General features: G+C 41.4%; 3 long non-coding RNA genes across 3 annotated transcripts; 1 reads left to right on the top strand and 2 right to left on the bottom strand.

Annotated features, from left to right (window-relative positions):
- Positions 1-18,053: 18,053 nt before the first annotated feature.
- On the bottom strand, positions 18,054-20,789 carry LOC146752877 (uncharacterized). The gene is made up of 3 exons (XR_014940298.1): positions 19,955-20,789; positions 19,234-19,343; positions 18,054-18,927 (listed from the first exon to the last, which is right to left on the bottom strand). It is a non-coding gene; the product is annotated as an uncharacterized LOC146752877 (long non-coding RNA).
- A 911-nt stretch (positions 20,790-21,700) lies between these two features.
- LOC146752876 (uncharacterized) lies at positions 21,701-38,114 on the bottom strand. The gene is made up of 2 exons (XR_014940299.1): positions 38,074-38,114; positions 21,701-21,966 (listed from the first exon to the last, which is right to left on the bottom strand). It is a non-coding gene; the product is annotated as an uncharacterized LOC146752876 (long non-coding RNA).
- Positions 38,115-43,435: 5,321 nt separating this feature from the next.
- Positions 43,436-45,192, top strand: LOC146752875 (uncharacterized). The gene is made up of 2 exons (XR_014940297.1): positions 43,436-43,593; positions 44,478-45,192. It is a non-coding gene; the product is annotated as an uncharacterized LOC146752875 (long non-coding RNA).
- The last annotated feature ends 26,707 nt before the right edge of the window (positions 45,193-71,899 follow it).

The following is a 71,899-nucleotide window of genomic DNA, read 5'->3' as shown; positions in this document are numbered from 1 at the left end:
CAGCAGTGAAAGGGAAGAGCAGCAGTGAAAGGGAAGAGCAGCAGTGAAAGGGAAGACCAGGAATAAAAAGGAAAAGCACGAGTGAAAGGGAAAAGCAAGACTAAAATGGAAAAGCAGGACTAAAAGGGAAAAGCAGCAGTGAATGGGAAACGCCGCAGTGAATGGGAAAAGCAGCAGTGAATGGGAAAAGCAGCAGAGAAAGGGAAAAGCAGCAGAGAAAGGGGAAAGCAGCAGAGAAAGGGAAGTGCAGCAGTGAAAGGGAAGAGCAGCAGTGAAAGGGAAGAGCAGCAGTGAAAGGGAAAAGCAGCAGGGGAAGGGAAAAGCAGCAGTGAAAGGGAAAAGCAGCAGTGAAAGGGAAAAGCAAGACTGAAAGGGAAAAACAGCAGTGAAAGGGAAAAGCAGCAGTGAAAGGGAAAAGCAGGACTAAAAGGGAAAAGCACGATTGAAAGGGAAAAGCAAGAATAAAAGGGAAAAGGAGCAGAGAAAGGGAAAAGTAGGACTAAAAGGGAAAAGCAGCAGTGAATGGGAAAAGCAGCAGTGAATGGGAAAAGCAGCAGTGAATGGGAAAAGCAGCAGAGAAAGGGAAAAGCAGGACTAAAAGGGAAAAGCAGCAGTGAAAGGGAAAAGCAGCAGTGAAAGGGAAAAGCAAGAATAAAAAGGAAAAGCAGCAGTGAAAAGGGAAAAGCAGCAGTGAAAGGGAAAAGCAGCAGTGAAAGGGAAAATCAGCAGTTAAAGGGAAAAGCAGCAGTGAGAGGTAAAAGAAGCAGTGAAAGGGAAAAGCAAGACTTAAAGGGAAAAGCAGCAGTGAAAAGTTAAAGAAGCTGTGAAAGGAAAAAGCAGCAGTGAAAGGGAAATGCAGCACTAAAAGGAAAAAGCAGCAGTGAAAGGGAAAAGCAAGAATAAAAAGGAAAAGCCGCAGTGAAAGGAAAAGCAGCAGTGAAAGGGACAAGCAGCAGTGAATGGGAAAAGCAGCAGAGAATGGGAAAAGTAGCAGTGAAAGGGAAAAGCAGCAGTGAAAGGGAAAATCAGCAGTGAAAGGGAAAATCAGCAGTGAAAGGTAAAAAAAGCAGTGAAAGGGAAAAGCAAGACTGAAAGGGAAAAGCAGCAGTGAAAAGGTAAAGCAGCTGTGAAAGGAAAAAGCAGCAGTGAAAGGGAAATGCAGCACTAAAAGGAAAAAGCAGCAGTGAAAGGGAAATGCAGAAATGAAAGGGAAGAGCAGCAGTGAAAGTGAAAAGCAACAGTGAAAGGGAAGAGCAGCAGTGAAAGGGAAGAGCAGCAGTGAAAGGGAAGAGCAGCAGTGAAAGGGAAGAGCAGCAGTGCAAGGGAAGAGCAGCAGTGCAAGGGAAGAGCAGCAGTGAAAGGGAAGACGAGCAGTGAAAGGGAAGAGCAGCAGTGAAAGGGAAGAGCAGCAGTGAATGGGAAAATCAGCAGTGAAAGGGAAAAGCGGGACTAAAAGGGAAAAGAAAGACTAAAAGGGAAAAGCACGAGTGAACGGGAAAAGCAGCAGAGAAAGGGAAAAGCAGGACTAAAAGGGAAAAGCAGCAGTGAAAGGGAAAAGCAGCAGAGAAAGGGAAAAGCTGCAGAGAAAGGGAAGTGCAGCAGTGAAAGGGAAGAGCAGCAGTGAAAGGGAAAAGCAGCAGTAAAAGGGAAGAGCAGCAGTGAAAGAGAAAAGCAGCATTGAAAAAGAAAAGCAAGACTGAAAGGGAAAAGCAAGACTAAAAGGGAAAAGCAAGACTGAAAAAGAAAAGCAAGACTAAAAGGGAAAATCAGCAGTGAAAGGGAAAAGCAAGACTGAAAGGGAAAAGCAAGAATTAAAGGAAAAAGCAGCAGTGAAAAGTTAAAGCAGCAGTGAAAGGGAAAAGCAGCAGTGAAAGGGAAAAGCAGAAGTGAAATGGAAAAGCAGCAGTAAAGGGAAAAGCAAGACTAAAAGGCAAAAGCAGCAGTGAAAGGGAAAAGCAACAGTGAAAGGGAAAAGCAGAGTGAACGGGAACAGCAAGACTAAAAGGGAAAAACAGCAGTGAAAGGGAAAAGCAGCAGTGAATGTGAAAATCAGCAGTGAAAGGGAAGAGCAGCAGTAAAAAGGGAAACGCAGCAGTGAAAGGGAAAAGCAGCTGTGAAAGGGAAGAGCAGAAGTGAAAGGGAAGAGCAGCAGTTAAAGGGAAAAGCAGCAGTGAAAGGGAAAAGCAGCAGTGAATGTGAAAAGTAGCAGTGAAAGGGAAAATCAGCAGTAAAAGGGAAAAGCAGCACTGAAAGGGAAAAGCAAGACTAAAAGGGAAAAGAAAGACTAAAAGGGAAAAGCAGCAGTGAAAAGAAAAAGCAGCAGTAAAAGGGAAAAGCAGCACTGAAAGGGAAGAGCAGCAGTGAAAGGGAAGAGCAGCAGTGAAAGGGAAGAGCAGCAGTGAAAGGGAAGACCAGGAATAAAAAGGAAAAGCACGAGTGAAAGGGAAAAGCAAGACTAAAATGGAAAAGCAGGACTAAAAGGGAAAAGCAGCAGTGAATGGGAAACGCCGCAGTGAATGGGAAAAGCAGCAGTGAATGGGAAAAGCAGCAGAGAAAGGGAAAAGCAGCAGAGAAAGGGAAAAGCAGCAGAGAAAGGGAAGTGCAGCAGTGAAAGGGAAGAGCAGCAGTGAAAGGGAAGAGCAGCAGTGAAAGGGAAAAGCAGCAGGGGAAGGGAAAAGCAGCAGTGAAAGGGAAAAGCAGCAGTGAAAGGGAAAAGCAAGACTGAAAGGGAAAAACAGCAGTGAAAGGGAAAAGCAGCAGTGAAAGGGAAAAGCAGGACTAAAAGGGAAAAGCACGATTGAAAGGGAAAAGCAAGAATAAAAGGGAAAAGGAGCAGAGAAAGGGAAAAGTAGGACTAAAAGGGAAAAGCAGCAGTGAATGGGAAAAGCAGCAGTGAATGGGAAAAGCAGCAGTGAATGGGAAAAGCAGCAGAGAAAGGGAAAAGCAGGACTAAAAGGGAAAAGCAGCAGTGAAAGGGAAAAGCAGCAGTGAAAGGGAAAAGCAAGAATAAAAAGGAAAAGCAGCAGTGAAAAGGGAAAAGCAGCAGTGAAAGGGAAAAGCAGCAGTGAAAGGGAAAATCAGCAGTTAAAGGGAAAAGCAGCAGTGAGAGGTAAAAGAAGCAGTGAAAGGGAAAAGCAAGACTTAAAGGGAAAAGCAGCAGTGAAAAGTTAAAGAAGCTGTGAAAGGAAAAAGCAGCAGTGAAAGGGAAATGCAGCACTAAAAGGAAAAAGCAGCAGTGAAAGGGAAATGCAGCAATGAAAGGGAAGAGCAGCAGTGAAAGGGAAAAGCAACAGTGAAAGGGAAGAGCAGCAGTGAAAGGGAAGAGCAGCAGTGAAAGGGAAGAGCAGCAGTGAAAGGGAAGACGAGCAGTGAAAGGGAAGAGCAGCAGTGAAAGGGAAGAGCAGCAGTGAATGGGAAAATCAGCAGTGAAAGGGAAAAGCAGGACTAAAAAGGAAAAGCACGAGTGAAAGGGAAATGCAAGACTAAAAGGGAAAATAGCAGAGAAAGGGAAAAGCAGGACTAAAAGGGAAAAGCAACAGTGAAAGGGAAAAGCAGCAGTGAATGGGAAAAGCAGCAGTGAATGGGAAAAGCAGCAGAGAAAGGAAAAAGTAGCAGAGAAAGGGAAGTGCAGCAGTGAAAGGGAAGAGCAGCAGTGAAAGAGAAAAGCAGCAGTGAAAAAGAAAAGCAAGACTGAAAGGGTAAAGCAAGACTAAAAGGAAAAAGCAAGACTGAAAAAGAAAAGCAAGACTAAAAGGGAAAATCAGCAGTGAAAGGGAAAAGCAGCAGTGAAAGGGAAGAGCAGCAGTGAAAGGGAAGAGCAGCAGGGGAAGAGAAAAGCAGCAGTGAAAGGGAAAAGCAGCAGTGAAAGGAAAAAGCAAGAATAAAAAGGAAAAGCAGCAGTGAAAGGGAAAAGCAGCAGTGAAAGGGAAAAGCAGCATGAAAGGGAAAAGCAGCATGAAAGGGAAAAGCAGCAGTGAAAGGGAAAAGCAAGACTAAAAGGGAAAAGCAGCAGTGAAAGGGAAAATCAGCAGTGAAAGGGAAAATCAGCAGTGAAAGGGAAAATCAGCAGTGAAAGGGAAAATCAGCAGTGAAAGGGAAAAGCAGCAGTGAAAGGGAAAAGCAACAGTGAAAGGGAAGAGCAGCAGTGAAAGGGAAGAGCAGCAGTGCAAGGGAAGAGCAGCAGTGAAAGGGAAGAGCAGCAGTGAAAGGGAAGACGAGCAGTGAAAGGGAAGAGCAGCAGTGAAAGGGAAGAGCAGCAGTGAAAGGGAAGAGCAGCAGTGAAAGCGAAAAGCAGGACTAGAAAGGAAAAGCACGAGTGAAAGGGAAAAGCAAGACTAAAAGGGAAAAGCACGAGTGAAAGGGAAAATCAAGACTAAAAGGGAAAGTAGCAGAGAAAGGGAAAAGCAGGACTAAAAGGTAAAAGCAACAGTGAAAGGGAAAATCAGCAGTGAAAGGGAAAATCAGCAGTGAAAGGGAAAATCAGCAGTGAAAGGGAAAATCAGCAGTGAAAGGGAAAATCAGCAGTGAAAGGGAAAAGCAGCAGTGAAAGGGAAAAGCAACAGTGAAAGGGAAGAGCAGCAGTGAAAGGGAAGAGCAGCAGTGCAAGGGAAGAGCAGCAGTGAAAGGGAAGAGCAGCAGTGAAAGGGAAGACGAGCAGTGAAAGGGAAGAGCAGCAGTGAAAGGGAAGAGCAGCAGTGAAAGGGAAGAGCAGCAGTGAAAGGGAAAAGCAGGACTAGAAAGGAAAAGCAAGACTAAAAGGGAAAATCAGCAGTGAAAGGGAAAAGCAGCAGTGAAAGGGAAGAGCAGCAGTGAAAGGGAAGAGCAGCAGGGGAAGGGAAAAACAGCAGTGAAAGGGAAAAGCAGCAGTGAAAGGGAAAAGCAAGAATAAAAAGGAAAAGCAGAAGTAAAAGGTAAAAGCAGCAGTGAAAGGGAAAAGCAGCAGTGAAATGGAAAAGCAGCAGTAAAGGGAAAAGCAAGACTAAAAGGCAAAAGCAGCAGTGAAAGGGAAAAGCAGCAGTGAAATGGAAAAGCAGCAGTGAAGGGGAAAATCAGCAGTGAAAGGGAAAAGCCACAGTGAAAGGGAAAAGCAGAGTGAACGGGAACAGCAAGACTAAAAGGGAAAAACAGCAGTGAAAGAGAAAAGCAGCAGTGAATGTGAAAATCAGCAGTGAAAGGGAAGAGCAGCAGTGAAAGGGAAGAGCAGCAGTGAAAGTGAAGACGAGCAGTGAAATGGAAGAGCAGCAGTGAAAGGGAAGAGCAGCAGTGAATGGGAAAATCAGCAGTGAAAGAGAAAAGCTGGACTAAAAAGGAAAAGCACGAGTGAAAGGGAAAAGCAAGACTAAAAGGGAAAAGCACGAGTGAAAGGGAAAATCAAGACTAAAAGGGAAAATAGCAGAGAAAGGGAAAAGCAGGACTAAAAGGGAAAAGCAGCAGTGAAAGGGAAAAGCAGCAGTGAATGGGAAAAGCAGCAGTGAATGGGAAAAGCAGCAGAGAAAGGAAAAAGCAGCAGAGAAAGGAAAAAGCAGCAGTGAAAAAGAAGAGCAGCAGTGAAAGGGAAGAGCAGCAGTGAAAGAGAAAAGCAGCAGTGAAAAAGAAAAGCAAGACTGAAAGAGAAAAGCAAGACTAAAAGTGAAAAGCAAGACTGAAAAAGAAAAGCAAGACTAAAAGGGAAAATCAGCAGTGAAAGGGAAAAGCAGCAGTGAAAGGGAAGAGCAGCAGTGAAAGGGAAGAGCAGCAGGGGAAGAGAAAAGCAGCAGTGAAAGGGAAAAGCAGCAGTGAAAGGAAAAAGCAAGACTAAAAGGGAAAAGCAGCAGTGAAAGGGAAAAGCAAGAATAAAAAGGAAAGCAGCAGTGAAAGGGAAAAGCAGCAGTGAAAGGGAGGAGCAGCAGTGAAAGGGAAGAGCAGCAGTGAAAGGGAAGAGCAGCAGTGAAAGGGAAGAGCAGCAGTGAAAGGGAAGACGAGCAGTGAAAGGGAAGAGCAGCAGTGAAAGGGAAGAGCAGCAGTGAATGGGAAAATCAGCAGTGAAAGAGAAAAGCAGGACTAAAAAGGAAAAGAACGAGTGAAAGGGAAAAGCAAGACTAAAAGGGAAAATAGCAGAGAAAGGGAAAAGCAGGACTAAAAGGGAAAAGCAACAGTGAAAGGGAAAATCAGCAGTGAATGGGAAAAGCAGCAGTGAATGGGAAAAGCAGCAGAGAAAGGAAAAAGCAGCAGAGAAAGGGAAGTGCAGCAGTGAAAGGGAAGAGCAGCAGTGAAAGGAAAATCAGCAGTGAAAAAGAAAAGCAAGACTGAAAGGGAAAAACAAGATTAAAAGTGAAAAGCAAGACTGAAAAAGAAAAGCGAGACTAAAAGGGAAAATCAGCAGTGAAAGGGAAAAGCAGCAGTGAAAGGGAAGAGCAGCAGTGAAAGGGAAGAGCAGCAGGGGAAGAGAAAAGCAGCAGTGAAAGGGAAAAGCAGCAGTGAAAGGAAAAAGCAAGACTAAAAGGGAAAAGCAGCAGTGAAAGGGAAAAGCAAGAATAAAAAGGAAAAGCAGCAGTGAAAGGGAAAAGCAGCAGTGAAAGGGAAAAGCAGCATGAAATGGGAAAAGCAGCAGTGAAAGGGAAAAGCAGCAGTGAAAGGGAAAAGCAACAGTGAAAGGGAAAAGCAGCAGTGAAAGGGAAAAGCAGAGTGAACGGGAAAAGCAAGACTAAAAGGGAAAAACAGCAGTGAAAGGGAAAAGCAGCAGTGAATGGGAAAATCAGCAGTGAAAGGGAAGAGCAGCAGTGAAATGGAAGAGCTGCAGTGAAATGGAAGAGTTGCAGTGAATGGGATAAGCAGCAGTGAACGGGAAAAGCAGGACTAAAAGGGAAAAGAAAGACTAAAAGGGAAAAGCACGAGTGAAAGGGAAAAGCAAGAATAAAAGGGAAAAGCAGCAGAGAAAGGGAAAAGCAGGACTAAAAGGGAAAAGCAGCAGTGAAAGGGAAAAGGAGCAGAGAAAGGGAAAAGCAGCAGAGAAAATGAAGTGCAGCAGTGAAAGGGAAGAGCAGCAGTGAAAGGGAAGAGCAGCAGTGAAAGGGAAAAGCAGCAGGGGAAGGGAAAAGCAGCAGGGGAAGGGAAAAGCAGCAGTGAAAGGGAAAAGCAAGAATAAAAAGGAAAATCAGCAGTGAAAGGGAAAAGCAGCAGTGAAAGGGAAAAGCAGTAGTGAAAGGGAAAAGTAGAATGAAAGGGAAAAGCAGCAGTGAAAGGGAAAAGCAAGACTAAAAGGGAAAAGCAGCAGTTAAAGGGAAAAGCAGCAGTGAAAGGGAAAATCAGCAGTGAAGGGGAAAATCAGCAGTGAAAGGCAAGAGCAGCAGTGAAAGGGAAGAGCAACAGTGAAAGGGAAAAGCAGCAGTGAAAGGGAAAAGCAGAGTGAACGGGAAAAGCAAGACTTAAAAGGGAAATACAGCAGTGAAAGGGAAAAGCAGCAGTGAATGGGAAAATCAGCAGTGAAAGGGAAGAGCAGCAGTGAAAGGGAAGAGCTGCAGTGAAAGGGAAGAGCTGCAGTGAAAGGGAAGAGCAGCAGTGAATGGGAAAAGCAGCAGTGAAAGGGAAAAGCGGGACTAAAAGGGAAAAGAAAGACTAAAAGGGAAAAGCACGAGTGAACGGGAAAAGCACGAGTGAAAGGGAAAAGCAAGAATAAAAGGGAAAAGCAGCAGAGAAAGGGAAAAGCAGGACTAAAAGGGAAAAGCAGCAGTGAAAGGGAAAAGCAGCAGAGAAAGGGAAAAGCTGCAGAGAAAGGGAAGTGCAGCAGTGAAAGGGAAGAGCAGCAGTGAAAGGGAAAAGCAGCAGTAAAAGGGAAAAGCAAGACTGAAAGGGAAAAGCAAGACTAAAAGGGAAAAGCAAGACTAAAAGGGAAAATCAGCAGTGAAAGGAAAATCAGCAGTGAATGGGAAAAGCAGCAGAGAATGGGAAAAGCAAGATTAAAAGGGAAAAGCAGAAGTGAAAGGGAAAAGCAGCAGTGAATGGGAAAATCAGCAGTGAAAGGGAAAAGCAAGACTAAAAGGGAAAAGCAAGACTAAAAGGGAAAAGCAGCAGTGAAAAGGTAAAGCAGCTGTGAAAGGAAAAAGCAGCAGTGAAAGGGAAATGCAGCACTAAAAGGAAAAAGCAGCAGTGAAAGGGAAGAGCAGCAATGAAAGGGAAAAGCAGCAGTGAAAGGGAAGAGCAGCAGTGAAAGGGAAGAGCAGCAGTGAAAGGGAAGAGCAGCAGTGAAAGGGAAGAGCAGCAGTGAAAGGGAAGACGAGCAGTGAAAGGGAAGAGCAGCAGTGAAAGGGAAGAGCAGCAGTGAATGGGAAAATCAGCAGTGAAAGAGAAAAGCAGGACTAAAAAGGAAAAGCACGAGTGAAAGGGAAAAGCAAGACTAAAAGGGAAAAGCACGAGTGAAAGGGAAAATCAAGACTAAAAGGGAAAATAGCAGAGAAAGGGAAAAGCAGGACTAAAAGGGAAAAGCAACAGTGAAAGGGAAAAGCAGCAGTGAAAGGGAAAAGCAGCAGTGAATGGGAAAAGCAGCAGAGAAAGGAAAAAGCAGCAGAGAAAGGAAAAAGCAGCAGTGAAAAAGAAGAGCAGCAGTGAAAGGGAAGAGCAGCAGTGAAAGAGAAAAGCAGCAGTGAAAAAGAAAAGCAAGACTGAAAGAGAAAAGCAAGACTAAAAGTGAAAAGCAAGACTGAAAAAGAAAAGCAAGACTAAAAGGGAAAATCAGCAGTGAAAGGGAAAAGCAGCAGTGAAAGGGAAGAGCAGCAGTGAAAGGGAGGAGCAGCAGGGGAAGAGAAAAGCAGCAGTGAAAGGGAAAAGCAGCAGTGAAAGGAAAAAGCAAGACTAAAAGGGAAAAGCAGCAGTGAAAGGGAAAAGCAAGAATAAAAAGGAAAGCAGCAGTGAAAGGGAAAAGCAGCAGTGAAAGGGAAGAGCAGCAGTGAAAGGGAAGAGCAGCAGTGAAAGGGAAGAGCAGCAGTGAATGGGAAAATCAGCAGTGAAAAGGGAAAAGCAGCAGTGAAAGGGAAAAGCAGCAGTGAAAGGGAAGAGCAGCAGTGAAAAGGAAAAGCAGCAGTGAATGTGAAAATCAGCAGTGAAAGGGAAGAGCCACAGTTAAAGGGAAGAGCCGCAGTGAAAGGGAAAAGCAGTACTTAATAAGAAAACAGCAGTGAAAGGGAAAAGCCGCAGTGAAAGGGAAAAGCAGTACTTAATAAGAAAAGCAGCAGTGAAAGGGAAAATCAGCAGTGAAAGGGAAAAGGAGAAGTGAAAGGGAAAAGGAGAAGTGAAAGGGAAAAGCAGCAGTGAAAGGGAAGAGCAGCAGTGAAAGGGAAAAGCAGCAGTGAAATGGAAGAGCAGCAGTGAAAGGGAAAAGCAGCAGTGAAATGGAAGAGCAGCAGTGAAAGGGAAAAGCAGCAGTGAAAGGGAAAATCAGCAGTGAAAGGGAAAAGCAGCAGTGAACGGGAAAAGCAGCAGTGAAAGGGAAAAGCAGAACAGAAAGGGAAAAGCAAGACTGAAAGGAAAAAGCAGCAGTGAAAGGGAAAAGCAAGACTAAAAGGGAAAAGCAAGACTAAAAGGGAAAAGCAAGACTAAAAGGGAAAATAAGCAGTGAAAAGGAAATGCGAGACTAAAAGGGAAAAGCAAGACTAAAAGGGAAAAGCAGCAGTGAAAGGGAAATGCAAGACTAAAAGTGAAAAGCAAGACTAAAAGGGAAAAGCAGCATGGAATGGGAAAAGCAGCAGTGAAAGGGAAAAGCAGCAGTGAAAGGGAAAAGCAGCTGTCATGGTTTAATAATTTTGTAATTTTTGCTATCAGTATTCCACATCATAACATCATATTAAGCATGAATAATTTTACTGAATCTGCAACTTACAGAAGAAGACTACATCTCCCAGGGAACAACACGATAGGTCACGGGACCTGGACTCTATATTAACTCTGTCGCAGAACAGACTGACGTCTTTCGAGTTCTGGCGTTCAGGGGAGTGTGTGGGAGCCTTCAGCCGTTCGCCTAGATTCACAGTAGGCCTCTCGGTTACGGGACTCATTCTCTCTCCTATTTTGCTTGATTCGTTAGCTCAATTTCAATTATATTGTATTATATTGTGTTATCCTGTATTTCGATATAGTATTTAGTAAATAAGTGTGCCTCCTTAGATCGTTGCCGCTGTTTTCTTTTCCTAATTAACTTTTTCCTTTCGGCCTAGGGCCCCTCCGGGGCCTACGGCCCCCTGTCACGGACGCAGGTGGATTTTTAGTTCAAACCGTGACAGATTTTGGTGGAGAATGCGGGCAAATTGAGTTGCTGTTTTTCTGTGTTTTCTTCTGTTGCTCTTTTAGCTTTTAACAGAGCTACGAGTTTTTTTCCCTGTTAAGGAGCTATCTCGTGTTTGCGATTCTGCACCTGCGAGCTTGACCTTGAAAGTCCAGGCGGACTGCCAATACTCCGGTATATTTTATAAACACTGCTGAGCTTTGTTTTCTTTTACTTTTTTCTCTCTATTGGAGGAAAAAAAAAAAATGTTTTCTCTACTAAATTTGTTTTACCAGGGACTGTGTGCCATTGGTTCCTTTTTTGAGACGCTCCGAACATATTGGGCCATGTTTAAGCTAGCCACTTTTTCTTATGGAGCTATACAATTGTATAATGGATTGAAAGCATGGTTAGCAATGCTCACTTCGTATCTGTATACAGCTCCAGAGGGAGCAACTAATGCAACTAATTATACAGAAATGGTGATTTTTAAGCGTGCTCCTCTTTCTTTCTATGAATCCTTTATGCAGTTTTTGAATGATCAGTGGGTCACACTCTTAATCTCCCTGATCTTACTGTTGATTATTGTAATAATCTCACTCAGTATCTGGATTTATAACATCCGGAGGAAGTCTTCCCTAGAACCAGAGAATACTGAGTGGCAGGGAGTGTGGAGAGGCTTTGAAGAGATTCTCAAAGGACAGACATCTTCAGTGTTATGGAGCTTCACTCCTGAACACTTGAAGAATCCTGAGAGTTTGATTGCATATTTGAGGCAGGAATGTTGTGGCTCAGGCAGATCTCAGGAGGCACAAATGATTTTGGGCCTAGCTAATGCTTATCGGGCCTTAGTCAATACCATTCCTGAGAGGGAAGTTTTAGAAGCTGAGAGAGAGAGTCTCAGGGCCGAGAAGGAGAGTCTTAGAGCTGAGGCAGAAAAACTTTGGACTGAGAAGGTAGAGAGAGAAAAAGTTTTTGAAGCTGAGAGAAAAGATCTCCTGTACCAACGAGACTCAATCTGGTACGAGAAAGAGAGTCTTAGAGCTGACGCAGAAAAACTTTGGGATGAGAAGGTAGAGAGAGAAAAAGTTTTTGAAGCTGAGAGAAAAGATCTCCTGTACCAACGAGACTCAATCTGGTACGAGAAAGAGAGTCTTAGAGCTGACGCAGAAAAACTTTGGGATGAGAAGGTAGAGAGAGAAAAGGTTTTTGAAGCTGAGAGAAAAGACCTCCTGTACCAACGAGACTCAATCTGGTACGAGAAAGAGAATCTTAGAGCTGACGCAGAAAAACTTTGGGATGAGAAAAGCTCCCTGCAATCCCAACTCAACACTCTCCAGTCTGAGCACAGCGCCCTCCGGTCCGAGCACGACACTCTCCAGTCCGAGCACGGCGCCCTCCGGTCCGAGCACGACGCTCTCCAGTCCGAGCACGGCGCCCTCCGGTCCGAGCATGACACTCTCCAGACTGAGCGCGATGCCCTCCGGTCCGAGCATGACACTCTCCAGACTGAGCGCGATGCCCTCCGGTCCGAGCACGACACTCTCCAGTCTGAGCACAGCGCCCTCCGGTCCGAGCACGACACTCTCCAGACTGAGCGCGATGCCCTCCGGTCCGAGCACGACACTCTCCAGTCCGAGCACAGCGCCCTCCGGTCCGAGTATGACACTCTCCAGTCCAAACACGATGCCCTCCAATCTGAGTGCGTCGATCTCCAGTTCAAACATGACTCTATTGACTCGTTGTACACTGACCTCATGACCGACTACAACGCCCTCAAAGCCAATCGCAGCACCCTCCGGTCTTTGTACGACGAGCTCCTGTCTGACTACGACGCTCTCCAGTCTGAACACAAAGACCTCCAGTCCAGGTACGACAATCTCCGGGCAGAGCGCAACGCCCTCCTGTGTAAGCACAACGCTCTCCAGTCTGAGCACGACGCCCTCCAGTCTAGTTATAACGTCCTCAGGGCAGAATGCGACACCCTCAAGTCTGAACCGTATGTACTCCAACTTAACCAACCACCGGGGGCACCAGATACAATGTTGGTTGCCCCTGTAAGAGGGCGAAAAACAAAACGAGTTTCAACTCAGATAGAGAAAATGCAGAAGGAGTTAGAAGAGCGGAGGGAGTTAGGAGAGCAGGACTCAGGAGAGCAGGGGGACTCAGGAGAGCAGGGGGACTCAGGAGGTCAGGGGGACTCAGGAGAGCAGGAGGAGTCAGAAGACCAGAGGAAGTCGGCGGAGCAGAGGTTGTTAGAGCAGTATAAGAAGATGTTAGAGGAGGAGAAGAAGTCAGAGGAGCAGAGAAAGTTAGGAGAGAGAAAGTTAGGAGAGAGGAAAAAGGAGGAAGGTCGCCTGGAGGAAATAACACAAGCGTCAGAGTCAGGGTCAGAGTCAGACAAGGAGCCAAAAGCTAGATTTTCTTTACGAGAATTTCTCGAGTCCAAACTTATAGATGGGGCAGCCTCATCAACACAGCTGCCAACATCAACACCTGGGACTCTTGATAGAGCAAAAGGTGAGCAAAGTATTACGACCATTATTGATCGATCTTTTAAACTGAGTGAAATTCGAGATCTGAGAAAGGATTTCACACGTCAGCCAAAAGAAAATATGGTCACTTGGTTACTTCGCTGCTGGGACAATGGTGCCAACAGTGCGTGGCTCGATGGCAGTGAAGCTCGCCAACTGGGTAGCATTTCCAGGGACTCACGTGTGGACAGAGGTATAGGCACATGCCAAAATCGGTCCTACACCCTCTGGAAGCGGATGTTGATAGCGGTAAGAGATAGATTCCCCTTTAAACGGGACTTGGAGCCTGAGAAAAAGAAATGGACTGATATGGAGAAAGGTACCCAATTTTTGAGAGAAAGGGCTCTGGTGGAAATGCTCTACAGCCCCCAGTTCAATCGTAACAATCCAAACCAATTACATGATCCTGAAGCAGTCCACGTTCCACGACAAATGTGGCGTGACTTTACAAAGGCAGCTCCAGAAAAGCATGCCAGTGCACTTGCATTGGTATATGGCAAAGGGGAAAGAAAGCCCCCTGTAAATGAGCTAATTAGCAGACTTCAGGAGCTTGAATTATTTATAAGCGCTACAGAAGTTAAGCTTTATACTTCAGCCATTGTCCAAATGGGAAAAAAAATAGTGGAAAGGTTAGACAAAGTGGAGGAAACACAAAGTGATATTATTGACAAATTGGCTAATGTGCCTGATGTAGATGAATCCACGGTGGTACCAGATGATGGAAACCAGGATTTCCACGATCGCCTATTGAGAGAGCTAAACAACATGAGTTCCTCTCGACCTGTATCATCGAAAATCTCAACCATAAAAAAGAGACGTCCTCGTATTCAAGCAAATGACAACGATAAGACACCTCGTATTCAAGCAAACAACAATGATAAGACCATACGTTTTGCTTTGTTGTATTTCTTGAGTAATCATGGGGAGGATATAAAGAAGTGGTATAACTCATCCACTTCTGCACTTCAGGCACGAGTGAAAGAATTACAATCCAAAACAACCACCAAGGTGAACTCTTCCAAACGGGGGAAAGTTCCAGTTGCTGCAAGCCGCCGAGGTAAACAATAGAGGGGCCCTGCCCCCAGCCAGGGGGGGGAAAGGGACAATAGAGTATACTGGACTGTGTGGATTAAGTGGCCTGGCACATCTCGACCACAGAAATATAAAGCCTTGGTGGACACTGGTGCACAATGCACCCTAATGCCCTCAAGTCACCAAGGGACACAACCAATATATATCCATGGAGTGACTGGGGGTTCCCAAGAATTGACTATGTTGGAGGCCGAAATAAGCCTCACTGGTAAAAACTGGCAGAGACACCCTATTGTGACTGGTCCAGAGGCTCCATGTATACTGGGAATCGATTACCTTAGGATGGGATATTTCAAGGATCCCAAGGGGTATCGATGGGCCTTTGGGATAGCTGCTGTAAACACAAATGGTGTTAAGCAGCTGTCAACTTTACCTGGTCTGTCAGATGATCCTTCTGCTGTGGGGTTGCTCCAGGTAAAAGACCAAGAGGTACCAATTGCCACCAAAGTGGTTCACAGACGGCAGTACCGCACCAATAGGGACTCATTGCTCCCCATTCAAAAGCTAATTCGCCAATTAGAAAATCAGGGAGTGATTAGCAAAACGCACTCGCCTTTTAACAGCCCCATATGGCCAGTGCGTAAAACCAGTGGGGAATGGAGGCTGACGGTAGATTACCGTGGCCTGAATGAAGTCACACCTCCATTAAGTGCTGCTGTACCAGACATGCTAGAACTCCAGTATGAACTGGAGTCAAAAGAAGCTAGGTGGTATGCCACCATTGATATTGCTAATGCCTTCTTTTCCATCCCATTGGCTGCAAAATGTAGGCCACAGTTTGCTTTTACCTGGAGAGGTATTCAGTATACCTGGAACCGTTTACCCCAGGGGTGGAAGCACAGCCCAACAATTTGCCATGGATTGATCCAAGCTGTTTTGGAACAGGGTAATGCTCCTGAGCACTTGCAGTATATTGATGACATTGTGGTGTGGGGCCATACAGCAGCAGAGGTTTCCAAGAAAGGGAAACAGATAATCCAAATTCTTTTGAAAGCTGGTTTTGCCATTAAGCGCAGCAAGGTGAAGGGGCCTGCCCAGGAAATCCAGTTCTTAGGCATAAAATGGCAAGATGGACGTCGTCACATCCCAGCAGATGTGATTGACAAAATCACTGCTATGTCTCCGCCCACAAATAAAACAGAGACCCAATCTTTTCTGGGAGTAGTGGGCTTTTGGAGAATGCATGTCCCAAACTACAGCCACATAGTGAGCCCTCTCTATCAGGTAACACGGAAGAAGAATAATTTCTCATGGGGTCCTGAGCAGCAGCAGGCTTTTGAGCAGATAAAACAAGAAATAGCCCGTGCCGTGGCCTTGGGGCCAGTACGGACGGGACAGGATGTGAAGAACATCCTCTACACTGCTGCTGGAGAGAAAGGTCCCACCTGGAGTTTGTGGCAAAGAGCCTCAGGAGAGACCCGAGGCCGACCCCTAGGATTTTGGAGTCGAGCATATAAAGGGTCTGAGGAGCGCTACACTCCAACTGAGAAGGAGATCTTAGCCGTGTATGAGGGGGTTCGGGCTGCTTCTGAAGTAGTTGGGACAGAGGTTCAGCTTCTTCTAGCACCTCGCTTGCCAGTAATAAACTGGATGTTTAAAGGACAGGTTCCCTCCACCCATCATGCTACTGATGCCACTTGGAGTAAGTGGATTTCATTAATTACTCAACGAGCTCGAATGGGAAAACTCAGCCGTCCTGGAATTCTAGAAGTGATCATGGACTGGCCTGAGAGTAAAAAAATTGAAACACCACCTACAGAAGAGGTATCACGTGCTAAAGAGGCACCACCATACAATGAGCTACCAGAAAACGAAAAGAAATTTGCCCTATTCACAGACGGATCATGTCGTATTGTAGGGAAGCATCGCAGATGGAAAGCTGCTGTATGGAGCCCCACACGACAAGTTGCAGAGGCCACTGAAGGTAAAGGAGAATCAAGTCAATTTGCAGAGGTAAAGGCTGTTCAGCTGGCTTTAGATGTGGCTGAACGGGAGAGGTGGCCAATGCTTCATCTTTATACTGATTCATGGATGGTGGCAAATGCCTTATGGGGGTGGTTGCAACAGTGGGAAAATGATAATTGGCAACGAAAGGGTAAACCTGTTTGGGCTGCTGAACTGTGGAAAGACATTGCTGCCCGAATAAGGAACATTGTTGTAAAGGTGCGCCATGTAGATGCTCATGTGCCTAAAAGTAAGGCTACTGAAGAACATAAAAATAACCATCAGGTTGATCGAGCTGCCAAAATTGAGGTGGCTCAAATAGACTTGGACTGGCAGAACAAGGGTGAATTATTCCTAGCTCGGTGGGCCCATGAGACTTCAGGTCATCAAGGAAGGGATGCAACATATAAGTGGGCCAGAGACCGAGGGGTGGACTTAACTATGGACGCTATTGCTCAGGTTATTCATGATTGTGAAACATGCGCCATAATTAAACAAGCCAAGAGGATGAAACCTCTTTGGGGGGAAGGGCGATGGCAAAAGTATAAATATGGAGAGGCATGGCAGGTTGATTATATCACCTTGCCACGATCTCGCAATGGTAAGCGGTATGTACTCACCATGGTGGAGGCAACCACTGGGTGGCTCGAAACATACGCAGTACCCCATGCTACCGCCCGAAACACCATATTAGGGTTGGAAAAGCAAATCCTGTGGCGGCATGGCACTCCAGAAAGAATTGAATCAGATAATGGGACCCATTTTAAAAATTCCCTTGTAACCACTTGGGCCAAAAATCATGGCATTGAGTGGATTTACCATATTCCCTATCATGCACCAGCTTCTGGTAAGATTGAACGATTCAATGGGTTGTTGAAAACTATGTTGAAAGCAATGGGTGGCGGAACATATAAAAACTGGGAGAACCATTTAGCAGAAGCCACCTGGTTGGTCAACACTCGAGGATCTAGTAATCGTAATGGTCCTAACCAATCCAGCTCCCTACGTACTGTGGAGGGAGATAAGGTTCCTGTAGTACACATAAAGAGTGTGTTGGGAAAAACAGTTTGGGTCCCTCCAGCGTCTGGAAAGGGCAAACCTCTCCGGGGTACTGTCTTTGCCCAGGGACCTGGGTGCACATGGTGGGTGATGGACAAAAATGGGAATGTTCAATGTGTACCACAAGGGAACTTGATGTTGGGGGAGTGCAGCCAATGATTTTCCTGTAAATATATAGGTAGAGTCTCAGAAAATATTTCAATTAGGTACAGAATAGTTCAATTAGGTATAGGACTTAAGATAGAGTGGATTAATGTTAAGGAAACACTTTTTCTCTATATACCTTAATTAGGCATTCTGTAAGCAAGTTTTCCATCTGGACTCTATATCCTGCACTGGCCATGCATATGTAGAGCACACATGGAAAGAAGTATAAGTCAAAAGGAAATCTGCTGTGGTGGCTGGGAAAGGATGAGTGCACCTTGATGTGGGGGACGCCCTACTAGCGCCGCCTTTCCCCTCTACCGCTGACATGTTTTCCTTTTTCTGGCAGGTTTGCCATTTTCTCAAAATTAATAAATAGTAGGTTAGGTTATAGAGTTTTGTTCTCAACTTAGGGATTTGTATGGAATAAATATAAATTGTTGAGAAAAATAAGGTTGCTGATTATTCACAATTATACATATGAGTGTGTATGTATGTATAAACATAATGTAATGATGTAGAATAAGGGGTGGAATGTCATGGTTTAATAATTTTGTAATTTTTGCTATCAGTATTCCACATCATAACATCATATTAAGCATGAATAATTTTACTGAATCTGCAACTTACAGAAGAAGACTACATCTCCCAGGGAACAACACGATAGGTCACGGGACCTGGACTCTATATTAACTCTGTCGCAGAACAGACTGACGTCTTTCGAGTTCTGGCGTTCAGGGGAGTGTGTGGGAGCCTTCAGCCGTTCGCCTAGATTCACAGTAGGCCTCTCGGTTACGGGACTCATTCTCTCTCCTATTTTGCTTGATTCGTTAGCTCAATTTCAATTATATTGTATTATATTGTGTTATCCTGTATTTCGATATAGTATTTAGTAAATAAGTGTGCCTCCTTAGATCGTTGCCGCTGTTTTCTTTTCCTAATTAACTTTTTCCTTTCGGCCTAGGGCCCCTCCGGGGCCTACGGCCCCCTGTCACGGACGCAGGTGGATTTTTAGTTCAAACCGTGACAGCAGCAGTGAAAGGGAAAATCAGCAGTGAAAGAGAAAAGCAGCAGTGAAAGGGAAAAGCAGCAGTGAACGGGAAAAGCAAGAATAAAAGGGAAAAGCAGCAATGAATGGGAAAAGCAAGACTAATAGGGAAAAGCAGCATGAAAGGGAAAAGCGGCAGTGAAAGGGAAAAGCGGCAGTGACATGGAAAAGGAACAAGAAAATGCAGCCCTGAAAGGGAGAAGCAGAACTGATAAAGAAAAGGAGCCCTGAAAGGGAAAAGGAGCCCTGAAAAAGAAAATAAGCAAAGGAAAGCAGCCCTGAAAGGGATAAGCAGCCCTGAGAAAGAAAATAAGCAATGAAATGCAGCCCTGAAAGGGAAAAGGAGCCCCGAAAGGGAAAGGAACAGCATAAAGTAACACTGATAGGGAAAAGGAGTACATAAAGGGCAAAGGCAGCACTGAAAGAGAAAAGAAGCCCTGAAAGGGAAAAACATCAAAGCAAGGGAAAAGAAGCACTGAAATGTAAAAGGAACAAGCACAGGGAGCAGGCAGGTAGGCACAGCAAAGCAGCAAGCAAAGCCCAATCTCTCAGAGGGGGCCTGCTAACAGGAAGCCCAGCTATTGCCCTCCCAAAGAAACTCCACCATTTTGACATCCAAAACAGAAACTACGGTTTCGGTTCTCATGACTCTTCCCTGCGCTCCGAAATAAATGGTTTCGTGACATCCTCTACCACACTGCAACTGCTCAGAATAATCAAAATTATATCATTCATGACATAAGAAACTCACTTTTGCCTGGTGGCAACGACAGTCCATTCCCATCCTGTCCCTCCATTTAATGAACATTGCATTTGGCCTTCTAACAGCCTCCTGGATGAATCCACCAAAAGCAAGGAAGCACCCTGCCCTTACTCTGAAGAGAGAAAGAAAGCAAGGTTCATGGAAACAGGCACACAAGGCTCGCAACAAGACACGGTGCTCCAGATCATGCCAGAGATAGGACTACCACAGTGCCAGAACATGATTTACCACTAAAGGAAACATCTGGGAGCACATTCACAACTTCAGCACAAGCTGTAATGGCTCAGCATATTTAGCTTTCTTATCGTTCAGCTGGAGAACGAGATACTCCGAAGTATCAGTCAGCAAGCACTCGGATGAGCCTGACCTCTGGTTTTAACGATGACAGACATCATTACTGCCACCTCTGACACCTTACCAGGAGATGCTTCCATTTATTAGCCTGGTCTTGATTCCTTCCATCAGCAGCTGCTCCTAAACTGACCTCCATTCATACAGTGATACCACTGACTTCTAGCACGAGCTGACCTGCAAGACAGAGAAGAGAAAGCAGGATGGCAACAAATACTGACATAGCACAATCTAATATTCTTGAACAGCCGCAAAAGAGACAAAACAGGAGAGAAACGCATCCGCAGCAACACCCCAGTTCATAAAGAAATGCAACTCCAGCCTGGCCTCAGCAGCCCTTATATATTTCTTACACATTTGATTAAGCCAACTGCAATTTGAACCAGGAGAATTCACAGTCTCTTGCAAATGTCACCGTAAAGCAGAATAGGACACAGCAAAAAAAAAAAAAAAAAAAAAAAAGAAAAAGAAAAAAAAAAAAGAAATATAAAGAAAAAAAGCAAGCCAAAAACCAGGGAATCAAAGTTTAAAAAACCACAGAAAACAAATAGAAAAAAAACACATACTATCTGTAACAACAGAAAGACTAGCACAGTGTGAATATACTACAAAGGTAAGGAAAGAATGGCTCACCCACCACTGAGGATGGAAGTGCACAGAACAAACTCCACAGAGGAGAAACCATCAAAAAAAATTCCACCCAGGGGCAGTCAGCCTTCAAAAATGAGCTGTAAGAGAGGTGCAGCCAGGCTCCATCCCTTCCAGTCACTCAGCTGCATTGCCCTCACCTGCACTAACCAGGGCTGACCAGGTCCCTTCCCTAGGTGATAATCAGTGGCTCAGACTGTGATTCAACAGTTCTCATACAGCGTATATAAAGAAAAATAGCAAAACATAGATGAAAAACACAACAACAAATAAACCATGAAGGATTTTAGGAAATAACACAGAATTAAAAAAAATAATAATAATAAAAGCAAAGAAAAAATGATAAATCAAACAAAAGAAAAAAACTAAGACAAGGAAAAACAGAAAAAAACTTATAAAAAAACCAAAAAACAAAAAACAAAAAACAAAAAACAAAAAAAAGCACGACATAGAAAACACCAAATAGGAAAGAAAACCATAGAACTGCAAAGGAAAAAAAATAACACAGCAAAGCAAAGCACAGATGATAAAAAACAACAAGGAAAACACACCTCCCTGACATGACATCTTGCCTCCTGAGCAGGTCACAGTGTCCCTCACTCAGATGTAGAGCAGGAAGGAAGCTGAGACCCCATGTGTTCCTTGCTGCGCACTCCCATCTAAAAGGTCCATATGCTCTGAAGAGTGAGCAAAGCCTCAAAATGGTGGTAAGGTAACACTTTGCTATAGAAAGGGAAAGGGGAACTTCACAGAAACCAAGACAAAGGGTAACTGTACATTTAAAAGTGCAGGGAAAGGGGGAATTGCAGACACTTAGTCAAAATAAAGCCAGAGAAGAGGGCAATAAAGATAAGAAGAAACTGTCCGGAGACCTCTGACAAGAAGGATTAGATCCCCCCCCGGGCAAGATGATGCCGACATGGGAGAACAATAACAGCAGATAACACCAAGAAGAAAACAGAAGAAGACTTTCACCCCAAAACATCGGCAAGGGTCACGGGGAATGGGGTCAGGGGGAATGAGGGAATGGGGTCGCGGGGAACGGGGCCATAGGGAATGTAATGAATATGTAATCAAACTGAGGAGGAGACTATTGTTTATGTATTAGCTTAACCTATATCTGTAACACACTTTTCTCTTTACGGTGTGCAAGTTTGGAGGAGCTATCCCCCTTGCACCCGGCGCTGCGCAACGCTGGAATAAACATACCTGCTTTATAACCCATCTCTGGATTATAGAGTTTGATTCCGCGAGTCAATTTGGCACCCCAGATGGGACCCTCTCTGTTCGGCTGCAGGACCAGCTGAGAAGGGGGACGCCTTTGGCGCGCCCCGAGATTTCTCGGAAGGACTCCCCTCCCTCATCTGATCACTGCAGGAGCAGACAAGAACCATCTATCGGCGGACCAGGTATGTGAAATGGGGGACCCGTAAGTCGTGAGGAGACGTCCTACGCAGGGCACAGTGGAGTCGGCGTGCTCCCCCCCAGGGATGTGAGCTCACGGGTTAGGTTAGGTTGCCGGCTGGGTTAGGACTCCCTAGGGAATGCTTACAAAGGGGCCAGTAAGTCGTACGCATGGTAAAAGAGCTATTGCTCACATTCAGGTGATTGCTAATTGGCAGAGCTTGTCTGCTCTCTGGTACAGGGTGATTTGGGTAATCCTGGGATAATTGGTATCATACAGCGCTGTCTATATAGGTGACCTAAGTCAACAACTAGCACCGGTGTTCTTAACATCTTTGGTTAAGCTTAACAAATGATATATTGTAATTGTGTTTGAATTGTCGTGTGAGTGTGGTGTGAGTGAGACGCAGCACAGCTGCGGGGCGAGTGTGGAGTCCTGACCCGCGGTTCCGTCCTCCCGCGAGGGAAACGGCCGGGGACGGACGAAGCGAAAGTTGTCTCCAATACTTGTTTGTCTTTGTTTTAATACATGTTTATTTTGTATTATTAATTACTGGTTGTTGTAAAGTATGTGGTCATAAGTCATAACAATGCTGTTGTGTCAGAAGTGGTTTTACTTATAAAAGAATACGGTGGTTTATATTAAGTTACGATGGGAAAATCACAGAGCAAAGAGGTCCCTGCGCGCTCACCCCTGACGTGTATACTGGCACATTGGCGAGATATCGCTGGGGAACCAGGAGGAACCCTGAGCTGAAAAAAAATTCTGATTAAATATTGTAATCAGTGGTGGTTGATGTATGAGCTAGAGGACAGGGACAATGAACATATAGAGGGATGTCTGTGTGGTATGAGTATCAAGCCATTTATGTGATACTGTGTTCTGCCTGCGAAGAGGTGTAAGGGAGGTGGGTCAGTCAGTGATGGCTCTGTGGCGAGAGGTGTATAACTGAACGATATGGATTGCTAAGGGAAAGTTATAAGGTAGTAAGAGTGTTTATGGAAACTGAAGAACTGTGTTGTTTGATTTGTGGGTTTTGAAGGGAATGGGACAAACTGTTTTGCTGGTATAAGAAAGTGTAGTTGTTAATGTCATACGGAAGTATCGTTGAGGGTACGTGGAAGTGTAAATGAGGGTACAAATAGTGGAATAGTGTACAGAGGAAAAAGGGTTAAAGAGAAAGTGAGTTTATCTGTGCTGGCATGAGAACAACCCCCCCGCACCGTTCCCCTGCAATCAGAACTCTCAGAGTGGGAGAGGGAGCCAGGGTCAGAGACTGCTGCAGTAAACAGCAAAGGGGAAGGTGGAGAGGACAGGGCACTGGAAGTGAGAATAGCCTTCATGTGCAGAGATGTGGGAAATCTGAAATCTGGGCAGCACTGGATGGCTCTGGAGAGGAGGTGAAATGTAATGATTAGAGTTTGGAAAGCGAAAAAGTTTGGGAAGGACGCAGGTTGAGGAAGGCAAAGATAAAAACAGGGATGTCAGGTCTGAAGAGAGGAGTACAATAAGAAGAAAACAAACAAACAACAACAACAACAGAAAACAAAACAAACACCTGATTGAGAATCAGAGATGTTCAGGAAATTGAGAATAATAACAGCTGTTACTGTTGTGGTGCTAGAGTAGGGCCATAGGACCCAGGGATCCCCCACGAGGAAAGGGGATGGAGGCTTGAAGAGCCCAGGGAGGGCTCTGCTCCGCTGGAATGAAAGCAGTGTACAAACTGCAGTGGGACACTGGTAGAGAAATCTGACCAAGCTGAGTGAGAAGGAATTGTCTCTGATTGCAGAGCTGAACAATGAGAACTTGGGAAGTTTACCCTAGCAGATACACCGATGAAACTGCAGCTAAAGAAGCAGGATAAAGTAGTTCATTTTCTGATGGATATGGGAGCTTCTTACTACCCATAGATGGTTTTGTAACATTAGTAGGTGCTACTGCCCAACAAGAAAAGGCTTACTTTTGGAATTAATTAAATATAAGCTAAGAAAACAAGTAGGAATACAGGAATTCTTGTACCTGTCAGGTTACCCTGGCAAGAAATTTAATAAAACTGGAGCTAAGGGTCAAACAATATTGGCTGATTAAGAATTGTAAGTCTGACTATTAACACAAACTGGGAAAAACAATGTTATACCCCCAGGAGCCACAGCAATCTCAAATAAGACACACTTAGGGGTGTGGGCATCAGGGCCAAAAATTAAGTTAAAAGCAAGAGCTCACCCACTCAGGGTAAAGTGATGCCCTTTGAGGATATGTGACTGTAGAAGGATAAAAGAAATAATAGATAATTTTTTGAGTTTGAATTACTAATTGAATGGGAATCCAAGTACAAAACTCCAGTTTTGCCAATTTGCTAAATTTTTGATAGTTTGGTAGAAGACATGAGGACAAGTAATGGAATTGTTGAATGGATACACTCAGTAATGGAAAATCCATGCACTTTATCAACCAAGTTAAGGAATGACTAGGTGGAGTTTACCTTCTGGATTTGAGGGATGTCTCTTCTGCCTGGTTTGGCTAAAGGAAGCCTAAGGTTATTTGCCTTTGAATAGGAAAGCCCTAATAAAGGGAGAAGAGACTCAGTTAACCTGGACAGTGTTACCCAGGGTTGTGAGAACAGCTTAATGATTTTTGAGAACCGGTCAACTTGTGAGCCTGAGACCTGGGATCCTCCATCCTAGGGTGGAACTTTACCGGAGCATGTGGATGCCACAGCGACAAAAGGACTGTGTAGAATAGACTGAGAGTTTGCTGAGTTTCTTGGTTTACAGAAAGCACAAATAACTCAGAAATTACAGCTGGACTTTGAACCTTAAGGACTACCAAGAAAGAAGCCATCTGCTAAGCCAATGAGCTGCAAACTGCCAAGGAACTCCATACGTTCCCAGGAATGACAGGAGGGTGCTGACCATGGATACACAGCTACGGACTGATGGTAAACCTCAAACAGCTTGAAGTGAGTAAGGGATGGCCAGGGTGCCTGAGGGCAGTGGCTGCACTAGTGCTCAATATTCAAGAAGCCCATAAATCTACATTGGGCCAAAGGATACCAGTTTTAATATCTCATACAGTGTTTACTGTATTGGAGGCAAAAGGGGGGACATTAGTTCATTGGCTCTCACCCCAAAGATTCCTGAAATACCAGGCCATCCTGGTAGAGCAGGGTGATGTAGAAATAATTGTGACTAATATTGTCAACTGTCACGGGTTACTTAGATTTACCTATGCCCGTGACAGGGGAAGCCACCCCGTGGGCCCCCCTCCCGGGGCCCGGAAAGGAGGGGGAAAAAGGGAGTGGGATAAAACAGCGACAATCTAAGGAGGAAAAACTTATTTTACTAAATATGATACCGAAATACAAGATAACACAATATAATATAATTGAGGCTAACAAATTGAACGAAACAGAGAGAGAGAGAGTCCCCGAAAACCGAGAGGCCTACTGTGAACTCTAGGCGACACGGCTGGAACGCTTCCCACTCTCCGAGAAGTTCGAGAGAAGAAGGAGGGCACTCCAGCCTGGGAACGAGATTATACAGCGTCCTGGTCCCGTGACTTATCATTAACCCTGTTGTTCTATGGGATATGTAGTCTTCTTCTGTGGACTGCACATTCAATAGAAGTATCCATACTTTACATGATGTTATGATGTGGAATACTGATACTGATAGCAAAATTACAAAACCATGACATTCCACCCCTTATTCTACATTATTACATCATGGTAAATATATATATACATATATATACACGTATGTAAAATTATGATAGCTAAACAGTAGAATTACATGTAACATAACTAAATGTACAACTATAATAACTAAAATACACTACACATGCAAACATATATACATATAAATACATAAAATTATTGACTGCACTCCCCCAGCATCAAATTCCCTTGTGGCACACATTGAACATCCCCATCCTTCTGCATTACCCACCAAGTGCACCCAGGTCCCTGGGCAAAGACAGTTCCACGGATAGGTTTGCCCTTTCCAGAAGCTGGAAGGACCCAAACAGCTTTTCCCAACATGTTCTTTACATGTACAACAGGGACCTTATCTCCTTCTACAGTGTGTAGGGGGCTAGATTGACTAGGACCATCACGATTGACAGATCCTCTAGTATTCACCAACCAAGTGGCTTCTGCCAGATTCTTCTCCCAGTGCTTAAATGTTCCGCCACCCATTGCTTTCAACATAGTTTTCAACAACCCATTATATCGTTCAATTTTACCAGAAGCTGGTGCATGGTAGGGAATATGATAAATCCACTCAATGCCATGATCTTTGGCCCAAGTATTTATAAGGGAATTTTTAAAATGTGTCCCATTATCTGATTCAATTCTTTCTGGGGTGCCATGTCGCCACAGGACTTGTTTCTCAAGACCTAATATGGTGTTTCGAGCAGTAGCATGGGGTACTGCGTATGTTTCAAGCCACCCAGTGGTTGCCTCTACCATGGTGAGTACATAACACTTACCACTGCGAGATCGTGGCAAGTTGATATAATCAACCTGCCACGCCTCCCCATATTTATACTTTTGCCACCGCCCTTCCTCCCAGAGAGGTTTCATCCTTTTGGCTTGTTTAATTATGGCACATGTTTCACAATCATGAATAATCTGCGCAATAGCGTCCATGGTTAAGTCCACCCCTCGGTCTCTGGCCCACTTATATGTCGCGTCTCTTCCTTGATGACCTGAGGTCTCATGAGCCCATCGAGCTAGAAATAATTCACCCTTATTCTGCCAGTCCAAGTCAATTTGAGCCACCTCAATTTTGGCAGCTTTATCTACCTGATGGTTGTTTTGTTGTTCTTCAGTAGCCCGACTTTTGGGCACATGTGCATCCACATGACGCACCTTTACAACCATATTCTTTGTTCGGGCAGCAATGTCCTTCCATAATTCAGCGGCCCAAACAGATTTACCCTTCCGTTGCCAGTTGTTTTGTTCCCACCTCTGTAACCACCCCCATAAGGCATTTGCCACCATCCATGAGTCAGTATAAAGATACAGCATTGGCCACCTCTCCCGTTCAGCAACATCTAAGGCCAGCTGGACAGCTTTTACCTCTGCAAACTGACTTGATTCTCCCTTACCTTCGGTGGCCTCTGCAACCTGTCGTGTGGGGCTCCACACAGCAGCTTTCCATTTGCGATGCTTCCCTACAATGCGACATGATCCGTCTGTGAATAGGGCATATTTCTTTTCATTTTCTGGTAATTCGTTGTATGGTGGGGCCTCTTTAGCACGTGATACCTCTTCTGCTGGTGATGTTCCAAACCTTTTATCTTCAGGCCAGTCCATGATTACCTCTAGGATTCCTGGACGATTGAGGTTTCCCATTCGCGCTCGCTGTGTAATCAGCGTAATCCACTTGCTCCAGGTGACATCGGTAGCATGATGAGTGGAGGGAACCTGTCCTTTGAACATCCAGTTCAGCACTGGCAGTCGAGGTGCCAAAAGGAGCTGTGTTTCAGTCCCGACTACTTCGGAAGCAGCCCGAACCCCCTCATACGCGGCTAAGATCTCCTTCTCAGTTGGAGTGTAGCACTCTTCAGACCCCTTATATGATCGACTCCAGAATCCCAGGGGTCGGCCTCGGGTCTCTCCTGAGGCTCTTTGCCACAAACTCCAAGTGGGGCCTTTCTCTCCAGCAGCAGTATAGAGGATGTTCTTTACATCCTGTCCAGTCCGTACTGGCCCCAGGGCTACAGCACGGGCTATCTCTTGTTTAATCTGTTCAAAAGCCTGCTGCTGCTCAGGGCCCCATGCAAAATCGTTCTTCTTCCGCGTCACCTGATAAAGGGGGCTTACAATGAGGCTGTAGTTTGGAATGTGCATCCTCCAAAAGCCTACTGCACCCAGGAAAGATTGTGTCTCTTTCTTGCTAGTTGGTGGAGACATGGCAGTGATTTTGTCGATCACATCTGTTGGGATGTGACGACGTCCATCCTGCCACCTTATACCTAAGAACTGAATTTCCTGGGCAGGTCCTTTTACTTTGCTTCGCTTAATAGCAAAGCCGGCTTGTAGAAGAATTTGGATGATCTGCTCTCCTTTTGTAAAAACCTCTTCTGCTGTATCACCCCACACAACAATGTCATCAATGTACTGCAGGTGTTCAGGAGCACCACCTTGTTCCAGTACAGTTTGGACCAACCCATGGCAAATGGTTGGGCTGTGTTTCCACCCCTGGGGCAAACGGTTCCAAGTATACTGAATGCCCCTCCAGGTGAAGGCAAACTGTGGCTTACATTCTGCAGCCAAAGGAATAGAGAAGAAGGCATTGGCAATGTCAATGGTGGCATACCATTTGGCTGCTTTTGACTCCAGCTCGTACTGGAGTTCCAACATGTCCGGCACAGCAGCGCTCAATGGGGGTGTGACCTCATTCAGGCCACGGTAGTCTACTGTCAGCCTCCATTCTCCACTGGCTTTACGCACTGGCCATATGGGACTGTTAAAAGGTGAGTGAGTTTTACTGATCACTCCCTGATTCTCCAACTGGCGAATCAAATCATGAATGGGGAGCAAGGAATCCCTGTTGGTGCGATACTGCCGTCTGTGCACTGTCTTTGTAGCAATCGGTACCTGCTGCTCTTTTACTCGTAGCAGCCCCACAACAGACGGGTCCTCTGACAGGCCAGGCAAAACAGACAGCTGCTTAATGTTGTCCATATCTACAGCAGCTATCCCAAAGGCCCATCGATACCCCTTAGGATCCTTGAAATGCCCCCTTCTGAGGTAATCAATACCCAGTATACATGGAGCCCCTGGGCCAGTCACAATAGGATGTTTTTGCCAGTCTTTGCCAGTGAGGCTTATTTCAGCCTCCAGCACAGTCAATTCTTGAGAGCCCCCAGTCACTCCAGAAATATGGATTGATTCTGTCCCTTCATGACTGGAGGGCATTAGGGTGCACTGTGCACCGGTATCCACCAGCGCCTTATATTCCTGTGGTTCTGATGTGCCAGGCCATCGAATCCACACAGTCCAATAAACTCTATTATCCCTTTCCCTCCCCTGACTGAGGGCAGGGCCCCTCTATTGGTTACCTGTGATGACTGGAGCAACTCCACTGGTGGTTGGTATGTCTAGTAGTTCTTTCACCCGTGCTCGTAGTGCAGAAGTGGGCTGATCATGCCACTTCCTCATGTCTTCTCCACGGTCACGTAGGTAGCGCCACATGGAAACACGCGGTGCAATCGTACTGTTGTTCTTTGCTCGAGCTGGGAAGCGTGTGCGTTTAACAGCTGAGACTTTTGATGATGCAGGTGAGGAGTAGGACTGGAATACTTTGATCAGATCCTTCATTAGACCTGGTGGCCCGTACGAGGATTGACCTTCATCAGTTGTTTCTGATACTATTACGGGATCATCATTATGATTAGTTGATGGAAACAATTTCTTGCACATTTCATCTACTCGGTTTTCTAGCCGTGAGATGGCAGAAACTGCGGCATGCAGTTGAGGGAGCTGCTGATCGGTGGTTTGAAGCATTATAATCAGCTCAACAACTCGGGGCCATCTGTCCACGAACCCTTTAGAACCTGTTACCAATGACTGTGCCATTCTCTCTGGTGCTGTACTTGTGATTTTCTGCCACATGTCAGGATCGGCCCTCACTCTCTCAGGGTCAAGTTCACTTGGATCAGGGCTGTACAACATTTTCGCCATGGCCAATTCCCTCAGGCGCTGAATACCTTTTTGGACGGTATTCCAACTATCAAATTTAGGCTTCAAAGCATCCTTATAGGGGTACCTTTCTCTCACGGCTTCTAACAGCCGCAACCAGAGAGTGGCAGCTCCATCCGAACATCTGCTAATCCCTCTGTCGATACCTGCATCTTGGGCAATGTTTCCTAGTTGGCGAGCTTCATTACCATCTAGAGACAAGCTGTTGGCCCCGTTGTCCCAGCAGCGAAGCAACCAAGCAAGGATACCTTCATCTTGACGCCGTGTGAACTCCTTTCTTGAGCCTTGGATTTCAGTCAGCTTCAGAGGTCGACAATAGGTGATTTCCTCCTCATCATCAGTCTCTTCTTCATGCCTCTTGGTTTTTGCCTTTGCTTTTTTCGGTACTGCTCCATGCCCGGCACCTGGGTCTTCTGCAGCCCCCCCCTGTGCTTCTCCTTCTTTTCGTTCTAGACGCGTGGACACCCGTTTCCATTTCTTGCCTTCCACAGGGGCAACTGATATTGCTACTGATGCCTCCTGTGACTGATCAGAATTAACTTGGGCTTGAATCTCAGATCGGAAACTCTCTCTCTCCAGAATAGTATGATACAAAGCACGGTATGCATAAGCCAAACCCCACATAAGGTTTACCTCCTTAGATCTCTGACCCAAATACTCACTTAATTTCTTAGGGTCCCTTAGGTGTTCAAGAGTGAAATCCCATGACACTGCGGGTCCCCATGCTTCTAAGACTTTTCCTAAACCTTTCCATATTCCCTGCCAGTCATCATTCTCTGGTTCTGGAGGAGACTTCCGCATAGAACGAATGCATAGGAACATATATGCATTCATTAATAGTGATAACATGGATGCAAGTATAAACCCTATCTCAGTAATTGAAAGGCGTGTGGAAATCTGAGAGTACAACCTAAATAAAAAGGGTTTTTTTTAGCCTGTACAATGAATTAAACATGGTGGTGTTTGTAAAATTGCCTGTTCCATCTGGGATGCAAGTACTTGTAAGATTCGCAATTCCATCTGGGATGCAAGTGTTTGTAAGATTCACAATTCCATCTGGGATGTAGGTGCCAAAATTCTGACCATACCACATCTCATAAAAGTACCAGGCAGGTGTCTCCATCAGTATCCACCTTATTAGGCTATATACCTGCACAATTCCACAACACCAAATTATGGTGTTAATAGTTGACCAATACTTTAAGAAGATCATAATTGCTTTCAATCCCTTAAACAGAGCAACTGGGATGAAGAGTGGATTCATAGCTGGCAGGCTCTGTAAAAGTCAGAGCTAGCTAGCTTTGCTCTAAGGGAGAAAGAAATCCCTTTGTTTTCTACACAAAAGTTAGATAGCAGTGCTGAGAATGTACAGCAGCCCTTAATGTTGACAATTTGTCTGGTATTTCAAGGTCACGTTCTCAGTGAGCAGCTACGAAAAGATAACACTCCCCTAACGAAGCTCTTTAAGAGTAAAGAGAGAGTTGTTCTAAAAGCTAAAAAGCTCTATGCCCGCATTCTCCACCAAAAATCTGTCACGGGTTACTTAGATTTACCTATGCCCGTGACAGGGGAAGCCACCCCGTGGGCCCCCCTCCCGGGGCCCGGAAAGGAGGGGGAAAAAGGGAGTGGGATAAAACAGCGACAATCTAAGGAGGAAAAACTTATTTTACTAAATATGATACCGAAATACAAGATAACACAATATAATATAATTGAGGCTAACAAATTGAACGAAACAGAGAGAGAGAGAGTCCCCGAAAACCGAGAGGCCTACTGTGAACTCTAGGCGACACGGCTGGAACGCTTCCCACTCTCCGAGAAGTTCGAGAGAAGAAGGAGGGCACTCCAGCCTGGGAACGAGATTATACAGCGTCCTGGTCCCGTGACTTATCATTAACCCTGTTGTTCTATGGGATATGTAGTCTTCTTCTGTGGACTGCACATTCAATAGAAGTATCCATACTTTACATGATGTTATGATGTGGAATACTGATACTGATAGCAAAATTACAAAACCATGACATCAACCCAGTATCTTTCCTTAGCGGAACACCCGGAGAACCAGTATTACATGACTGCTTTAAATCAACTGAAGCTGCACATTCCAGCCAGTCAGTCGAACCTGAAGGACGAACCCTTAGAAGATGCAGAAGACACCTGGTTTACCAGAAGCTGCAGTTTTATGAGACAAGGAGACTGTAAGGCAGGACATGCAGTAACTGCTACTGACCAGGTAACCGAAGCACAACCACCAGCTGTGGGGACTTCCCCTCAGAAGACTGAAATAACTGCCTTGACAAGAGCTTTAATCATATGGACAGATGCTAAATATGTGCCACACGCTCATAGTACCATCTGAAAAGAGCAAGGATTGCTCACACACAAGGAAAACAGCCTGATTTAAATCTACCAATGGTTATTATATGTTGTAAAAGACATCAGAAATGTAACACTGTACAGGAAACAGAAAATAAGATGATAGATCAGGTGGCAGAACAGGCAGTTGAAGAGGGCTTCAATTCCAGACGGTAAACTTAAAATCTCTGAAGCCAAGTCAAAACCTGTAAAATATTCTAAAGAGAACAGGAGTCCAATTAATAATTTAGAAAGGAAGAGAGCAAGCTGACAGATGTGTGCATGCCCAAATGGACACATTATTATGCCCTTTAGTATTTTATGGAAATTGGTTATAAGGGAAGATAAGAGAATATATTGAGCAAACCAACACTACAAAGTACAGTCCCAGTACCAGGAATAGGGCACAAGTGGGCCTCATGGGAGAGGGCCTTCCAGGGCAACAACAGCAAATTGAGTTCACAGAACTCCCAAGAAAAGGGGGGTACCATTGTATGAAAATTTCTGTAACCTTAGAAACAATTGAGGATGCTGCTGCAGATGCTTGATGGACAATCCAAAAGGAGATATCCTGTTTATCCAAAGATGCATTGCAACATGGAGTAGGCAGGGATAACACCGATTGGGGAATAGTTTTCTCTGGATCATGGGATAAACTTACTAGTTGCCAAATTTAGGATGACTAAAACAGCTTTTCTTAGCCTGCATCACCTTGCTACTCTTGGTGTGTTTTACTTGTGTTGTTATAAGATGTCTTTTGTGTCTGTACCAAGGTACTGGAAGGGAATACGAGGTTTGGAAGAGACATGAGCTGAGACAAAAGGTAGAGAGCGGAATCTATTTTGAGACCCATTAAGAATCTAGCAGGTAAAAGCCTGCTAGATTAAAGAAAAGGGGGGAATTGAAGAGTGAGCAAAGCCTCAAAATGGTGGTAAGGTAACACTTTGCTATAGAAAGGGAAAGGGGAACTTCACAGAAACCAAGACAAAGGGTAACTGTGTTGGAAGTAACCGCGGGAGACAAGTCTCATGCTATCATGGTCAACAAGCCTCGTTTATTAGGTGTTACAGCATCTCATTTATACAATCAGTAATAAGTTCATGCATATTGCAAAAGTTAAGCTCAGGATTGGTGAATTAGGCATTACTTCATCTGACCTTTGTGGTTAGTCTTATAGATACTTTTTCTTTGCAGCTTTGTCTACACCTTGCTACACATCTTGCTTTTCCCTTAGGCCGTCCTTGCTCCTAGATACATATTTCGTCTTTAGCTACATACCCTGTCTTTTCACATACTGATTTCTCCACAGCTGCTTAGCCCGTGACCGTCCCTAGGATAAACCGTCTTTGTCTTTAATCACATTCATTCTTTTACAATTTAACTAGAGGAATCTCTTCATGTCCTTTCTCATGAAGCCATTCTGCATAAACACTCTCCACATTTCCCCCGTTTTCTTTTAAAATGAAAAGGCTCAGTTTAACGACCGATTAATCATATTTAACAAGCAATTCAGTTCAATTGTTCAATCAGTTCTCATGTAGTTTTATCCTGCTCCATAGCTGCTGCTCTGTGAACTTCTCATCTCGATCCATGGCTGCTGCTCCGTAGAATTCTTCTTGTATTACAACAATTCCAAGATACTGCCTATAGAATAACAACACTACTTATATTAATAACGTAACTATTATAACTCAATCAAGACCTCGATTGACAATACTCTAAAAGTGAAAAAAGAGACAAGTCAAATACAACATAACAACATTACTGTTAAACCTACTAAAAAGAACAAACATGTTTGTACTGCAACCTAAGTTTCTGCAACCTAAAAATAAATCCGTGAGGGTCCCATTGTGTTAATCTGTAACTGATCAGGAAAAGTCTTCAATTTTTGTATACTCTGATATATTGATTTTAATGACCACTAAAATTTGTGCAATAAATGCTTTTAAGATGTTCATAACCATGCTCTACCAACTGAGTTATCCGGGCTAATAATTGATTAATGATCGCACAATTTAATGGACTAGCATGTCAAATAGAACCAATTTTAGAGGACAAATGTACTAGAGTATCACTAAGGGCATTATTACTTATTGACCCTTGAGAAACAGCAAGCTGTGTTGGTGGTGGATGCGACAGGTAGTGCCAGCAGGGCGTCCCCTGCTTCAAGGTGCACATTTCCTCTCTCATCCATCACAGATTCTCTCCTGCATTCAGGGTCTGAAGGATTTCTTCCAGTTGTACACCATATCCGCATGGCCAGTGCGTGATATAGAGCCCAAGTGGAACACCTGCTTGGAAAACAGAATAAACCATCAAATTAGCGTGCACTTTTGTCTAAAATGATGCATGGTTATATTTTCAGATCCCAATTAATTGGATGTAAAATAGGTATCCGTTCTATGATACAGGGTCATCTCTTTGGCTGGGATTCCTTTCCAGGTTTTGTCTTTGCAAATTAAGAAAAGCTAATTAATAGGCTAATAATATCATAACCAAACAGTACTAAAACATTAAAAGAGCTATTCCTGTAGATTCTAGCATTGATTACATCAAATCCTGTTTAATACACATCTGATCTATTACTAAAATAGAAGAAGCACACAACATCCTAGCTAATGCCTTAAACTCTAAATCTTGAGACTGCATTGGTAAAACAGAAAATCACACACTATGTCAAACTATTACTAATATTATCTATAACACAGCAAGTTACAAAGCAATACCACTAAGTAAGAAACACACAATTACAATTACTATAAAGGCTGGATGCTATTTTCTGCCTTCAGATGAGACCGAACATATCATGCTGGAACCCACGTAGGGCCAGTCCCTGTGGAAATATGAGCATATTCACGACCCCAAGTTGTCAGTGGTAGAGGACAGTCCCAAAGTCCTGTGGCCATATTCCAAACATTAACCATAGGCTGTTCCTTTAGCACTGTGGAAGCCTCAAAATGACGATCCACATAAGCTGTATCTCTATGAACACGATTCAAAAAATTCAGCACAAACAAAACAAGCAAAACCTTACATAATATTTCTTGTAGTGTGTCACCCATATTCCCCCTTTTTTGTTTAATAATAAGAATGGATTTCAGTGTTTGATAAATGTGATCAGTGATAGCTTGTCCAGTGGGAGAATGAGCAATGGCTGTAGTATGTTTAACACACCTTTCTTGGAGGAAAGTTTGAGTGGCCTTAGAGGTATACACAGGCCCATTATCTGTTTTTGTAGTATGTGGGATTCCCATAGCAGCATAAGCAGATAACCAGTGTTTACGGGTGTCATGACTGAGTTCACCTGTATGTGCTGTGGCAAATATGTAAGAAGAATGAATATCTATTGTTACATGTGCATATTTTACACGGCCAAATTCAGGAATGTGAGTGACATTTGTCTGACACAGTTGAAGAGGTGCTGTGCCACATGGATTTGTCCGAGTCTGAGGCAAAGAGGTATCAGTCAAATTATGTAGCTGATATTCTGTCACAAACATGGTGTATTGTGTAGGAGAGAGGATCATTCTTAACACAGTTTTCCAATCGTGAGGGGTCATAGCATAAGTGTCACTGTTTGTAACCAAAAGATTGTATGTAAAGGCTGACCGAACTCTGTATGTTCTTATTGACTCCCTTAGCTCCTTCACTGACTCATAAGGCAGGGATTCCAAATGGGGGACCTGATTAGGAAAGGTCTGCAACGTGTCAGCATCACCCCTTAATATTGTTTCTTCTCTGCATTGCTCTAAGACATCACAGTATGCTGTAGGGAAAATTGTCATTCCTGCTTCCTTCAAAGTATCATCAGGAGGAAATGCGTCCGATTCTCTTTCTGGATCTACTGAACCTGGGTCACAACAATCCCCTGGTTTCAGTCCATCCATGTCTTTAACCACGTTACACACGGGCTGCAGAGACACAGCCGCGCACGACGAGGGAGGGGCGGCATGGCGAGGTGCAGAGAACGACGTGGGCGAAGCAGAGGGCGGGGGTGCTGTAGAGACCGACAACGCGACGAGCGACGTGTGCGGAGGGGAAGGCGGCCGCTGGCTGGGAACGGCAGCTTGTATCGGAGCGCGGCCGCTGTTCTTTCGTGCGCTGCTTCTCACGTTTCCCGACTTCCTATAGCATACAGCAGCGTTGTGGGTGTTGGATTGACACTTGCTGCGCCAAATCCCAGTGGCTTGGCACTCGTGACGGATGTGGCCAGTTTTTCCACAACGGAAACATTTCATGAGGGAGCTGTTCTGCGAGCGTGGGCTTGTAGCGACTGCAGCTTGGAGGGGTGCAAGGGCTGCTAACACTTGATTCTGAGAAGCCTCAGCCTGTGCCTTTAATCCTGCCCCTAGCTCTTTAATAGCCTCAACTATGAAAGCCTGAGCCCCCGTGGGCACGCTCGATAATCTGTCTAACGCCTCCTCTATTGTCCAGTTACTCCTCAAAGTACTTAGAATGCCACGAGCTGTAGCATTACAATTCTGAAGTGCACAATGTTTTAGCATTATTTCCCTCATGTACTCTGGTACTCCAGCCTTCTCTATGGCTCCAGCTACCTTATCTAGAAACACTCCAAAATCCTCATTTCTTCCTTGCTGGATTCCCATATAAGACGACAGCCCACCTGGTGCCTTGATCTTATCCATAGCCTGCCTGGCCAGATACATTGACTCTCTACATTTAACTGGTCCTAATAAAGCCTGGGCCTCCGTCCGGATGAAAGGACCCACCCCTAAAAGTTCTTCAACGGTGACATTATACAAGGGATCTCCGGGCTGCCTAACTATCGCAACTCTCTGTTGGCACATCTCTTCCCAATAAGCATTAAATAGCAGTTGTTTGTGCTGCGAAAAAATCAACCTAGCTATAGCCCGACAATCAGATGGCAACAAAACCTGAGTACTCCAGATATAATCCAGTATCTGTCTCACTGGCTCACTTTTTACTCCAAACTGACTGACCGTAGACCGCAATTGTAACAACAACTTCCAATCTAAAGCACTGATAGCAGCCTGTGTCCCGCCTGCAGGATCAGGCGAATACCCCACCGACAGCACCGTCTGTTGCACCGCTTCCAACGCCTCACCGTCTCCCGCCTCTAAACAAGCCCGCGCCAGCGCAGCCCAAGCCTCCCCCCGCTCCCGCGCGATGGCCTCCGCCAGGTCACTCTGTGCCCCAGGGAGCGGCTCATTGCAAAGGGGGGTCGAGGGGGCCGGCTGTAGCGCCATGGTCGATGCAGGCGGCTCGTCTGATACAGACGTGCAGGGAGACGGAGACGGGGCACTCGGCTCCACAACCACTGGCAACTCAGGCTCGGCGGCCGGCGGCAACTTTACGGTGGACACAGCAGGGGGCCCCGGGCAATCTGACCATTCATTATAATTCTTATTCCTCTCCTGCGCAGCACTAGCTTGCTCTACCGCTTCCTTTTCTGCCTGATATTGCAACAAATCATTATAAACAACACGCCACCACTTCCCGCATTTTTTAGCCATTTTCTCCCCATCTATAATTCCCTGAAAAATTGTATCCCCAAATTTACACCACTCATCAAGATCATGCACTAAATGCGGATTCTGAAATAACCCTTTAGCATACCCATACACTAATAACTTAGGGAGTTCCTTTTCCAGGTCTACCCCCTTAAACTGTCTCCGCTTAAGAAAAGCGGAAAATAAATTATATGCTGCTTGCCTGTCCATTTTTACTCACGTCGGTACCGTTGCAGCCCTCCAGGCTTCGGCAGCACGTGTCGGTCGAGCCCACCTGTCGTGGTCGCTCGAGACGCGGAGCTCCAATTTTAGCTCTTTTCGTCGTCCGTCGGGCTGTGAAATCCGGACCCGAACCCAACGCAGTTCTTCACCCGTGGCACCCTTTTTTCCTTATCACGTCGAGGGTCACCATTTGTTGGAAGTAACCGCGGGAGACAAGTCTCATGCTATCATGGTCAACAAGCCTCGTTTATTAGGTGTTACAGCATCTCATTTATACAATCAGTAATAAGTTCATGCATATTGCAAAAGTTAAGCTCAGGATTGGTGAATTAGGCATTACTTCATCTGACCTTTGTGGTTAGTCTTATAGATACTTTTTCTTTGCAGCTTTGTCTACACCTTGCTACACATCTTGCTTTTCCCTTAGGCCGTCCTTGCTCCTAGATACATATTTCGTCTTTAGCTACATACCCTGTCTTTTCACATACTGATTTCTCCACAGCTGCTTAGCCCGTGACCGTCCCTAGGATAAACCGTCTTTGTCTTTAATCACATTCATTCTTTTACAATTTAACTAGAGGAATCTCTTCATGTCCTTTCTCATGAAGCCATTCTGCATAAACACTCTCCACATAACTGTACATTTAAAAGTGCAGGGAAAGGGGGAATTGCAGACACTTAGTCAAAATAAAGCCAGAGAAGAGGGCAATAAAGATAAGAAGAAACTGTCCGGAGACCTCTGACAAGAAGGATTAGATCCCCCCCCGGGCAAGATGATGCCGACATGGGAGAACAATAACAGCAGATAACACCAAGAAGAAAACAGTAGAAGAATTTCACCCCAAAACATCGGCAAGGGTCACGGGGAATGGGGTCAGGGGGAATGAGGGAATGGGGTCGCGGGGAACGGGGCCATAGGGAATGTAATGAATATGTAATCAAACTGAGGAGGAGACTATTGTTTATGTATTAGCTTAACCTATATCTGTAACACACTTTTCTCTTTACGGTGTGCAAGTTTGGAGGAGCTATCCCCCTTGCACCCGGCGCTGCGCAACGCTGGAATAAACATACCTGCTTTATAACCCATCTCTGGATTATAGAGTTTGATTCCGCGAGTCAGCTCCTTGGGAAGCACAATGCCACCCGGGGAAAAGAGAAAGCAGGAACAGGACATGCAGGCGGCTTTCACCCAGCAGAAGGCCAGATTCTTCCGTCTGTTATCTGCTCCCCTTTTTAGTCCTAACAGGGCCCTGAGGATACAGAAATAGCAGTGCTTAGCAGAAGGACTCGGAGAAGGACCGGTAGAAACTGTCAGGAGGACAACTGGCATCGCATGGACACAAACAGGCTGTTGGTGCAAGGAAGGAAACAGCACCTGAGCATTTCACCAGACAGGTTCCCTCCTCTCTGTCTTCCTGCAAAGATACAAGGATAAAAACCTCATTTCCTCTGAGCAACAATTGGAAACAAGACCAGAAAATTATTAATTCAAAGGCACTTTTAGGAGATGTATAACAGAGTCCTTCCCAGTTACACGAGCTTACGCTGTGGCCTTTGGAGAAACAAGCTGCCTCTGTGGTCCTGAGGGTTCCTTTTTGTCATCTGTTGGGCACAGCAAGAGAGCTTTTCTTGTACAAATCTATGCCTGTGTACCTTTCTCCATCCCAAAACCTAGAGTTGTGGTGCAGACACTGGATGCTGACCAGAGCAGTAAAAGAACAGAAGAGGGGAAAAGCAGATACAGGTAAGACACCTAAAAGAAAGAAAAAGAGCAGAAGAGAAGGAAGGATACGGTTAAGAACAAAGGACAGAAGATGGAAAGTGCTATAGAGGATTGGACTGGACATGAGCAGATCAGAGCTACACCAAGGTGTGGCTTCTCCCTGTGTCCCTGTCCACCACTGGCAACATCCCCCAATGACAGGGATGATGCTGCTCCAGCAGCTGATGGGGTTGTGGTCTGGGGTTACGTTCTATGCAGAGCCTCCACAACCTGCTACAGACCCCCAGTTCCCTGCCACTTCTTTTTTTTCCAGGTGTCTGCACACAAGGAACAGGTGTTCCCCATGCCCTGCATGCTGGTAATTAGTGTGGGCAATTACTGTGTGGGAATTGGGGGAGGGAAATTCAGGGGTGGGATAGTGAGGAGGAATTGGAGGGGGCTGGGAAATTGTTTGGGTGGGATTGTAGAGATCAGATATGACTGTTAGGATGGGGGATATTTGGTTGGAAATATTGTCATTTCTATTACTCATTGCTTTGTATAAGTTATCAAATGCTTTATGTTCCCTCTGCTACATCTCTGCTTGCAGTCATTTGTGCAGTGACAAAGGTCCTCAGCTCTACATGCCCACCTCCAAGGTAGGATGGAGCACCACAGATGGCAGTGTTCCACAGCTGCCACCAGCAGCCCCAGCTCGTCCCTCCACACCTGAGGTGTGAGTGGCTGTGAGAGGAATGTCTCTGTGGAAGTGCAGCTCATTCCTCCCCTCTGATGGGGGCAGAAGGCATCTGCATTTCCCTCATGGCTCTTATTTCCTGTGTTACTGTGGGAAATGAGCTGAGCCACTGTGCCTCCCTACTATGGCAAGCTCTGCAGCTCTGCCACTGTCTTTATACTCAGCTGCTCCTGTGTGTAATGCTCCACACTTGGACCCTGCAGAGCCCAAAGGCCTCCTTGGCTGCTGTTACTCACCTGGACATTGAGGGTGCTGTGTCTCCAGTCTGTACCTGCTTCCAGGTGGCACTTGCAAGACACTGCGAGTCCACCTGGTTGGAACTGCAGTCAACAAACACAAATGTGAAAGAAATAAGAAAGGATTCTTTCATTTCACAGGCTTTCATCTCCATTGAAAGATGTTCTGCTGTGCAGCACAGCTGGGAGCATTTCATATGTGCAAAAAAGGGGGATAGGCCCTGGCTGTGCCCGGCCCCCTTCCGGCCCAGGCCCCAAAGCAGCCCCGACTGTGCTGGGTTCCCCTCTCACCTGGGCCCTGCAGTGGCCTCAGCTGTGCCTGGTCCCCCTCTGCTCTGGGCCCTGAGCTGGCCCCAGCTGTGCCTGGTCCTCCTCCATCCTGGGCCCCAAGGCCCTGCCTCTGCCTGCTCCCCCTCTGCTCTGGGCCCTGAGCTGGCCCTAACTGTGCCAGGCCCCCCTCTGGAACAGGCCCTGCCTCAAGCCCCGCCCCCTGTGGGCAGCAGTGCTAGTGCCTGTTGGTTTTGCTCTCTTCCCTCTTCTTTCCCTGTTCTCTTCACAAATGCTTTCAGATCCCCCAGGATGACATGCACTGATACTGCTGCCTTCTTCCTGCACAAACTTTCTGATAAGCTCAGCTTTTTCTACAGAGCAGCGTGCCTTTGGAAGTGCTTGGAGGATGTAAACTAACAGCGAGAGAACACTGAGCTCTTCTGGGTCTTTCTAGACATGGCAAAGGGACAGGAGAGTGTGCTCAGCCTCGAGTGGTTGCTTGTATGCAGAAATCACAGTTGTCAACATCTGTGCTGTTTTGCTGTAGGCAGTAGTGTGTGACAAGAAGCCTACAATTATCAATTTAGTGAACGTAATTAATTGTAACAGTTCCCCTTTCTTCTTCCCTTGACACTTGGGTTATGGAGTTCTCCTATGCTATGTGCCGGTGTAATACCTCTGAGCCACAGCACTGTTGCGTTTAGCAAAGCTCATGGCAACAGGCTTTGGCCAACTTCAGAGCTACGTAGATGATGAGAAGATATCCGATGATAGGAGAGAAAATGAACAAGCTCCAAGGTAAGTGTTGTTTTTTCCTTCTAGTCAGCACGCCATCGCTAAATCTTCCATGCTGTGACTTTTATCATGACAGTGATGATCCCTTAACCTCACACCTTTAGCACTGCACTTTCTGTGGAGATTCCCACCAGTGACAAAGTATTAGTGCCGCTTTTCTGCCTGTTTCTTTTTTGTCTGTATTTTCCAGAATGTGGGTATTTCTTTCATTGCCCACAAACACTGCCCAGTGCAGGAGGAGGCAGGGACAAGAGTCAGGAGCAAGGGCAGAATAGTTTCTCAGTTAGTGAATGGAATGCCAGTGTTTTCTGCATATGGACTTGCCATAGTGCTTCTTACAAGGCCTAACAGTGGGATGAAATGTGCCCTGAAGCAGGTGTGCTTGCAGGAAGGCAAAAGAGAATTGCAAATAACGCTAAGGGGGGCCAGTAAGATGATCAGAGGGCTGGAGTACCTTTCCTGTGAGGACAGGTTGAGGGAACTGGGCTTGTTGTGCTTGGAGAAGAGAAGGTTCCAGGGAAACCTCGCTGTGGCCTTCTAGTATTTGAAAGGAGCATATAAACAGGCAGGGGAATGGCTGTTTACAAGGGTGGATAGTGATAGGACAAGGGGGAATGGTTTTAAAGTTATATGGGGACGTTTAGGTTGGATATTAGGTTGATGTTTTTCACACAGAGGGTGGTGACACACTGGAACAGGTTGCCCATTGAGGTTGTGGATGCTCCATCCCTGGAGGCATTCCAGGCCAGGCTGGATGTGGCTCTGGGCAGCCTGGTCTGCTGGTTGGAGACCCTGCACAATGTGGTCCTTTTCAACCCAGGCTATTCTATGAGTCTATGGCTGTTTTTAACACCAAAATGCAACTTGGCTTGTAATTGTTTCTAAAATGATCTGGTTCGTCCTGTTTGGAATGTGATATTTCTACAGCAGAAGGATGCAGAAGTGAAAAGGCTCAAAACGCTACTGAAGGAAATTGCCAAATGTCAGGACAACCTCGAGGAAGCAAATGAATCCATAAGAAAACCATCGAGATGAATTATTTCCTATGGCCAGACCACGGGGGGGCAACGAGGCGGCCGCCACCCACCCCCCATCTCCGTCCCCTTCATCCAACATGAAGGGGGTGATGACGGCGGGGGGCCGAGCCCCTTCTCACACCAACTGGCTTTCGGGTCCCACTCCCAGCGTTTCCCACATGGCGTCGAACATGCGGCGTCGCCTGGAGGCATCCCAAGGTGGGGGGAGGGTCGCAATTGAGCCGCTACGGGTAAAGGAAGGGGGGGCAAAGAGGAGTCGGAGACACCCCCCATCGCCCGGGGCCTTAGGAGCTGAATAGGGCATTGACCGGGAGGAGTGGGGGGTGGGGGGGAAACCGGGAGGGGCGCAGGGTGAGCCTTAATTCTGCTCCCCCCGACTCCAACCGCACCGATCAGCCCTGAGCCCCCCCCCCCATCTGCAGCAGCACCGGCAGGATGTGGAGGCGATGAGGGGGGATCGCGTTGTCGGGCTCCAAACGGAGGCAAAGCCGTAACCCCCCTCCGGGGCTCCCCATCGTGCCAAAGCCCTCCCGTAACCCCCCCAGGCTCCGGGCAGCCAAACGCCGCAGGTAGCGGCTGCACGCTTTGGGCCGGGGCGGGCCGGGCGCCCGAGCCAATACTCTCAGGTATCCCCGCAGCCCCCCTTCGTTTTGGGTGGTGGGGGGGGGCGCCCACGGGGGTACACGAGCAGCAGCAGCAGCAGCTCCACCTGTAGGGGGGGGACACACAGCCCTCCGTGGAGACACAGCTGACACGTCCCCACCCCTCTGAGGACACCACCCCCCCCCCTTCCCGGGATCGCCTTCCTCCGGCTCTGTAGGCCGTAGGAACCAAAGCAAGGGCGGAACACCAGTGAAGCGGATCGCGTTTCCCAGGGGACTCATTTCTGCAGAGCACGTGTTCCCTCCGGGGGAGCGGGTTACGGCACGGACCCATTGGGGATAATGGGGGGAAGGGGGAGTGGAGACCGGAGAGGCCTGACCTGGTTGCGTGGGGCGGAGGGGGGGGAACGGCAGAGGGAGCGGAAGAGGTTTGTGGGCTGAGGGCCGCCAACAGCCGCCCCCAAGGCTCCAGCATGGTTTAAGGGGGTATTTTGGAGCTAAGGGGTGGATTTGAGATCCATAGGGTGGGTTTAAGGGGGTATTTGGGGGCTGAGGGGTGGATTTGGGGTCCATAGGGTGGGTTTGGGGGGTATCTGGGGGTTATGGGGTGGCCTTTGGGGGTTTTAAGGTGGGTTTGGGGGGTGTTTGGGGGCTGTGGGGTGGGATTAGGGTGCAGTGGGGTGGGTTTGGGGTCTATATTGTAGGTTTAAGGGAGTATTTGGGGGCTGAGGGGTGGATTTTGGGGCCATAGGGTGGGTTTGGGGGGTATCTGGGGGTTATGGGGTGGACTTTGGGGGTTTTAAGGTGGGCTTGGGGGGGTGTTTGGGGGCTGTGGGGTGGGATTAGGGTGCAGTGGGGTGGGTTTGGGGTCTATAGGGTGGGTTGGGGGAGGTATTTGGAGTCAGTGGGGGCACTCTAAGACCCCAGTTTAATGGGGGGGGCGGGGGGGTCTCTTTGGAACCAAATTGGGTTGAAGGGGAAGGGGCGTGGGGGGCAATCTTTATGCCTACGGCGCCCCATAGTGGTCACCCACAGCCACGACAGGGGAACTTTGTGTCCTTCCGTGCAGGGGGGCAGAGCTTAGGGGCGGGCCCATATGAGTGTATATGGCCCAGCCCCCTCCCATCATCAGCGCTTCCTGCCCCGGGGCTGCGCCGCACCCAACGCTGCGTTCCGGGTTTCTATATAAAGGGTGTGTGTGTGTGTGTTATTAATGAGTATATATTGAAGGGGGGGGGGGTGGGCTTTATTTTGGGGAGTTGGTAAGGGAGGAGAGGGCAGTGAGCGGCGTGACGCAGTGCAACAGCAATCCTTGCTGCTCTCTCCTTGTTTGCTCACAGGCATGTTTTCATGCTGCATGAAGGCTTTCTAAAGCTGTTAGCAGGGTCACTTGGGATAGGAGGAGGGGAAACAGTTTCAGGCAGAAAGAGGGAAGATTGGCTTTGGATGGGAGGAAGAAGGATTTGGCTGGAGGGTGGTGAGGCACTGGGATGTCTTGCCCAGAGAGGTGGTGGGTGCCCAGACAGGCTTTCAAGGCCAGGCTGGACCAGGCTCAGAGCAACCTCATCTGGAGGTAGGTGTCCCTGTTCCCCGCAGGGCGGTGGGACCGGGTGCCCTTTTGGGGTTCCTTCCTGCTCCAATTGTTCCATGATTCTCTCATACAAAGGCTGCCACGGCATCCCAGACGGCAACTCGCTCTGGAGATTAAAATAAAAGCAGGTCACACTCTGCATCTGCTGCTTCCTGGCACCCCTCCCACTGCTGGGCAGGATGGAGGTGGCAGATGGAAAGTGCCATTTCCATCCCAAGACTGGCTGCAGCACCGCTCCCTTGGTGGCTGTGGGCACGTGTACCTTCAGTGTCACTGCATGTCTGTCCAGAGGCAGTTCCCACCCTGGGGCCGTTCTTGCTCATCCTGGGTTGCTCCTTGTTGGTGCCAGCCATGCTGGAGCTCATCCTTCAGATGTGTCTGCTCTGTACCAGATGCTCCTTCAGGATGCAGGACCCTCATCTGTGCTCTGCCTTCAACCCCCCTCCTGGGTGGCCGTGACTCCAACCCCAATGGCTTCTTTATAGGTCAACGTGGGATCCCAGACTCCAACCCCAATGGCTTCCAAGGCCAACATGGGCTCCCATCATGGCCTGGTGAGACACGGCAACAGCTGAATGCAGAGCTCACGAGGTACGAAGGGGAACTGAAGGCTGTGATGAAGAAGCTGAAGGAGGAATATGGCGACGTCGTGACCTTAAAGGGCCGAAGCTATGAGGAAAAGATGAGGAGGAACCGGGGGGAGATGCTCTACAGGCTGCAGCAGGGCAGGAGAGCTGCTGCCATGGGGGGCATCAAGCAGCCAAAGGTGGGAAGGTGCTGAGGTGGAGTTTGGAAGCCCCACGGCTTAATTTGGGGTCTGGTTTTGGGTTCATTTTGCATCATTTTGGGCCTGTTTATTTAGGGTTTGGATTTTGGGTTCATTTTTAGGCCCACAATGTGTCAGTTCTGTGCGTTGAGGCTGAAGGGGGAAGTGGGGGGTTGGGGATGGGATGGAGGGGTTAATTGGTTCCTATAAATGGAAGGGAAGGATTTGGGGCCATTAATGAAGGGGTTCGTTGGTTCCTATAAATGGAAGGGATGGATTTGGGGTGGTGGATGAAGGTTCATTGGTGATGGGTTTGGGGTCATGGGTGGAGGTACATTGGAGATGGATTTGGGGCTGTGGATAAAGGGGTTCATTGGTTCCTCTAAATGGAGGGATGAATTTGGGGCTGTGAATAAAGGTTCATTGGAGATGGATCTGGGGCCATGGATGTATCAGAGTATCACAGTCTCATGCGGGTTGGAAGGGACCTTAGAGATCATCGAGTCCAACCCCCAGGATTTGAGCCTCCTGTGTAGCAGAGCGGCACTTCTACCACTTGCGACACAGGGGAGATTTGAACCCGGGCCTCTGGTGTTGCAAAGTGGCGTCCTTAACCACTGTGCCACCGGAGGCACACAATGTAGCTTCATAGGTTCCTAGAAATGGAAGGGGGGGATTTGGGGCCGTGGATGGAGGGGTTGATTGGTGATGGATTTGGGGATGGGGGCAGGGGAAGGGATTCATGATGTGGCTGCAGCTTTCTATAATGCATCATTTGGAGCCTTTTGAATGCTCTCTACTACCTGATCAACAACACCACCAGGCAGTACAGCTTTGTGGCATCTCCTTTAAAAAAAGGGGCTTTGGAAGCTGATCTATGACCAGTCCTATAAACTGTGGCCATGGTGAAGCCAACGAAATCAAGACAGGAATGTGACACGCCAATGAGTTCTGTTCCCTTTATTGCAGCACTGGGTGCGTGGGGATCACTGCAGCGACTACCCATTGATAGGCATAGCCTATACATGGTCATTAATCCCAATGACATGGACAGAGATTCCAAGCATTAATGAACATCTCTGGTGGTGGTGGGATGAAGGCTAATAGCCATTCTCACTATAAATGCCCAACTCTCTAAGGGGGGGTGCCCAAACTGGTTCCTGTTGATGCTACATCCAGCTGAGGCATCTGTTCTGCCATCTTATCTTCAACACCAGCACATCTGCAATCTTATTTTCAACAGCAGCACATCTGTCCAATCTTCCCTTGAAAGCAAACTCTGCGGTCCACTCCCAGTTCTGTTCCTGAGCTGACATTTACTCCAGCGCCTTTGTCCTTCAGGTTGGATCTGCTTAAGTTGTGCATGATTCACAACCCTAACTCTGACCCAAATGCCATCCCAAACCCTAAACCAAAACCGAACCCTAATCCAAGGCCGAAGCCTAACCCAAACCCAACCCTACCCTAATCCAGTGCCAAAGCCTAACCATAAACCAACACAGACACAAACCCAAACTCAACATAGACACAAACCCAAACCCCAAACCTAAAACCAACTGTACCCCTAACCCAAACCCAGCAGAGATACAAACGCAAACCACAAATCTAAAAGAAACCCTACCCCAAACTGAAACCCCAAAACCAACATAGACACAAACCCAAACCCCAAAGCTAAACCCAACCCTACCCTGAACCCTAATCCAAATCTAAAACCAACCCTACCCTGAAGCCAAATCCAAATCGAAAACCAACCCTACCCCAAACCCCAAACTTAAAACCTAAAAGCAAGCCTACCCCAAACCCAACATAGACACAAACCCAAATCCCAAACCTAAAACCAACCCTACCCTGAACTCTAATCCAAATCTAAAACCAACCCTGCCCCAAACCCAAATCCAAATCTAAAACCAACCCTACCCCAAACCAAAAACCCAAACCCAAAACCAACCCTACCCCTACCCCAAACCCAAACCCCAAACGTAAAACCAACCATATCCCAAACCCAAACCCCAGACCTAAAACCAACCCTGCCCCAAACGCAAACCCCAAAGCTAAAACCACAGCTACCCCAAACTGAACACAGACACAAACCCAAACCCCAAACCTAAAACCAACCCTACCCCAAACCCAACATAGACACAAACCCAAACCCCAAACCTAAAACCAACCTTACCCTGAACCCTAATCCAAATCTAAAACCAACCCTACCCTCAACCCTAATCCAAATCTAAAACCAACCCTACCCCAAGCCCAAACCCCAAACCTAAAAGCAGCCCTACCCCAAACTGAACACAGACACAAACCCAAACCCCAAACCTAAAACCAATCCTATCCCAAACCGAACATAGACACAAACCCTAATCCAAATCTAAAACCAACCCTACCCCAAACCCAAACCCCAAACCTAAAACCAACCCTACCCCAAACCCAACCCAAAACCAACCCTACCCCAAACCCAAACCCCAAACCTAAAACCAACCCTGCCCCAAATGCAAACCCCAAAGCTAAAACCACAGCTACCCCAAACTGAACACAGACACAAACCCAAACCCCAAACCTAAAACCAACCCTACCCCAAACCCAACCCAAAACCAACCCTACCCCAAACCCAAACCCCAAACCTAAAACCAACCCTACCCTGAACCCAAACCCCAAACCTAAAACCAACCCTATCCCAAACGCAAACCCCAAACCTAAAACCAACCCTGCCCCAAACCCAAACCCCAAACCTAAACCCAATATAGACACAAAACCAAACCCCAAAGCTAAAACCAACCCTACCCCAAACCCAAACCCCAAACCTAAAACCAACCCTACTCCAAACCCAAACCAAAACCAACCCTACCCCAAACCCAAACCCCAAACCTAAAACCAACCCTACCCTGAACCCAAACCCCAAACCTAAAACCAATCCTATCCCAAACCCAAACCCCAAACCTAAAACCAACCCTGCCCCAAACCCAAACCCCAAACCTAAAACCACAGCTACCCCAAACCCAAACCCCAAACCTAAACCCAACATAGACACAAAACCAAACTCCAAAGCTAAAACCAACCCTACCCCAAATCCAATCCTCAAACCCAAACCCAACATAGACACAAACCCACTGTGACCTTCAAGGACCCTCCTGTGCTGGTGTGTCACAATGACACTCTGACCTCATAGAAGCCACCCAGGGTGGGGAAGGGGCAGTGGCTCAGCACGGAACCCACCGGCCCCATTCTGCAATTGGTTCAGGTCCTGCAAGGAGCTGTGTGAGTGGTGCAGCAATGCGGGCCCAATTTGCCAGCGGAACATTAACAGCGCTGCAGTGTGTGAAGCTGCTGCAGGAGCAGAAGCAGGTGAGCAATGAATGGACGAGCAGCATTGGGTTGAGCTGCAGCTGGATGGAGGGCAACCTGCACATGGCATGGCAGCACTGGGTTGAGCTGCATCTGGATGGCACCCTGCACATAGCATGGCAGCATTGGGTTGAGCTGCTGCTGGATGGAGGGCACCCTGCACATGGCATGGCAGTACTGGGTTAAGCAGCAAAGGGAGGGCAACCTGCTCAAGTCATGACAGCATTGGGTTGACCTGCATCTGGAGACAGATAACTGGGGTAGAAATGTCTTTTATTTTGCAGAGGAAAACAAGAATTCCTGAAACAATGTATTCTCTTATCCACAAACCAACATTCAGTAAAGAAAATGTATTCTTTGGGGATGAAAACCATTATTTGGTTTAGAAAATGCAATTTTTAGGAATGAAAATCATTTTATTTGGTAAGAAAAATGTATTTTTGCAAGGATAAAGAGTGATGATCAAAAATGAACTTTTTATTTCTTTCAGAGATAAGTACAGCAATTGGTGTCAAAGTTCTCTATATCTTGACAGAAATCGATATTTCGGGTGGAAATGTCCTAATTTTGTAAAGGAATACAGGAATTCTGGAAACAATCTACCATGTTATGCTCCAAAGCATAATTTTGTAGAGATAATGTCTACCTTTGTGTATGAAAACCAGTATTTTGTTTAGAAAATGCTATTTTTAGGAATGAAAAGAATTATTTTGGCAAGAAAATGAAATTTTTGCAAGGATAATTAGTGATACTTAGGAGATTCCTTTTTATTTCTGAGATAAGCAAGGATATTAATGTGAAAGTTTTCTAAATTTTGACATAAATTGATATTTCTGGTGGAACTGTCCTTATTTGGTAGAGGAATTTGGGAATTCTAGAAACACTGTATTCTATTATGCTCCAAAGCATCATTCTGTAGGGAAAATTTCTACTTTTGGTGATGAAAAGCAGATGTGGTTAAGAATATGCTATTCTTAGGAATGAAAAGCATTTTCTTAGGTAAGAAAAAAATATTTTTGCCAGAATACGAAGTGATACTTAAGAGAGGACTCCTTATATCTGGAAGAAGTGGCGATATTCATGTGTAAATTTTAAAAATTCTTACAGAAATTGTCATTTTGAATGGAAATGTCCAAAGTTTGTAGAGGAAAATAGGTATTCTGGTAGATATGCATCCTATAATGCTACAGTGCATCATTTTCTAGAGAAAATATCTTCTTTTGGTTATGAAAACAGGTATTAGGTTTAGAAAATGCTATTTTTAGTGAAGAAAATTCATATTTTCAAAAGAAACTCTAATATTTGCCAGGATAAATGGTGATGCTTTAGAGAGAACTTATTATTTCTGGTCTATGTAGTGAAAGTCGTGTGTAAATTTCAAAAATTAGAACAGAAATTGATCTTTAGGGGGAAAGTGTCCTTATTTGAAAGAGGAATTCCGGTAATCTGTAAACAATGTATCATATTATGCTGCAAATATTCATTTTTTAGAGGAACTGTCTTCTTTTGAGGATGAAACCCAGTATTTTGGGGAGAAAATGATATTTTTAGGGCTGAAAAGCATTGTATTTGTTAAGAAAAATGTATTTTTGTAAGGATAAGAAGTGATACTCAAGAATGTACCTTTTTTTTTTTTTTTTCTGGGATAAGTACTGCTATTAATGTCAAAGTTCTCTAAATCTTGACAGAAATTGATATTTTGGGTGGAAATGTCCTTATTTTGTAGAGGAATACAGGAATTCATGAAACACTGTATTCTATTATGCTCCAAAGGAACATTCTGTAGAGATAATGTCTACCTTTGGGGATGAAAACCAGTATTTTGTTTAGAAAATGCTATTTTTAGGAATGAAAAGCATTAGTTTGGTAAGAAAATGAAATATTTGAAAGGATAATTAGTGATACTTATGAGATTCCTTTTTATTTCTGAGATAAGCAAGGATATTAGTGTGAAAGTTTTCTACATTATGACACAACTTGCTATTTCTGGTGGGAATGTCCTTATTTTGTAGAGGAATTTGGGAATTCTTGAATCACTGTATTCTATTAGGCTCCAAAGCATCATTCTGTAGGGATAAAGTCTTTCTTTGTGTATGAAAACCAGTATTTTGTTTAGAAATGCTATTTTTAGGAATGAAATGCTTTATTTTTGAAAGAAAATGAAATTTTTGCAAGGATAATTAGTGATACTTCAGTGATAACTTTTTATTTCTGGTATGTGTAGTGATATTCGTGTGAAAATTTTTAATGTTTTGACAGAAATTGATATTTCGGGTGGAACTGTCCTTATTTTGTAGAGTAAAACTGGTGTTCTGGAAACAATGTGTCATATTATGCTCCTAAGTATCATTTAGTAGAGAGAATATCTTCTTTTGGGAATTAAAAACCATATGTTGTTTAGAACATACTATACTCAGGAATGAAAAGCATTTTCTTAGGTAAGAAAAATGTATTTTTGCCAGAATACGGAGTGATACTTAAGAGAGAACTTCTTCTTTCTGGAAGAAGTGGTGATATTCATGTGTAAATGGTAAAAATTTTAACAGAAACTGTCATTTTGGGTGGAAATGTCCATAATTTGTAGAGGAAAACGGGTATTCTGGTAGAAATGCATCCTATAATGCTACAGTGCATCATTTTCTAGAGAAAATATCTTCTTTTGGTTATGAAAACAGGTATTAGGTTTAGAAAATGCTATTTTTAGTGAAGAAAATTCATATTTTCAAAAGAAACTCAAATATTTGCCAGGATAAATGGTGATGCTTTAGAGAGAACTTATTATTTCTGGTCTATGTAGTGAAAGTCGTGTGTAAATTTCAAAAATTAGAACAGAAATTGATCTTTAGGGGGAAAGTGTCCTTATTTGAAAGAGGAGTTCCGGTATTCTGTAAACAATGTATCATATTATGCTGCAAATATTCATTTTTTAGAGGAACTGTCTTCTTTTGAGGATGAAACCCAGTATTTTGGGGAGAAAATGATATTTTTAGGGCTGAAAAGCATTGTATTTGTTAAGAAAAATGTATTTTTGTAAGGATAAGAAGTGATACTCAAGAATGTACCTTTTTTTTTTTTTTTTCTGGGATAAGTACTGCTATTAATGTCAAAGTTCTCTAAATCTTGACAGAAATTGATATTTTGGGTGGAAATGTCCTTATTTTGTAGAGGAATACAGGAATTCATGAAACACTGTATTCTATTATGCTCCAAAGGAACATTCTGTAGAGATAATGTCTACCTTTGGGGATGAAAACCAGTATTTTGTTTAGAAAATGCTATTTTTAGGAATGAAAAGCATTAGTTTGGTAAGAAAATGAAATATTTGAAAGGATAATTAGTGATACTTATGAGATTCCTTTTTATTTCTGAGATAAGCAAGGATATTAGTGTGAAAGTTTTCTACATTATGACACAACTTGCTATTTCTGGTGGGAATGTCCTTATTTTGTAGAGGAATTTGGGAATTCTTGAATCACTGTATTCTATTAGGCTCCAAAGCATCATTCTGTAGGGATAAAGTCTTTCTTTGTGTATGAAAACCAGTATTTTGTTTAGAAATGCTATTTTTAGGAATGAAATGCTTTATTTTTGAAAGAAAATGAAATTTTTGCAAGGATAATTAGTGATACTTCAGTGATAACTTTTTATTTCTGGTATGTGTAGTGATATTCGTGTGAAAATTTTTAATGTTTTGACAGAAATTGATATTTCGGGTGGAACTGTCCTTATTTTGTAGAGTAAAACTGGTGTTCTGGAAACAATGTGTCATATTATGCTCCTAAGTATCATTTAGTAGAGAGAATATCTTCTTTTGGGAATTAAAAACCATATGTTGTTTAGAACATACTATACTCAGGAATGAAAAGCATTTTCTTAGGTAAGAAAAATGTATTTATGCCAGAATACGGAGTGATACTTAAGAGAGAACTTCTTCTTTCTGGAAGAAGTGGTGATATTCATGTGTAAATGGTAAAAATTTTAACAGAAACTGTCATTTTGGGTGGAAATGTCCATAATTTGTAGAGGAAAACGGGTATTCTGGTAGAAATGCATCCTATAATGCTACAGTGCATCATTTTCTAGAGAAAATATCTTCTTTTGGTTATGAAAACAGGTATTAGGTTTAGAAAATGCTATTTTTAGTGAAGAAAATTCATATTTTCAAAAGAAACTCAAATATTCGCCAGGATAAATGGTGATGCTTTAGAGAGAACTTATTATTTCTGGTCTATGTAGTGAAAGTCGTGTGTAAATTTCAAAAATTAGAACAGAAATTGATCTTTAGGGGGAAAGTGTCCTTATTTGAAAGAGGAGTTCCGGTATTCTGTAAACAATGTATCATATTATGCTGCAAATATTCATTTTTTAGAGGAACTGCCTTCTTTTGAGGATGAAACCCAGTATTTTGGGGAGAAAATGATATTTTTAGGGCTGAAAAGCATTGTATTTGTTAAGAAAAATGTATTTTTGCAAGGATAAGAAGTGATACTCAAGAATGTACCTTTTTTTTTTTTTTTTCTGGGATAAGTACTGCTATTAATGTCAAAGTTCTCTAAATCTTGACAGAAATTGATATTTTGGGTGGAAATGTCCTTATTTTGTAGAGGAATACAGGAATTCATGAAACACTGTATTCTATTATGCTCCAAAGGAGCATTCTGTAGAGATAATGTCTACCTTTGGGGATGAAAACCAGTATTTTGTTTAGAAAATGCTATTTTTAGGAATGAAAAGCATTAGTTTGGTAAGAAAATGAAATATTTGAAAGGATAATTAGTGATACTTATGAGATTCCTTTTTATTTCTGAGATAAGCAAGGATATTAGTGTGAAAGTTTTCTACATTATGACACAACTTGCTACTTCTGGTGGGAATGTCCTTATTTTGTAGAGGAATTTGGGAATTCTTGAATCACTGTATTCTATTAGGCTCCAAAGCATCATTCTGTAGGGATAAAGTCTTTCTTTGTGTATGAAAACCAGTATTTTGTTTAGAAATGCTATTTTTAGGAATGAAATGCTTTATTTTTGAAAGAAAATGAAATTTTTGCAAGGATAATTAGTGATACTTCAGTGATAACTTTTTATTTCTGGTATGTGTAGTGATATTCGTGTGAAAATTTTTAATGTTTTGACAGAAATTGATATTTCGGGTGGAACTGTCCTTATTTTGTAGAGTAAAACTGGTGTTCTGGAAACAATGTGTCATATTATGCTCCTAAGTATCATTTAGTAGAGAGAATATCTTCTTTTGGGAATTAAAAACCATATGTTGTTTAGAACATACTATACTCAGGAATGAAAAGCATTTTCTTAGGTAAGAAAAATGTATTTTTGCCAGAATACGGAGTGATACTTAAGAGAGAACTTCTTCTTTCTGGAAGAAGTGGTGATATTCATGTGTAAATGGTAAAAATTTTAACAGAAACTGTCATTTTGGGTGGAAATGTCCATAATTTGTAGAGGAAAACGGGTATTCTGGTAGAAATGCATCCTATAATGCTACAGTGCATCATTTTCTAGAGAAAATATCTTCTTTTGGTTATGAAAACAGGTATTAGGTTTAGAAAATGCTATTTTTAGTGAAGAAAATTCATATTTTCAAAAGAAACTCAAATATTTGCCAGGATAAACGGTGATGCTTTAGAGAGAACTTATTATTTCTGGTCTATGTAGTGAAAGTCGTGTGTAAATTTCAAAAATTAGAACAGAAATTGATCTTTAGGGGGAAAGTGTCCTTATTTGAAAGAGGAGTTCCGGTATTCTGTAAACAATGTATCATATTATGCTGCAAATATTCATTTTTTAGAGGAACTGTCTTCTTTTGAGGATGAAACCCAGTATTTTGGGGAGAAAATGATATTTTTAGGGCTGAAAAGCATTGTATTTGTTAAGAAAAATGTATTTTTGCAAGGATAAGAAGTGATACTCAAGAATGTACCTTTTTTTTTTTTCTGGGATAAGTACTGCTATTAATGTCAAAGTTCTCTAAATCTTGACAGAAATTGATATTTTGGGTGGAAATGTCCTTATTTTGCAGAGGAATACAGGAATTCATGAAACACTGTATTCTATTATGCTCCAAAGGAACATTCTGTAGAGATAATGTCTACCTTTGGGGATGAAAACCAGTATTTTGTTTAGAAAATGCTATTTTTAGGAATGAAAAGCATTAGTTTGGTAAGAAAATGAAATATTTGAAAGGATAATTAGTGATACTTATGAGATTCCTTTTTATTTCTGAGATAAGCAAGGATATTAGTGTGAAAGTTTTCTACATTATGACACAACTTGCTATTTCTGGTGGGAATGTCCTTATTTTGTAGAGGAATTTGGGAATTCTTGAATCACTGTATTCTATTAGGCTCCAAAGCATCATTCTGTAGGGATAAAGTCTTTCTTTGTGTATGAAAACCAGTATTTTGTTTAGAAATGCTATTTTTAGGAATGAAATGCTTTATTTTTGAAAGAAAATGAAATTTTTGCAAGGATAATTAGTGATACTTCAGTGATAACTTTTTATTTCTGGTATGTGTAGTGATATTCGTGTGAAAATTTTTAATGTTTTGACAGAAATTGATATTTCGGGTGGAACTGTCCTTATTTTGTAGAGTAAAACTGGTGTTCTGGAAACAATGTGTCATATTATGCTCCTAAGTATCATTTAGTAGAGAGAATATCTTCTTTTGGGAATTAAAAACCATATGTTGTTTAGAACATACTATACTCAGGAATGAAAAGCATTTTCTTAGGTAAGAAAAATGTATTTTTGCCAGAATACGGAGTGATACTTAAGAGAGAACTTCTTCTTTCTGGAAGAAGTGGTGATATTCATGTGTAAATGGTAAAAATTTTAACAGAAACTGTCATTTTGGGTGGAAATGTCCATAATTTGTAGAGGAAAACGGGTATTCTGGTAGAAATGCATCCTATAATGCTACAGTGCATCATTTTCAAGAGAAAATATCTTCTTTTGGTTATGAAAACAGGTATTAGGTTTAGGAAATGCTATTTTTAGTGAAGAAAATTCATATTTTCAAAAGAAACTCAAATATTCGCCAGGATAAATGGTGATGCTTTAGAGAGAACTTATTATTTCTGGTCTATGTAGTGAAAGTCGTGTGTAAATTTCAAAAATTAGAACAGAAATTGATCTTTAGGGGGAAAGTGTCCTTATTTGAAAGAGGAGTTCCGGTATTCTGTAAACAATGTATCATATTATGCTGCAAATATTCATTTTTTAGAGGAACTGTCTTCTTTTGAGGATGAAACCCAGTATTTTGGGGAGAAAATGATATTTTTAGGGCTGAAAAGCATTGTATTTGTTAAGAAAAATGTATTTTTGCAAGGATAAGAAGTGATACTCAAGAATGTACCTTTTTTTTTTTTTTCTGGGATAAGTACTGCTATTAATGTCAAAGTTCTCTAAATCTTGACAGAAATTGATATTTTGGGTGGAAATGTCCTTATTTTGCAGAGGAATACAGGAATTCATGAAACACTGTATTCTATTATGCTCCAAAGGAACATTCTGTAGAGATAATGTCTACCTTTGGGGATGAAAACCAGTATTTTGTTTAGAAAATGCTATTTTTAGGAATGAAAAGCATTAGTTTGGTAAGAAAATGAAATATTTGAAAGGATAATTAGTGATACTTATGAGATTCCTTTTTATTTCTGAGATAAGCAAGGATATTAGTGTGAAAGTTTTCTACATTATGACACAACTTGCTATTTCTGGTGGGAATGTCCTTATTTTGTAGAGGAATTTTGGAATTCTTGAATCACTGTATTCTATTAGGCTCCAAAGCATCATTCTGTAGGGATAAAGTCTTTCTTTGTGTATGAAAACCAGTATTTTGTTTAGAAATGCTATTTTTAGGAATGAAATGCTATTTTTATGAATGAAATGCTTTATTTTTGAAAGAAAATGAAATTTTTGCAAGGATAATTAGTGATACTTCAGTGATAACTTTTTATTTCTGGTATGTGTAGTGATATTCGTGTGAAAATTTTTAATGTTTTGACAGAAATTGATATTTCGGGTGGAACTGTCCTTATTTTGTAGAGTAAAACTGATGTGGGAAACAATGTGTCATATTATGCTCCTAAGTATCATTTAGTAGAGAGAATATCTTCTTTTGGGAATTAAAAACCATATGTTGTTTAGAACATACTATACTCAGGAATGAATAGCATTTTCTTAGGTAAGAAAAATGTATTTTTGCCAGAATACGGAGTGATACTTAAGAGAGAACTTCTTCTTTCTGGAAGAAGTGGTGATATTCATGTGTAAATGGTAAAAATTTTAACAGAAACTGTCATTTTGGGTGGAAATGTCCATAATTTGTAGAGGAAAACGGGTATTCTGGTAGAAATGCATCCTATAATGCTACAGTGCATCATTTTCTAGAGAAAATATCTTCTTTTGGTTATGAAAACAGGTATTAGGTTTAGAAAATGCTATTTTTAGTGAAGAAAATTCATATTTTCAAAAGAAACTCAAATATTTGCCAGGATAAACGGTGGTGCTTTAGAGAGAACTTATTATTTCTGGTCTATGTAGTGAAAGTCGTGTGTAAATTTCAAAAATTAGAACAGAAATTGATCTTTAGGGGGAAAGTGTCCTTATTTGAAAGAGGAGTTCCGGTATTCTGTAAACAATGTATCATATTATGCTGCAAATATTCATTTTTTAGAGGAACTGTCTTCTTTTGAGGATGAAACCCAGTATTTTGGGGAGAAAATGATATTTTTAGGGCTGAAAAGCATTGTATTTGTTAAGAAAAATGTATTTTTGCAAGGATAAGAAGTGATACTCAAGAATGTACCTTTTTTTTTTTCTGGGATAAGTACTGCTATTAATGTCAAAGTTCTCTAAATCTTGACAGAAATTGATATTTTGGGTGGAAATGTCCTTATTTTGCAGAGGAATACAGGAATTCATGAAACACTGTATTCTATTATGCTCCAAAGGAACATTCTGTAGAGATAATGTCTACCTTTGGGGATGAAAACCAGTATTTTGTTTAGAAAATGCTATTTTTAGGAATGAAAAGCATTAGTTTGGTAAGAAAATGAAATATTTGAAAGGATAATTAGTGATACTTATGAGATTCCTTTTTATTTCTGAGATAAGCAAGGATATTAGTGTGAAAGTTTTCTACATTATGACACAACTTGCTATTTCTGGTGGGAATGTCCTTATTTTGTAGAGGAATTTTGGAATTCTTGAATCACTGTATTCTATTAGGCTCCAAAGCATCATTCTGTAGGGATAAAGTCTTTCTTTGTGTATGAAAACCAGTATTTTGTTTAGAAATGCTATTTTTAGGAATGAAATGCTTTATTTTTGAAAGAAAATGAAATTTTTGCAAGGATAATCAGTGATACTTCAGTGATAACTTTTTATTTCTGGTATGTGTAGTGATATTCGTGTGAAAATTCTTAATGTTTTGACAGAAATTGATATTTCGGGTGGAACTGTCATTATTTTGTAGAGTAAAACTGGTGTTCTGGAAACAATGTGTCATATTATGCTCCTAAGTATCATTTAGTAGAGAGAATATCTTCTTTTGGGAATTAAAAACCATATGTTGTTTAGAACATACTATACTCAGGAATGAAAAGCATTTTCTTAGGTAAGAAAAATGTATTTTTGCCAGAATACGGAGTGATACTTAAGAGAGAACTTCTTCTTTCTGGAAGAAGTGGTGATATTCATGTGTAAATGGTAAAAATTTTAACAGAAACTGTCATTTTGGGTGGAAATGTCCATAATTTGTAGAGGAAAACGGGTATTCTGGTAGAAATGCATCCTATAATGCTACAGTGCATCATTTTCTAGAGAAAATATCTTCTTTTGGTTATGAAAACAGGTATTAGGTTTAGAAAATGCTATTTTTAGTGAAGAAAATTCATATTTTCAAAAGAAACTCAAATATTCGCCAGGATAAATGGTGATGCTTTAGAGAGAACTTATTATTTCTGGTCTATGTAGTGAAAGTCGTGTGTAAATTTCAAAAATTAGAACAGAAATTGATCTTTAGGGGGAAAGTGTCCTTATTTGAAAGAGGAGTTCCGGTATTCTGTAAACAATGTATCATATTATGCTGCAAATATTCATTTTTTAGAGGAACTGTCTTCTTTTGAGGATGAAACCCAGTATTTTGGGGAGAAAATGATATTTTTAGGGCTGAAAAGCATTGTATTTGTTAAGAAAAATGTATTTTTGCAAGGATAAGAAGTGATACTCAAGAATGTACCTTTTTTTTTTTTCTGGGATAAGTACTGCTATTAATGTCAAAGTTCTCTAAATCTTGACAGAAATTGATATTTTGGGTGGAAATGTCCTTATTTTGCAGAGGAATACAGGAATTCATGAAACACTGTATTCTATTATGCTCCAAAGGAACATTCTGTAGAGATAATGTCTACCTTTGGGGATGAAAACCAGTATTTTGTTTAGAAAATGCTATTTTTAGGAATGAAAAGCATTAGTTTGGTAAGAAAATGAAATATTTGAAAGGATAATTAGTGATACTTATGAGATTCCTTTTTATTTCTGAGATAAGCAAGGATATTAGTGTGAAAGTTTTCTACATTATGACACAACTTGCTATTTCTGGTGGGAATGTCCTTATTTTGTAGAGGAATTTGGGAATTCTTGAATCACTGTATTCTATTAGGCTCCAAAGCATCATTCTGTAGGGATAAAGTCTATCTTTGTTTATGAAAACCAATATTTTGTTTAGAAATGCTATTTTTAGGAATGAAATGCTTTATTTTTGAAAGAAAATGAAATTTTTGCAAGGATAATCAGTGATACTTCAGTGATAACTTTTTATTTCTGGTATGTGTAGTGATATTTGTGTGAAAATTTTTAATGTTTTGACAGAAATTGATATTTCGGGTGGAACTGTCCTTATTTTGTAGAGTAAAACTGGTGTTCTGGAAACAATGTGTCATATTATGCTCCTAAGTACCATTTAGTAGAGAGAATATCTTCTTTTGGGAATTAAAAACCATATGATGTTTAGAACATACTATACTCAGGAATGAAAAGCATTTTCTTAGGTAAGAAAAATGTATTTTTGCCAGAATACGGAGTGATACTTAAGAGAGAACTTCTTCTTTCTGGAAGAAGTGTTGATATTCATGTGTAAATGGTAAAAATTTTAACAGAAACTGTCATTTTGGGTGGAAATGTCCATAATTTGTAGAGGAAAACGGGTATTCTGGTAGAAATGCATCCTATAATGCTACAGTGCATCATTTTCAAGAGAAAATATCTTCTTTTGGTTATGAAAACAGGTATTAGGTTTAGAAAATGCTATTTTTAGTGAAGAAAATTCATATTTTCAAAAGAAACTCAAATATTCGCCAGGATAAATGGTGATGCTTTAGAGAGAACTTATTATTTCTGGTCTATGTAGTGAAAGTCGTGTGTAAATTTCAAAAATTAGAACAGAAATTGATCTTTAGGGGGAAAGTGTCCTTATTTGAAAGAGGAGTTCCGGTATTCTGTAAACAATGTATCATATTATGCTGCAAATATTCATTTTTTAGAGGAACTGCCTTCTTTTGAGGATGAAACCCAGTATTTTGGGGAGAAAATGATATTTTTAGGGCTGAAAAGCATTGTATTTGTTAAGAAAAATGTATTTTTGCAAGGATAAGAAGTGATACTCAAGAATGTACCTTTTTTTTTTTTCTGGGATAAGTACTGCTATTAATGTCAAAGTTCTCTAAATCTTGACAGAAATTGATATTTTGGGTGGAAATGTCCTTATTTTGCAGAGGAATACAGGAATTCATGAAACACTGTATTCTATTATGCTCCAAAGGAACATTCTGTAGAGATAATGTCTACCTTTGGGGATGAAAACCAGTATTTTGTTTAGAAAATGCTATTTTTAGGAATGAAAAGCATTAGTTTGGTAAGAAAATGAAATATTTGAAAGGATAATTAGTGATACTTATGAGATTCCTTTTTATTTCTGAGATAAGCAAGGATATTAGTGTGAAAGTTTTCTACATTATGACACAACTTGCTATTTCTGGTGGGAATGTCCTTATTTTGTAGAGGAATTTGGGAATTCTTGAATCACTGTATTCTATTAGGCTCCAAAGCATCATTCTGTAGGGATAAAGTCTATCTTTGTTTATGAAAACCAATATTTTGTTTAGAAATGCTATTTTTAGGAATGAAATGCTTTATTTTTGAAAGAAAATGAAATTTTTGCAAGGATAATCAGTGATACTTCAGTGATAACTTTTTATTTCTGGTATGTGTAGTGATATTTGTGTGAAAATTTTTAATGTTTTGACAGAAATTGATATTTCGGGTGGAACTGTCCTTATTTTGTAGAGTAAAACTGGTGTTCTGGAAACAATGTGTCATATTATGCTCCTAAGTATCATTTAGTAGAGAGAATATCTTCTTTTGGGAATTAAAAACCATATGATGTTTAGCACATACTATACTCAGGAATGAAAAGCATTTTCTTAGGTAAGAAAAATGTATTTTTGCCAGAATACGGAGTGATACTTAAGAGAGAACTTCTTCTTTCTGGAAGAAGTGGTGATATTCATGTGTAAATGGTAAAAATTTTAACAGAAACTGTCATTTTGGGTGGAAATGTCCATAATTTGTAGAGGAAAACGGGTATTCTGGTAGAAATGCATCCTATAATGCTACAGTGCATCATTTTCAAGAGAAAATATCTTCTTTTGGTTATGAAAACAGGTATTAGGTTTAGAAAATGCTATTTTTAGTGAAGAAAATTCATATTTTCAAAAGAAACTCAAATATTCGCCAGGATAAATGGTGATGCTTTAGAGAGAACTTATTATTTCTGGTCTATGTAGTGAAAGTCGTGTGTAAATTTCAAAAATTAGAACAGAAATTGATCTTTAGGGGGAAAGTGTCCTTATTTGAAAGAGGAGTTCCGGTATTCTGTAAACAATGTATCATATTATGCTGCAAATATTCATTTTTTAGAGGAACTGCCTTCTTTTGAGGATGAAACCCAGTATTTTGGGGAGAAAATGATATTTTTAGGGCTGAAAAGCATTGTATTTGTTAAGAAAAATGTATTTTTGCAAGGATAAGAAGTGATACTCAAGAATGTACCTTTTTTTTTTTTTTTTTCTGGGATAAGTACTGCTATTAATGTCAAAGTTCTCTAAATCTTGACAGAAATTGATATTTTGGGTGGAAATGTCCTTATTTTGCAGAGGAATACAGGAATTCATGAAACACTGTATTCTATTATGCTCCAAAGGAACATTCTGTAGAGATAATGTCTACCTTTGGGGATGAAAACCAGTATTTTGTTTAGAAAATGCTATTTTTAGGAATGAAAAGCATTAGTTTGGTAAGAAAATGAAATATTTGAAAGGATAATTAGTGATACTTATGAGATTCCTTTTTATTTCTGAGATAAGCAAGGATATTAGTGTGAAAGTTTTCTACATTATGACACAACTTGCTATTTCTGGTGGGAATGTCCTTATTTTGTAGAGGAATTTGGGAATTCTTGAATCACTGTATTCTATTAGGCTCCAAAGCATCATTCTGTAGGGATAAAGTCTATCTTTGTTTATGAAAACCAATATTTTGTTTAGAAATGCTATTTTTAGGAATGAAATGCTTTATTTTTGAAAGAAAATGAAATTTTTGCAAGGATAATCAGTGATACTTCAGTGATAACTTTTTATTTCTGGTATGTGTAGTGATATTTGTGTGAAAATTTTTAATGTTTTGACAGAAATTGATATTTCGGGTGGAACTGTCCTTATTTTGTAGAGTAAAACTGGTGTTCTGGAAACAATGTGTCATATTATGCTCCTAAGTACCATTTAGTAGAGAGAATATCTTCTTTTGGGAATTAAAAACCATATGATGTTTAGCACATACTATACTCAGGAATGAAAAGCATTTTCTTAGGTAAGAAAAATGTATTTTTGCCAGAATACGGAGTGATACTTAAGAGAGAACTTCTTCTTTCTGGAAGAAGTGGTGATATTCATGTGTAAATGGTAAAAATTTTAACAGAAACTGTCATTTTGGGTGGAAATGTCCATAATTTGTAGAGGAAAACGGGTATTCTGGTAGAAATGCATCCTATAATGCTACAGTGCATCATTTTCAAGAGAAAATATCTTCTTTTGGTTATGAAAACAGGTATTAGGTTTAGAAAATGCTATTTTTAGTGAAGAAAATTCATATTTTCAAAAGAAACTCAAATATTCGCCAGGATAAATGGTGATGCTTTAGAGAGAACTTATTATTTCTGGTCTATGTAGTGAAAGTCGTGTGTAAATTTCAAAAATTAGAACAGAAATTGATCTTTAGGGGGAAAGTGTCCTTATTTGAAAGAGGAGTTCCGGTATTCTGTAAACAATGTATCATATTATGCTGCAAATATTCATTTTTTAGAGGAACTGCCTTCTTTTGAGGATGAAACCCAGTATTTTGGGGAGAAAATGATATTTTTAGGGCTGAAAAGCATTGTATTTGTTAAGAAAAATGTATTTTTGCAAGGATAAGAAGTGATACTCAAGAATGTACCTTTTTTTTTTTTTTTTCTGGGATAAGTACTGCTATTAATGTCAAAGTTCTCTAAATCTTGACAGAAATTGATATTTTGGGTGGAAATGTCCTTATTTTGCAGAGGAATACAGGAATTCATGAAACACTGTATTCTATTATGCTCCAAAGGAACATTCTGTAGAGATAATGTCTACCTTTGGGGATGAAAACCAGTATTTTGTTTAGAAAATGCTATTTTTAGGAATGAAAAGCATTAGTTTGGTAAGAAAATGAAATATTTGAAAGGATAATTAGTGATACTTATGAGATTCCTTTTTATTTCTGAGATAAGCAAGGATATTAGTGTGAAAGTTTTCTACATTATGACACAACTTGCTATTTCTGGTGGGAATGTCCTTATTTTGTAGAGGAATTTGGGAATTCTTGAATCACTGTATTCTATTAGGCTCCAAAGCATCATTCTGTAGGGATAAAGTCTATCTTTGTTTATGAAAACCAATATTTTGTTTAGAAATGCTATTTTTAGGAATGAAATGCTTTATTTTTGAAAGAAAATGAAATTTTTGCAAGGATAATCAGTGATACTTCAGTGATAACTTTTTATTTCTGGTATGTGTAGTGATATTTGTGTGAAAATTTTTAATGTTTTGACAGAAATTGATATTTCGGGTGGAACTGTCCTTATTTTGTAGAGTAAAACTGGTGTTCTGGAAACAATGTGTCATATTATGCTCCTAAGTACCATTTAGTAGAGAGAATATCTTCTTTTGGGAATTAAAAACCATATGATGTTTAGCACATACTATACTCAGGAATGAAAAGCATTTTCTTAGGTAAGAAAAATGTATTTTTGCCAGAATACGGAGTGATACTTAAGAGAGAACTTCTTCTTTCTGGAAGAAGTGGTGATATTCATGTGTAAATGGTAAAAATTTTAACAGAAACTGTCATTTTGGGTGGAAATGTCCATAATTTGTAGAGGAAAACGGGTATTCTGGTAGAAATGCATCCTATAATGCTACAGTGCATCATTTTCAAGAGAAAATATCTTCTTTTGGTTATGAAAACAGGTATTAGGTTTAGAAAATGCTATTTTTAGTGAAGAAAATTCATATTTTCAAAAGAAACTCAAATATTCGCCAGGATAAATGGTGATGCTTTAGAGAGAACTTATTATTTCTGGTCTATGTAGTGAAAGTCGTGTGTAAATTTCAAAAATTAGAACAGAAATTGATCTTTAGGGGGAAAGTGTCCTTATTTGAAAGAGGAGTTCCGGTATTCTGTAAACAATGTATCATATTATGCTGCAAATATTCATTTTTTAGAGGAACTGCCTTCTTTTGAGGATGAAACCCAGTATTTTGGGGAGAAAATGATATTTTTAGGGCTGAAAAGCATTGTATTTGTTAAGAAAAATGTATTTTTGCAAGGATAAGAAGTGATACTCAAGAATGTACCTTTTTTTTTTTTTTTTTCTGGGATAAGTACTGCTATTAATGTCAAAGTTCTCTAAATCTTGACAGAAATTGATATTTTGGGTGGAAATGTCCTTATTTTGCAGAGGAATACAGGAATTCATGAAACACTGTATTCTATTATGCTCCAAAGGAACATTCTGTAGAGATAATGTCTACCTTTGGGGATGAAAACCAGTATTTTGTTTAGAAAATGCTATTTTTAGGAATGAAAAGCATTAGTTTGGTAAGAAAATGAAATATTTGAAAGGATAATTAGTGATACTTATGAGATTCCTTTTTATTTCTGAGATAAGCAAGGATATTAGTGTGAAAGTTTTCTACATTATGACACAACTTGCTATTTCTGGTGGGAATGTCCTTATTTTGTAGAGGAATTTGGGAATTCTTGAATCACTGTATTCTATTAGGCTCCAAAGCATCATTCTGTAGGGATAAAGTCTATCTTTGTTTATGAAAACCAATATTTTGTTTAGAAATGCTATTTTTAGGAATGAAATGCTTTATTTTTGAAAGAAAATGAAATTTTTGCAAGGATAATCAGTGATACTTCAGTGATAACTTTTTATTTCTGGTATGTGTAGTGATATTTGTGTGAAAATTTTTAATGTTTTGACAGAAATTGATATTTCGGGTGGAACTGTCCTTATTTTGTAGAGTAAAACTGGTGTTCTGGAAACAATGTGTCATATTATGCTCCTAAGTACCATTTAGTAGAGAGAATATCTTCTTTTGGGAATTAAAAACCATATGATGTTTAGCACATACTATACTCAGGAATGAAAAGCATTTTCTTAGGTAAGAAAAATGTATTTTTGCCAGAATACGGAGTGATACTTAAGAGAGAACTTCTTCTTTCTGGAAGAAGTGGTGATATTCATGTGTAAATGGTAAAAATTTTAACAGAAACTGTCATTTTGGGTGGAAATGTCCATAATTTGTAGAGGAAAACGGGTATTCTGGTAGAAATGCATCCTATAATGCTACAGTGCATCATTTTCAAGAGAAAATATCTTCTTTTGGTTATGAAAACAGGTATTAGGTTTAGAAAATGCTATTTTTAGTGAAGAAAATTCATATTTTCAAAAGAAACTCAAATATTCGCCAGGATAAATGGTGATGCTTTAGAGAGAACTTATTATTTCTGGTCTATGTAGTGAAAGTCGTGTGTAAATTTCAAAAATTAGAACAGAAATTGATCTTTAGGGGGAAAGTGTCCTTATTTGAAAGAGGAGTTCCGGTATTCTGTAAACAATGTATCATATTATGCTGCAAATATTCATTTTTTAGAGGAACTGCCTTCTTTTGAGGATGAAACCCAGTATTTTGGGGAGAAAATGATATTTTTAGGGCTGAAAAGCATTGTATTTGTTAAGAAAAATGTATTTTTGCAAGGATAAGAAGTGATACTCAAGAATGTACCTTTTTTTTTTTTTTTTTCTGGGATAAGTACTGCTATTAATGTCAAAGTTCTCTAAATCTTGACAGAAATTGATATTTTGGGTGGAAATGTCCTTATTTTGCAGAGGAATACAGGAATTCATGAAACACTGTATTCTATTATGCTCCAAAGGAACATTCTGTAGAGATAATGTCTACCTTTGGGGATGAAAACCAGTATTTTGTTTAGAAAATGCTATTTTTAGGAATGAAAAGCATTAGTTTGGTAAGAAAATGAAATATTTGAAAGGATAATTAGTGATACTTATGAGATTCCTTTTTATTTCTGAGATAAGCAAGGATATTAGTGTGAAAGTTTTCTACATTATGACACAACTTGCTATTTCTGGTGGGAATGTCCTTATTTTGTAGAGGAATTTGGGAATTCTTGAATCACTGTATTCTATTAGGCTCCAAAGCATCATTCTGTAGGGATAAAGTCTATCTTTGTTTATGAAAACCAATATTTTGTTTAGAAATGCTATTTTTAGGAATGAAATGCTTTATTTTTGAAAGAAAATGAAATTTTTGCAAGGATAATCAGTGATACTTCAGTGATAACTTTTTATTTCTGGTATGTGTAGTGATATTTGTGTGAAAATTTTTAATGTTTTGACAGAAATTGATATTTCGGGTGGAACTGTCCTTATTTTGTAGAGTAAAACTGGTGTTCTGGAAACAATGTGTCATATTATGCTCCTAAGTACCATTTAGTAGAGAGAATATCTTCTTTTGGGAATTAAAAACCATATGATGTTTAGCACATACTATACTCAGGAATGAAAAGCATTTTCTTAGGTAAGAAAAATGTATTTTTGCCAGAATACGGAGTGATACTTAAGAGAGAACTTCTTCTTTCTGGAAGAAGTGGTGATATTCATGTGTAAATGGTAAAAATTTTAACAGAAACTGTCATTTTGGGTGGAAATGTCCATAATTTGTAGAGGAAAACGGGTATTCTGGTAGAAATGCATCCTATAATGCTACAGTGCATCATTTTCAAGAGAAAATATCTTCTTTTGGTTATGAAAACAGGTATTAGGTTTAGAAAATGCTATTTTTAGTGAAGAAAATTCATATTTTCAAAAGAAACTCAAATATTTGCCAGGATAAATGGTGATGCTTTAGAGAGAACTTATTATTTCTGGTCTATGTAGTGAAAGTTGTGTGTAAATTTCAAAAATTAGAACAGAAATTGATCTTTAGGGGGAAAGTGTCCTTATTTGAAAGAGGAGTTCCGGTATTCTGTAAACAATGTATCATATTATGCTGCAAATATTCATTTTTTAGAGGAACTGCCTTCTTTTGAGGATGAAACCCAGTATTTTGGGGAGAAAATGATATTTTTAGGGCTGAAAAGCATTGTATTTGTTAAGAAAAATGTATTTTTGCAAGGATAAGAAGTGATACTCAAGAATGTACCTTTTTTTTTTTTTTTTTTCTGGGATAAGTACTGCTATTAATGTCAAAGTTCTCTAAATCTTGACAGAAATTGATATTTTGGGTGGAAATGTCCTTATTTTGCAGAGGAATACAGGAATTCATGAAACACTGTATTCTATTATGCTCCAAAGGAACATTCTGTAGAGATAATGTCTACCTTTGGGGATGAAAACCAGTATTTTGTTTAGAAAATGCTATTTTTAGGAATGAAAAGCATTAGTTTGGTAAGAAAATGAAATATTTGAAAGGATAATTAGTGATACTTATGAGATTCCTTTTTATTTCTGAGATAAGCAAGGATATTAGTGTGAAAGTTTTCTACATTATGACACAACTTGCTATTTCTGGTGGGAATGTCCTTATTTTGTAGAGGAATTTTGGAATTCTTGAATCACTGTATTCTATTAGGCTCCAAAGCATCATTCTGTAGGGATAAAGTCTATCTTTGTTTATGAAAACCAATATTTTGTTTAGAAATGCTATTTTTAGGAATGAAATGCTTTATTTTTGAAAGAAAATGAAATTTTTGCAAGGATAATTAGTGATACTTCAGTGATAACTTTTTATTTCTGGTATGTGTAGTGATATTCGTGTGAAAATTTTTAATGTTTTGACAGAAATTGATATTTCGGGTGGAACTGTCCTTATTTTGTAGAGTAAAACTGGTGTTCTGGAAACAATGTGTCATATTATGCTCCTAAGTATCATTTAGTAGAGAGAATATCTTCTTTTGGGAATTAAAAACCATATGTTGTTTAGAACATACTATACTCAGGAATGAAAAGCATTTTCTTAGGTAAGAAAAATGTATTTTTGCCAGAATACGGAGTGATACTTAAGAGAGAACTTCTTCTTTCTGGAAGAAGTGGTGATATTCATGTGTAAATGGTAAAAATTTTAACAGAAACTGTCATTTTGGGTGGAAATGTCCATAATTTGTAGAGGAAAACGGGTATTCTGGTAGAAATGCATCCTATAATGCTACAGTGCATCATTTTCAAGAGAAAATATCTTCTTTTGGTTATGAAAACAGGTATTAGGTTTAGAAAATGCTATTTTTAGTGAAGAAAATTCATATTTTCAAAAGAAACTCAAATATTTGCCAGGATAAATGGTGATGCTTTAGAGAGAACTTATTATTTCTGGTCTATGTAGTGAAAGTCGTGTGTAAATTTCAAAAATTAGAACAGAAATTGATCTTTAGGGGGAAAGTGTCCTTATTTGAAAGAGGAGTTCCGGTATTCTGTAAACAATGTATCATATTATGCTGCAAATATTCATTTTTTAGAGGAACTGTCTTCTTTTGAGGATGAAACCCAGTATTTTGGGGAGAAAATGATATTTTTAGGGCTGAAAAGCATTGTATTTGTTAAGAAAAATGTATTTTTGCAAGGATAAGAAGTGATACTCAAGAATGTACCTTTTTTTTTTTTTTTTTTCTGGGATAAGTACTGCTATTAATGTCAAAGTTCTCTAAATCTTGACAGAAATTGATATTTTGGGTGGAAATGTCCTTATTTTGCAGAGGAATACAGGAATTCATGAAACACTGTATTCTATTATGCTCCAAAGGAACATTCTGTAGAGATAATGTCTACCTTTGGGGATGAAAACCAGTATTTTGTTTAGAAAATGCTATTTTTAGGAATGAAAAGCATTAGTTTGGTAAGAAAATGAAATATTTGAAAGGATAATTAGTGATACTTATGAGATTCCTTTTTATTTCTGAGATAAGCAAGGATATTAGTGTGAAAGTTTTCTACATTATGACACAACTTGCTATTTCTGGTGGGAATGTCCTTATTTTGTAGAGGAATTTGGGAATTCTTGAATCACTGTATTCTATTAGGCTCCAAAGCATCATTCTGTAGGGATAAAGTCTATCTTTGTTTATGAAAACCAATATTTTGTTTAGAAATGCTATTTTTAGGAATGAAATGCTTTATTTTTGAAAGAAAATGAAATTTTTGCAAGGATAATCAGTGATACTTCAGTGATAACTTTTTATTTCTGGTATGTGTAGTGATATTTGTGTGAAAATTTTTAATGTTTTGACAGAAATTGATATTTCGGGTGGAACTGTCCTTATTTTGTAGAGTAAAACTGGTGTTCTGGAAACAATGTGTCATATTATGCTCCTAAGTACCATTTAGTAGAGAGAATATCTTCTTTTGGGAATTAAAAACCATATGATGTTTAGCACATACTATACTCAGGAATGAAAAGCATTTTCTTAGGTAAGAAAAATGTATTTTTGCCAGAATACGGAGTGATACTTAAGAGAGAACTTCTTCTTTCTGGAAGAAGTGGTGATATTCATGTGTAAATGGTAAAAATTTTAACAGAAACTGTCATTTTGGGTGGAAATGTCCATAATTTGTAGAGGAAAACGGGTATTCTGGTAGAAATGCATCCTATAATGCTACAGTGCATCATTTTCAAGAGAAAATATCTTCTTTTGGTTATGAAAACAGGTATTAGGTTTAGAAAATGCTATTTTTAGTGAAGAAAATTCATATTTTCAAAAGAAACTCAAATATTTGCCAGGATAAATGGTGATGCTTTAGAGAGAACTTATTATTTCTGGTCTATGTAGTGAAAGTCGTGTGTAAATTTCAAAAATTAGAACAGAAATTGATCTTTAGGGGGAAAGTGTCCTTATTTGAAAGAGGAATTCCGGTATTCTGTAAACAATGTATCATATTATGCTGCAAATATTCATTTTTTAGAGGAACTGTCTTCTTTTGAGGATGAAACCCAGTATTTTGGGGAGAAAATGATATTTTTAGGGCTGAAAAGCATTATATTTGTTAAGAAAAATGTATTTTTGCAAGGATAAGAAGTGATACTCAAGAATGTACCTTTTTTTTTTTTTTTCTGGGATAAGTACTGCTATTAATGTCAAAGTTCTCTAAATCTTGACAGAAATTGATATTTTGGGTGGAAATGTCCTTATTTTGTAGAGGAATACAGGAATTCATGAAACACTGTATTCTATTATGCTCCAAAGGAACATTCTGTAGAGATAATGTCTACCTTTGGGGATGAAAACCAGTATTTTGTTTAGAAAATGCTATTTTTAGGAATGAAAAGCATTAGTTTGGTAAGAAAATGAAATATTTGAAAGGATAATTAGTGATACTTATGAGATTCCTTTTTATTTCTGAGATAAGCAAGGATATTAGTGTGAAAGTTTTCTACATTATGACACAACTTGCTATTTCTGGTGGGAATGTCCTTATTTTGTAGAGGAATTTTGGAATTCTTGAATCACTGTATTCTATTAGGCTCCAAAGCATCATTCTGTAGGGATAAAGTCTTTCTTTGTGTATGAAAACCAGTATTTTGTTTAGAAATGCTATTTTTAGGAATGAAATGCTTTATTTTTGAAAGAAAATGAAATTTTTGCAAGGATAATTAGTGATACTTCAGTGATAACTTTTTATTTCTGGTATGTGTAGTGATATTCGTGTGAAAATTTTTAATGTTTTGACAGAAATTGATATTTCGGGTGGAACTGTCCTTATTTTGTAGAGTAAAACTGGTGTTCTGGAAACAATGTGTCATATTATGCTCCTAAGTATCATTTAGTAGAGAGAATATCTTCTTTTGGGAATTAAAAACCATATGTTTTTTAGAACATACTATACTCAGGAATGAAAAGCATTTTCTTAGGTAAGAAAAATGTATTTTTGCCAGAATACGGAGTGATACTTAAGAGAGAACTTCTTCTTTCTGGAAGAAGTGGTGATATTCATGTGTAAATGGTAAAAATTTTAACAGAAACTGTCATTTTGGGTGGAAATGTCCATAATTTGTAGAGGAAAACGGGTATTCTGGTAGAAATGCATCCTATAATGCTACAGTGCATCATTTTCAAGAGAAAATATCTTCTTTTGGTTATGAAAACAGGTATTAGGTTTAGAAAATGCTATTTTTAGTGAAGAAAATTCATATTTTCAAAAGAAACTCAAATATTTGCCAGGATAAATGGTGATGCTTTAGAGAGAACTTATTATTTCTGGTCTATGTAGTGAAAGTCGTGTGTAAATTTCAAAAATTAGAACAGAAATTGATCTTTAGGGGGAAAGTGTCCTTATTTGAAAGAGGAATTCCGGTATTCTGTAAACAATGTATCATATTATGCTGCAAATATTCATTTTTTAGAGGAACTGTCTTCTTTTGAGGATGAAACCCAGTATTTTGGGGAGAAAATGATATTTTTAGGGCTGAAAAGCATTGCATTTGTTAAGAAAAATGTATTTTTGCAAGGATAAGAAGTGATACTCAAGAATGTACCTTTTTTTTTTTTTTTCTGGGATAAGTACTGCTATTAATGTCAAAGTTCTCTAAATCTTGACAGAAATTGATATTTTGGGTGGAAATGTCCTTATTTTGTAGAGGAATACAGGAATTCATGAAACACTGTATTCTATTATGCTCCAAAGGAACATTCTGTAGAGATAATGTCTACCTTTGGGGATGAAAACCAGTATTTTGTTTAGAAAATGCTATTTTTAGGAATGAAAAGCATTAGTTTGGTAAGAAAATGAAATATTTGAAAGGATAATTAGTGATACTTATGAGATTCCTTTTTATTTCTGAGATAAGCAAGGATATTAGTGTGAAAGTTTTCTACATTATGACACAACTTGCTATTTCTGGTGGGAATGTCCTTATTTTGTAGAGGAATTTTGGAATTCTTGAATCACTGTATTCTATTAGGCTCCAAAGCATCATTCTGTAGGGATAAAGTCTTTCTTTGTGTATGAAAACCAGTATTTTGTTTAGAAATGCTATTTTTAGGAATGAAATGCTTTATTTTTGAAAGAAAATGAAATTTTTGCAAGGATAATTAGTGATACTTCAGTGATAACTTTTTATT

This window comes from Coturnix japonica, unplaced genomic scaffold (genome assembly GCF_054131305.1).
Source record: "Coturnix japonica strain WE unplaced genomic scaffold, WE-NBRP24 Scf040, whole genome shotgun sequence".
NCBI classification, from domain to species: domain Eukaryota; kingdom Metazoa; phylum Chordata; class Aves; order Galliformes; family Phasianidae; genus Coturnix; species Coturnix japonica.
The sequence above is the reverse complement of the archived record's forward strand: the minus strand, read 5'-3'. Positions and strand labels throughout refer to the sequence as shown.